The sequence below is a fragment of a genome, unplaced genomic scaffold (genome assembly GCF_019419815.1).
Source record: "Pyrus x bretschneideri cultivar Hongxiangsu unplaced genomic scaffold, Pyrus_bretschneideri_v1 Contig201, whole genome shotgun sequence".
In the NCBI taxonomy this organism is placed as follows: domain Eukaryota; kingdom Viridiplantae; phylum Streptophyta; class Magnoliopsida; order Rosales; family Rosaceae; genus Pyrus; species Pyrus x bretschneideri.
Window position 1 is genome coordinate 9,674 of NW_025999504.1, and position 72,089 is coordinate 81,762.

Here is a 72,089-nt window from a genome sequence, read left to right on the forward strand (position 1 = left end):
TTCATGCCTGTTGAATAATTGTTGGCAAGCACGTGCAAACTTCGGTTCTCGTACTTAAGCTGTTTGATCTCCTGCTTAAGACTCTCCACCTCCGCCATCAAGGATTCAACCTGTCGGGAGCGAGCAAGAAGGCGTTGGCCCATGTTGGACACAGAGCCAGCGCACTGAACACTCAGAGCCAGGGATTCTTGAACGGCCAACTCATCGGACCGTCCTGAAAGCAGCTGACTGTCTTTGGAAGTGAGGAGGTTCCGAGCCACTATCGTAGCTGTCGTGGGATCCGTCATCACAGAGTCCTCATCTGTAAGAGGGCCATGGGAAGATAAGAAAGACGGGCACCATACCTTACCCTGATGAGACGCGACCGGATCACTGCTTAGACTCAAATCTAAGCAAAGGTTTGATGGGTTAGATGAGCTTGCCATTGTTCACGAAGTTAAAAGAGAAGGGGTGGACGGAGTAAATTTTCAAAGGGCCGGAGACAAGTTTCAAGAATGAAAAATCTTCAGAGTGTGTGAGTGGGCGGTGATCGATAGCTCTATAAAAAGCCAAGGCAACGCGTCCACCGATTCAAAAAGCCTTGGCTTTTCAGAAATCGCGTTCAACACGTGGAGGCCATCATCGCAACTACACGTCTTTAGCCGACAAGCGCAAAGTTCGGCGACGCTTTATCTGCTTTTCAGAAAATGCGTGCAGCTTTATCGAAGAGGCGTCTTCAAAGATCGAAGAGTCGCCACTATTCCAAAAAGCCGGATTTGCGGGATCAAAATGTCTGTCGACAACGGTAAAAGCACAGTATCACCACTTGCTATTGAATTCCCTATATATGGCGACCTTCATTTTTTTGGCAAGACAGAACTGAAGAAAATGCCCAACTCTTTCTCACCTCTGAGGGTGCACTCCCAGCAAAGCCTTTCGAGATACTCCATTCTCTCTTCTTCCCCAAAGATGATACCAGATGCCTGGAGAACAGATGATCCAGGAGGAAGCAGCACAACAAATACATGTGCTGATTCATTCACCGCTTCTTCAAAAGCAAAGGTATCTCATATCATCAAGGGCAAAAGCAAAGGTATCTCATATCACGCTCTTTCCCTGTCTTTTCCTTTGTCCTTAATATTATTTGCATGGCAAAGTGAAAGAAGCAATCAGCCGGCACTTGGAGTCTATATGGACTCTATTCCCTGGTTGCTTACCTAGCTTTGCTAAGCTATCCTCTAACCCTCTTCAATACAAATTGGAGAGACTGAACAAAGAAACAGATAAGAGGAGGAAGCTCAGACCTTCGGGGGAGACCAAAGGAAGCCTGCTGCCCAGTTCAAGAGTAGCACAAAGGAAAATCAACGATGGGAGCAGCGCAGTTCAAGAGTAAGCCTGTGGAATCACAAAGATCCAAGCCTCACTGCAATGACCAAGGAGAAGATGGAACGAACACTCCACAACCAGATTTGCATTTCTGAATTCTTCTCTTTGTTAGATACATTCTGCCATGTTTAGTATGTTTAATTGCTGTTTATATGTTTGTTTGTGTTTAGTGTGGTTTTTTTTAACATTGAGGACAATGTTTGATTTAAGTGTGGGGGTATTAGTTACTAAAGTGTTTATTGCAAATTCGTAGGTTTTTTTTTTTTTTTTCCACCATAACTTCAAATGTTGTTTCTTGCTGTTTTTAAGTGTGTTTAGTGTGTTTTGAGTTAAAAATTCGAAAATCACATAAAAATTTGAAAAACATGTTTTGAAAAGCTTAAAAAGAGTGTTTTGAGTCATTTTTGTGTCATAGGTCACCTTCCAACACAATGATAAGGATTTGGTTTCTAATTGCATGACTGTTAAAAAGAGTTATAAACATAGAGAAAAGTTTGATTTACTCTTGGTATATGCTTGGTTATGGTTATAATGTATGACTTCACATGCAATCATAAAAGAAAAATTAGTTTTTGTAACATGCTTGAAGGAATGAGCTCAAACTAACACTACATCCCTGTGAGACTTGAGCTTAAACGTTTATTTGGAGAGTTAAAATCTGTGCATTCTTTGTTTTCTAAAGTCGTTGCATGATCTCATTATTCTTTGCTTGGTTGCTACTTAGAAGGCGTTTCATCATATAGTTCCAAACGCTAGAACTCATGCCCATTTCATTCAAAACATGTTATTGATTTGCATAACACATATTCAAGAAGAAGTTGTGTAGTGATCACCACCAAAGCCAAATTGCCATATTTCCCAATTTTATTTGTTTTGTAGGATTTAACCCCGTTGAGCATTGTGTAGCCTATTTTCTTTGTTAACCCGCAATTATCCTCACCTAGCCTAGAATATGACCATCCTCACCCTTGTTCTTGAAGCATAATAAGCAATGATTTCCTTTTGATTAAGGTATTGCAGAAAATAAGTGTGGGGGAAAGAGTGTTTATATGAGTTGATGTGCCATAGGCACGGCCAAAAAGAAAAAAAAAAAAAAAAAAAAAAAAAAAAAAAAAAAAAAAAAAAGTTGAAAAGTATTGTTTGTTGAAGTAAGGGCCCAAAACAATAAATTAGGCCCTAAGAGTTGTTGAATCTCCCCCTTATGTCTAAAAGTTGATTTCTGCATACCAAGTGAATTCTAAGCCTTAATTTCATTACTTTGCTTGCTATTGTTTAAAGAACTTTTGTTTATCCCTACCTTTCCTTGTGAGCCAATACCCCAAACCCCGTTACAACCCTTGACTTCTATCTTGAGTGTTGTGCATTTCAATTGTGGAGTTTGAATTTGGTATGAGCATATGGTGTCACTGGTTCTCGCGTCTAAGTAGTAGCATTCCATTCATGAGATCATATCTAAACATGCTTATTAACTCCAGAAATTGCGTTCTTTGTGATACATATATGTGAGTGTTCGTTTTCATGTTTACATCAATCTTCTCACATATGACTAGATTAGGGTATGTTGTTAGAAATTCTGAGTGAAAATTGAGTGCATATCTTGTAAGGAATTGAGCAAATTCTCTAAGGCATGTTACTACATTCAAAACATGGTTTTAAATGCTTAATTGTGAACTAGTATATGGTGACTATGATTAAGAATGTACTTAAGTGTGAAGATGACTAAAATCTGTGAGAATGATGATTTTTAACATGTCATGTGCATTGGAAATCCCTAAGACGGTTGTTGGAAGGTTTAGGTTGTGTTTTACGTGTTTAGTGTCGTTTTGTTTATTTGTTTTTATTCTGTTTTGCTCGAGGACTAGCAAAAGTTAAGTGTGGGGGAGTTTGATAGGAGCATATTTAGGCGACTTACTTAGCTTGTTCTCGTACATTTACGTTATGTTTCTTTAGTTATTTTAGTTCTTTATGCTTCTTTTGTGTGTTTTCAGGATTATAAAACGTGTTTGACGAAAGGATGCATTGTGGAGTGTTTTGGGGCCTTTTTGGAGCACTATTGGGCTAAGGATGGATAGCTTATTCTTGGAGCCCAAGTGTTAGATGAAATTGAAGGCCTTGTAAGCACTTGAGGACATAAAACAATGGCCCTAACCCAAGTACAATCACATTGCCATGGGCTTAACACAAACACCATTCCTTGCCATGCAAGGGGGAGCAATTTGGGTCCATTTCATGCACTTAAAACCTAGCCCAATTACACACCATTGCAGCCAAATCCATTCTTTGTCATGCACATTCACCACCAATTCAACCACATGCACTTATTCCTCCATAATTACACATCATTGCAGCCACATGCACAAAACATCATCCTTGCCCTCCAAACACATGCATTTCCCTTGCCATTTTCAACCATCACACTTCATCATTGCAGCCACCATCCATCCTAGTTGTCAATCACATACTTTCCCATTATATAATTCATCCACATGCATCTTTAACCAACAAACAAATCAGCCACAATGCACCAAAACATCCCATGCCGTGACTTCCTAGCCAATTCCAGCTTTTCCCTTTACAATTCACATGCATTCCATACTTTTCCTAGCTGTTTTCCATCATTATTTCAGCCACCATTCACCCTTTATTTCACATACACTTCACACAAACAACATTCACATGCATTCACATGCATTTCCAACACAAAATACACTCAAAACCGTGGCCACCTTTGCATTTCAGATTCCCATTTGCATTTTCAGATTTTCAGCTTTCCAACCTAGCCAAGTCACATGCATTCATTCATAATCATTCACCAAACATTCAGCCACATTTCCACCCACCTCCTAGCTGTCATGTTCCCTCCATTACTCCTATAAATACCCTTGCATTCATTCATTCATTTTCCATTCCATTCACAATACAACACACAACACAAACACACATCCCTTGCCGTGCATAACCTCCCATTTTCTGTGCAGTTTTTCTCCTCCATTGCAGCCACTATCCAACCACTTCTCATCCCTCCAAAACACTTCATACCATCACACAACCTATCCTTAAACCTTGTGCTACAACGAGGAAGAGAAGAGTGCTTAAACGTTCATACAATTCAAGCTTGAGTTGTTGGAATGTTTAGGTGTTTCTTTGATTTCAAAGTTTCATTTTAATTCTCTTTGTTGTGTATGTATGGAAGAGAAGAGTGCTTAAACGTTCATACAATTCAAGCTTTGAGTTGTTGGAATGTTTAGGTGTTTCTTTGATTTCAAAGTTATGAGGAACTAAACCCCCTTTAGGTAGGGGGTGACTCGAAACTATGTTTATATTTGCAATATGAATTGATTAACTTTCGTTGGAATTTCATAAGTTGTGGATTCAATTTGTTTAACTGCTTGATTGATAGCTTATTTATGAATGTTTATTAAGAATGCGCGCTTAATTTTCATGCATAAATATGACGCTAGAATATAAGTGAATTTCACCTAATCGTTATGAACTTATATTCACAAGTAGTGGAGGTTGCTTATAAACAATCGTGTTAAACATATTCTTGGCACGAGTTTCATGCTCATCATAGTAACGAATGCCTCGTCAACACTTATAGTTTTCATAATGCTTAATGATCTTTGATTGTATCTTTATTGTGCCGTTCACGTAAAGGACTTTTGGAGAATGTTGTGAATTGCGTTGCGCAAACCCATCCAATTCATTAACTTAAGGAAAACTTGACGGTTAATTTAAGCGGACCAAATTAATCCGGAGTGTTGAGTTTCATAATTTATCGAAAGACCAACTGAGAATCAATCTTGTATGCAAGTATAACATGTGTGGAGAAGAACCCCTTAGCTAGCCTTCATTCCATTCATTCCATCACAATTTCATATTTACATTCCGCTCAGTTTATTAACTTGTTTTGTTATTTCAATTTTCGTCAAATCAAAACTTTCCCCCCCCTTTTACTTTCTTGTTCTTTAGTACTTAGAATCTGTTTAGTTTGTGTTTTTAAAGTAGTTTGAATCAAGCCATAATCTTAAATTCGTCCAAAATTAGTTTTGAGTCTTTTGGTTTGTCTTAATGTTTTAAATTTTAGTTTTACATTCTTTGAGTCTAGTTTAGTGTTTTATATTGTTTTTACGTTCTTAAGTCAATTTAGAAGGTTTTAGCAAGCCCTCCTAATCCCCGGTCCAGAACGATCCCTACTTACATCCATACTACAATTGTCAAAAAGAGGGTTTAATTTGTACGCGTATAATTCGCGCATCAAAAGCCTTGTTTTGAGCACCAAGAAGAGGCGGCATCCTGCCTCATTGAAGATGGTCCTCGGTAGTGAAGGACTCATCCACTGCAGTTAAGCACTTTGGTGATTCCGCAGTCATAACGCACCTATGGAAAGCAAGCATCAAACCATAGATACTATAAGCCAATGTAACATGTAGGAAGAAATATATAAGCATGCAAAGCGATGCACGACAAGGAATCTACCCTAGGAAAGCAACTAGGCACACCCCGGGAAAGCAATAGGGTACGTTCATAACATTTAAAGTATTTCATGCAAAAGTCTAAGACTTTAACATGGGACTATTTTCCCTACATGCTTTCACACAATACACATGCATCTTTCCCTACATATGCCATGCTATCAAAGCCCTAAAAGATCTAGCCAGGAAAAGTATGCTATACGTGTACTTAAGCAAAAATAGGTTATATATGCAGTCAAGCTAATCATGCCAACCAGATCAATGTAACTGATCAATCAATCCCACTCAAGCACGCACTAACATGTAAAAAAGCTAGGCTAAATGACAATTGCATAGTATACATGGAAAGTAAAAAAGAAATCACAGAGGGCAAATGCACATGATTTTAAAGCTGTAAAACTACCCTAGAAGTTGAGTTTGATTTCCCGAAAGAAGGACCCTCACCTCTTATGCATCCATGTTCAAACCCTAAAATCTTTGAAACACAAGATCAAAAGGAGAGATGCATGCCTAATTCCATCACCATGGCAAACAGAGAAGACAAAAGGAGAAGAAAAATTCAAAAAATGGGTCAAGGGAAGAATTTCCTTACCTAAGTAAAGCCTTGTTGTAGAGCACGAAAAGCACGAACAAGAAAACACAACCCAACGCAGAAGGCATAGAAGAATTTGGAGAGAAAGGAAGTTGTGAAAAATTTGAAGAATGAAGGATTATTAAAGGATGAGAGGAAGAGCAAGGACAAATTAAATACTTGTCTTAGGAAGAAGAGTAGTTTGTAATGGTTACCAAGTGTAGGCGGGGGAATACCCAAAGTTTCTGCATATGATAGGACGTGCACAGGAAGCAAGGGAACACAATGGCAGAGATTTATCTGCTGCCATGCGGGAAGAGGAAAAGTCCCATTAGGATGCCCACGTTTAAACAAGAGAATCCATTGGGCCTGGGGTTGATTATTCAACCCACTCAAAGTTTGTCATAGCCAAAATAATCAACAGGGCTAATGTTGGGGCCTAAAAATATCCCACACCAATCCAACCAAGTCTCATGGCCCAATTGTCATGCAAAGCCTACATTTAAGCCCAAACACATGCCAAGGTGCAAGATGGACGAGGAATATATTTACCAACATGCCATGCCACGATGTTTAAACTGGATATTTAAGCTATACTCATGCTTCTTCATCACGTTATACTTCCTTAGCCACAATTCATGCTAAGCCTAAGTCAACTATTCTGGGCTTGTCAAGTAGATTATGGTGTGGATGGTTACGAAAGGTTATCAGGCCTATGTGGAATCAAGGTCATGGAAAACTTTGGGTTGCTTAGGAGCCCAAGGATCCAAGCCCATACCCTTTGTATTTCCCGTAGGCATCATTAAGAGAGAATTAGCCTAGTTTACCTCTTTTCCCTAGCAAGCTAACACCCTTAGTTAGGATTAAGCTAGATTCTTGCATTAAATACATGCTAAGCCCAGCAAGTCAGGCATTTAGTACTGACTTCCCTTCCCAACTTGCACAGACAGCCAATACGCAAAAGCCATGAAGCGTTTTACCAGATTTAGTGCATGCAGAAAGCCACGTCTTGGGAAAGGGCACTTTACTGGTCTCAACAGTGTAGCTAGTTTACACCAAAATGAGAATAATAGGATAGCTAGGGAGAAAGGAAGGGAAGTCCAAGCCATAAAGGGATATTCCCTTGAAACCTAGAGAAAATACCTTCACTTACATAAGAAGAGGATTGGAAGAACACATATGGGATTTGAAGAACACATAAGAGAAATAGACAAAAAGTAGTGAGAGAGAACAACCTAGGAAAAATCCTAGAAAGTTCCTCTTAGACCAAAAGCATAGTCCAAGCCTAGGCATCACCATCCATGCAACCTTAGTAATTTCCATAGCTTTGCATCAAACATCATAACCATTAAAAACCTTAGTATCACCTTAGAAAAGCCTAGATTATCCAGCAAAGAATGGCATGCAACCATGCAAATCCTTTCTCTCTCATGTAAATTGATAATCTTCTAGCTTCCACACCACACTTCACTTGAGCAAGTCATTATCTTGATCTTTCACGCTATCTTCGAGCCGGTTGATGTTACCGGGGTATTTCCTAAGACAAGCTATCTATTTTGAGATATCCTGAGACTTGTTGTGAATCTGCACCAAGGGAGACAAAAGGACGTTCTCAAAGCTCGAGTCCACCTAGACCTAAAAATCCCCCAACACTTATCACGAAAGAACTTCTTCCTATTTGGAGTGTATTTATTGAGGTCCTCCCTCATTATTCAAAATCGAAGCTTTCTTTCTCTAAACCGTTCCTTGCATCTTCCTTTTTTAGCTTGCTCTTCTCAAAGAACAAACGCATTCGGACCATTTCTTCCTTGGTTTCCCCTCAATCTAAATTTTTCAACTTCAAAACAAAGCTTTGTAATAGTTAGATCTTTCATCTTCCCTTTTCTATGCTTCATTTTGCTTATCTCTTCCACCTTTTGCTTATCTCTTCCAAGGGGCTTGAAAGAGAAAAAGATGGAGTCACCGAATGGTCAACTTGATTTCCAACAATAACGTTTGATGCCTCATGAGCAAATAATTTTGCTCATTGTTGGTTTGCATTGGTTTTTCGCCTTGGACTATAATTGACGGCGTCCAAAGTATATATAACTTAAAAGTTTATTTTTTGGTCTTAGTTCTTCTCTTGTGAATCATCATTGCTTTGTCACCCTATGCAAGGAATACATAAAGATCAATTAGTTGCAAAATAAGAATGTGTACATAAAAAATAAACTATGAAGGGAGACACTTACCACTTCTTGGACTCTCCTTCCACTAGCCATGTCAACCACCGATCTCTCCAAGCTTCCCTTCCATAAAGCGCATGCTTTGTTGATAATCGTCCATCAATCATAAACACTAACACCTTCTCTTCAGTTCGTGTTAGAGTTAGGCTGAACTTATCAACAATTTTAGCCCACAAAACCTTTTTATTTTGATTTTTGCCAACGACACAATCTTCTACCCTCGTTCTACTTACCGGGACGTTGCTGGAAAGAATCAAATGATCATCTGCTCTCGTCTTACTTCAAGACACCTTGTATGGTGCACGCTACTTCTTGATGTACTCCATTAGCTGATTCACCAAGGTCGTCTGCTGCACGAGGGTGCTTATCAAATCTGTTAAGTACAAAGGCAGGTGTTGATCGCCATTTGTTGCATAAGAGCTCAGATGATGGGCATCTCCGTAAGTGGTGGAACTGTAATGAGCTGCAGGTGAAAAATTCAAGCTAGATAAGAAAACCTATTGAAAAATGGGGTGAAAATATCCCCAGTTCAGTCGCCAATCCGACAATTGATGCGGTAGTTAAGTCTGAACCAGAGTCGGTTCAGTGGCATGGAGTTGCGTTGGCTGAACCAGGTTTAGAAACTAGTCTAGGAACCTAAGGTTTAGTAGGGCACACGATGGTGGTGCTCTGTCGCAGTAAGGCTTCTCTTGCTATCACATTGAGCCGTGAAGATCATCGAAGTGAGGCCACATCGTGGTTTCCGTCATCCATTTTGTATTCGACGTAGGGTGTGAGGTTCATCATGGTTTCAGAATTTTATACCATTAGATCCTTTCCCAAGGACTGATCTAGAAATTTTCTAAGAAAAAATCAATGACTAGGAGCGTACAGTAAATTCAACATTACAGAAAATTTCAAAGAATGAATGCTTGAGCATTTTTCGAGTATTTAAATTAGGCTCTCAATGAAAGCACCAATTCTTGGTAGCAAAAATGGACCGTCTTAGTCTTAATAAATTTGTACCTACAAAACAATAAACACCTTTGATTAAGGCCAAAGCCTCACGCACCCACGAGGTAGGGGGTTTGGTCAATGGATCTTTGATGCTTAATTTAGTAACTTAAAAAAAAAGTGTTTAGGGCTTAAGTGTGCATCAAAAGCTTACCAGAAAATGGTGTAGGTGGAGTATTTATAGGGAGGTAGCTGGCCATAAGGTTAGGGTTTTTGTCCTACACATGTTGGCCACCTATTGGTCAAGGTGTGTCATCCGTAGGTAGGAAAGAATTATCCCGAAGATATTAATTATGAGATAAATCTTAGGATTACTAGGTAAGTATCCTTGATTAATTGTGATGATGATTTCTTACTTGGTTGAGTTAATCTTGAATCAAGAATATATTAAAGATCAGATTTGGTGATTAATTCTGTCATTAATACCTTTGACTTTTCCATGCCACGAGCAAGGGAGCTTGATGTAGTGAAAGTCAACTGCTAAATCCTCCAGAGATGTTGAGCTGTGCGGGAATATTTGTTGGCCCTACCCATTTAATGAGGGAAACCTTGTCTTGTTTAGGAAAAAGGCGACTTGTCGTGTTCTGAATTTTCGGAATTAATTTTCACTCCACAAATACCAAAAATACAAAAATAGGGACTAGACCAATAAAGGACCATGAATGGGAGAACGTTAATGATTAAGGTGGTGGCGGGTTCGACCAAAGGGAAGATAGGGCATTGCTAGTGTTTAGGAGGAGACGGGTGACAGTGGACATGCGACGGTGTTTTTCCTTTTTACAAGGTCACTTTGTTCGGGGGTTTGGGAACACGAGAAACGGTGAACAATCCCAGTTTGATGACTGAAGATTTTAAAGGAATTATTGATGTATTCCGTACCACCATTGGTTTGAATAAATCTAATGACGGAGTTAAATACATTGCGCACCATATTATAAAGTGACTAAAAGTGCCTGAAAACTTCAAATTTAGCACGCACAGGAAAAATCCAAAAGCAACAGCTATAGTCATCCATAAATAATACATAATAACGAAAACTAGATAGAGACAGAGTAGAAGACATCCAAACACCTAAATGAATTGAATAAAACGAAAAATGAGCAATAATTTTATTGGAATTAAAAGGTTATATGTGCGATACAAAATACCTTATTTAATTGAGACATAGAACCTAAAAACAATTTAGATAAAACTTTGGAAGACGGATGACCAAGACAAGATTGCCATAAGGAGAACAAGGCAACATGGAAGGCTTACGTATGAGACGATGACATGGGATAGAGATGAACCTCACAATGACCCTGAAACAACGGAGAATCAATGTAAAAGTCATAAATTACTTGACCAAAAGGATGAATAGTAACAATGACGAAATTATCTTTAGTAAACTGAGAAGCAGAGAGAAAACATTTCTTGAAAGAAGGAGCATAAAAGAAATTATTTAATTTGAATTGACAAGAACCTAAGGTAAAAGGAAGAGAGCTAGTGTGAGTTATAGGAAGTGAAGCTTTGCTACCTACGAGAACAGAACTATTACCAGTAAAAGGAGATGGGTCTTGGAGTGCAACTTCATTATTTCTCATGCGGTGAGTGGCTCCTGTATCAAAATACCAAATAGGATCATGAGAAACACCAGATAGAAATGCACGATAGCCTACAAAAGGAGGAGCTAGGCGATGCAGACAAGCAAAGATATTGTGGCCAGGAGAGTTACAAAAATTACACCAAAAACTAGGACGAGCACCAAGAATACCTTGTTGATTATTAGGTTAAACCCTATTGGTTGGGCTACCAACCAATGCGAGGATCGTGACCACAATCTCCCCCAGCCGCCGCGTAGGCGCTAGTTGTAGCCACCATGACCAGGATTCCTATTGCGAGGTTGCTGGGCCAAGAAGGTAATAGGGTGCTGCGGGCCATTAGGCTGCAAAGGTTGGGCCACAGGGTGCAAGGGTTGTTGAGAAGGAGTAGCAGCACAAAAGATGACAGTAAGGAGAGCATGAGCTACTGTCTAGTCCTCATTTGGGCCTCAAAGGTCAGGAGACGGGAGCAAAGGTCAGGAAATTCTGGCAAGGGAGGAAAATTGAGAACAACAGGAAATTCCAGCAAGTAATGTAAAGTCTTCTTATTACTAAACAGAAACCGCACCTAGCGGTAAAATCATTTCGTACAAGTTGTTCTTGTGAACTATTTTGGACAATTAGCAACAATGCTCAGTTTTTTATATTTGGTTGCATAAATAATTAGTGTTTATTATGTCTTTATTGTATCATCGTTATGTTGTTGTTATCTTATCGTTCAGTCATCAATATATGATCAATATGTTGTCGTTACTAAAAAATAATCATTTTGGAACCAAACTTAAAAGATTAATCATTCTTGCTAATTGCCCAACTATTTTTTGGTCAAGATTGCTCTCGTGAACTCAGAACCAATAAATTGGAGGCTTTTTAGCCAAAATGGTGTTTGAGGTTGGCATAACTTCTCACTTTAGTCCTTGATAATGAAATCAATATGAATGATCAATGAGTTTGTCCATTGTAAATCATTTGGTCATTCTGTGAAAAACTGCCAATATCCTCGTTAAGATGATGAGCTAGTTTCACAAAAATACCATTAAAAGTGATTACTTGGTCGTTCACGTAAGAATTTAACGAGGATATTAACAGATTTTTCACCAAATGACCAAAATGATTTACGGTACCCAAACTCAAAAACTATTTTTGTCGATTTTCATTATCAAGGACCAAACTGAAAAGTTATGGCAATGCCATAAATTGGATTCACCATCTTAGCTCGATAACTTGGTTGATTAGTCAAGTCTAGAACTCCATTTTAATAGTTTAACAGCTTAGTTGGTACTTTGTCATACTATTTCAAGCACAAATGCAATGAGAGATCAGAAATGTTGCAACTTTCAAGTACATACTTTGAACAAGATAAGGATCTCAAATTTTTATATTCCTGCTTCACCTCTTTTTGGAGATTGCATTTATGACGTGTAAAATCGATTCACACTAGATTTGGTCGTCCACAGATAAGGGATGTCCATATGCCAACAACAATATTATAATCACATTGAATCAACGCTTTGGTTTAACCATTTTAACGAAAAACTGTTCGTTTTAACGAAAAATCACATATTTACACTAAAAAGTTAATCTTTGTATTATTTATTTTATCCTTTATTTTATCCTTATTATTAAAATTCAAATGATTAAACATGTTACGGTCTGTCACACATACGCACGAGACTAATTATCTAATCTTATCGCTACTATTGCTTACATTATACATGTATGATTAAGCAGGTAACATTAGAACAACCCACATGTGTATGTTGTTGCGTGACTTTTGATAAACTTAAAAAAATGATTCCATAAAGTTTGAGAAAAGAAAACTAATCAAATGAACATTGAACATTGAAATAACGTTATGAATTTAATGATGATCATTTAAAGGTTTTTTAGCCAAAATAGTTTTTGAGATTTGCATAACTTATCACCTTGATCTCTGAGGTTTGAAATCAATATAAGTGCTTCTTGAGTTTATCCACTATCAATTATTTTGGTCCTTAAAAAATTATGTTAAATAAGGAGCAAAATGACAAAAATACCACAATTTAATGAACAATGGACCAAATGATTTGACAAAATTTGAGGGTATTTTTGTCATTTTAGCCTTATTTAATGAAGATTTTTCATGAAAGTACCAAAATGATTGATGGTGGACAACCTCAAAGATTACTTCTATTCATTTCAAATTTCAGGTACCAAAGTGAAGAGTTACACAAATCTCAAAGACTATTTTGGCTAAAAGGCCTCATTTAAATAAGTGAAATGCTTTTATACTTTTTTTTTTAACAAACAATAATATTTACACTAAGGGGATAGGAAAGTATACTAAGTCTTATAATGAGTTTGTTGTAATAATATGGTTCACCTTCATCTTTTATAAGAATTGAATCTAACTAAGACCTTTCACTTATAAGTAAAAAGAAACAATACTAAACTGTACTATTAAATGACAAAAGTTTTTAAACTCATTGAGTTTTTAGAAAAATAGTGGAAAGATGTATCACTATCACGTATCTTCCCAACCTACTTACTCTAATACCTAACAAGGCCTAGCCTTCTATCCATACAAGACTACTCATCTATACGAGGAGATAAGATAAGAATGACCTAAAATCTGGAGATAATCTCAAAGATTGATTGATTGACAGGAACAAAAACATAAACAATTTTAATAAAGTTTTGGATTCAGACAGAGTTAATCTTTGTCGGAAGAGCATCATCTCCCGATTTACTTTGTACGGATTCTAGAGATCCCTATATTCTAATTGTTCATAATATATCGTATGGTCAGTTTACATCAAATATTATTTGTGTTTAATTTTAAATAAAAAATCAAATAATTTATGACCGCACGATAAATGATGAATAACTAAGATGTGGAGATTCTTAAGATTCCTACAAAATAAATCCGGATAAGATCCAATTCCGTTGTCATGCTAAAAATCAAGAAAAAGCAAAACATGACATGTCCTCTAACAAACCTCCTCATTTTCCTTTTCATGGTTAGTTATTTAGGGCTGGCATGACACTAAGAAACCATAATATTAAGTTGCAAATGATCAGTCTCCTTAGACCATCTTCAATGGTTGGGTTAGAAGCCAAATATTTTAGCTCGGAAAATTTAGTTTTTAGCCCAGAAACAACTTTTCTGCTCCAACCGTTTTAGCCTAAAATTTTAGCCTGGGATTATTAAAGAATGAACTTAGGCTATTTTTTTTGGTTAAATTAAATTTAAAAAATAAATAAATATGTAGACTATCGTAAATTAATTTTATAAACATTTTAATCTAAAAAAATTTAAATTCCGATAAATATTGGGTGAAGTCCACTTTGATTTCTGGGCTAAATTTTGAGGGGAATTTGGCCTTGGTTTAGCATTTAGCATTTAGCCTCAATTTTCCCCTTGGGTTGGAGTGGGTTTGGGGGGAAATTTTGAGAGGTAATTTGGCTTTTAACCCATCATTAGAGTTGGTCTTAGTATTATTCTTTACAAAAATAAAACAAATTTTTTTTAATTGAGGACGTCATATGTGTTTGGAAAAGCAAAAGGATGATCTACCATGTTTCTAAAAAGAATGTTTTCTTTTTCTTTCAAAGCATTGTAATTAGTGTCAATTTATGAAAACTTTAAATGATAAGTATATTCCTCATATGTTACAAAATTATAATCATTATTCCTACATTATTCTCTTTTTAATTATTATATTATATTAAATATCATATTATTTTTAGTCATTTAACAAGTGGCAATGCATTGCTAGCGACCTGAGCAACATTATTGACCCTTCTTCTAGCATTCTTTATATTCCCATCCATAAAACGACATCAAAACCCATCAAGGCAAATGCCTTCATCAGTGAATGCAGCACTAACCCATGTCTCCACATTGCTCATTTACTAGATCAAGTCCTTGCCCAAACGCCCTCCACATATGCCCTAGATCCCCATGTTCTCTATACGCAGTCCTTGACAGCTCTCTACTCCCTAGGCTGCACTAACCCATGTCTCCACATTGCTCATTTACCACATCAAGTCCTTGCCCAAACGCCCTCCACATATGCCCTAGTTCCCCATGTTCTCTATACGCAGTCCTTGACAGCTCTCTACTCCCTAGGCTTAATCTGCCTAACCCTAGTTAGCTTTGCCACGAAGGACGCGGCAGACCGCAGCCGGGCTAGGCTCACTGTCAAGGCAGTTTGAGCTAGTTGCCTTTCACTTTGCCTTATTGCACTTGTGTATGCTGCAAGGCTTTGGACACAGAGTGCAGGGTACTGAGTGGTTCTGCACGATGCTTTGATGAAATCTGTCGAGCTTGAGAGTCTGGCAACTGCGTGAAGGAAGATTTGTGAAAAACATGTTCATTTAAGCAACATCAATAGCATGCAATTAACAATTAAAGGCGGAATCATGCTTGTATGCACTTAAAAACAAAACATTTACCCATGAAATTCAAAGCCTAGTAGATAGGTGAACCAAGACTCAACTCAAAACAAAGTGAGTTGAGAAATCAATACCTTTGTAGATTCCTCTTTGCATAAGCAAAGGCTAATCACCCAAAGAGAGGGCCTTCATTCCTTGCATCTTAAATCCATGGATTTGGATGGATGAAAAGGTTTCTCCAAGTTCCCAAAATTGAGAACCTCTAATTATTCATCACCAAGGCATAATGAAGAAGAAAATGAGTGACCTTGGAGGAGTTTGATGCAAACTAAGTAAGCACACAAATTAAAACCCTCTTGTGACAATTGTAGTATATGAATAAGTAGGGATCGTTCTTAACCGGGGATTAGGAGGGATTGCAAAATCACTTGGAGATTGACTCAAAAACGTGAAATAAACATTAAAAACACTAAACTAGATTCAAAGAATGCAAAGCTAAACAATAAAACACTAAAACAAATCAAAAGACTCAAAGAATACAAAACGCTTATAAACACAAATTAAGACACTTTCTAACTAAATTGGACACTAAAGTAAAGGGGGATTGAGATTTTGACGAAAATAAATTAAATGCACAAATTGTAATTTAAAGCAGAATGTAAATATGAATGTGATGAAAATATGGATGAATGCTAGCTAGAAGGTTCTTCTCCACACATGTCACACTTGCATACAATTTGATTTTCAGTTGGTCTTTCGATAAATTATGAAACTCAACACCCCGGGTTAATTAGGTCCGCTTAAATTAACCGTCAAGTTTTCCTTAAGTTAATGAATTGGATGGGTTAGCGCAACGCAATTCAAAACATTCTCCAAAAGTCCTTTACGTGAAAAGCACAATAAAGAAACAATCAAAGATCATTAAGCATCATGAAAACTATAAGTGTTGACGAGGCGTTCGTTACTATGATGAGCATGAAACTAGTGCCAAGAATTCATTTAACGCGATTGTTTATAAGCAACCTCCACTACTTATGAATATAAGTTCATAACTATTAGGTGAAACTCACTTATATTCTAGCGTCATATTCATGCATGAAAATTAAGCGTGCACTCTCAATAAACATACATAAATAAGTTATCAATCAAACAGTTAAACAAATTGAATCACAACTTATGAAATTCCAACCAAATGTAATCAATTCATCTTGCAAGCATAAACATGGTTTCGAATCACCCCCTAGCTAACTAGGGGGATTTAGCCTCTCATGGTCACAACAAGAAAAATAAAATTGAATTTAAACATAAAGAACAAAGGATGGATTACACCTAGAACGCCCAACGAATCCACTTGAATTTCTGCGCGTCTAAGTCCTCTTTCCTCTTCTCCTTGCTGCGACAGTTTGGTTATGGGTGGTTTTTGGATGGTTTTCTGGGTTAGGGATAGATTTAAGGTGGTTTAGGGATGCGGCAAGGCTATGGGGTGGTGTGTGAAGGTTTGTATGGTGGTGGAAAGTGTGAAGGAAGGCTGCAATAATGGGAAATTGGAGGGGGAGATGTTGCGGCTGAAATGAATATGGTTTGGAAAAAGTGCTGCGCTGCAATCAAAAATATGTGGAATGGCTGCACGGTTTTAATGGAAAAAAGTGGCTGCCAGGAATTTAGGTTATCAAAATGCACGGCTTGACAGTTTTTGAAAGGCACGGCAATGAAGAAAAAATAATATGGGATGGTGCGGCTGGATTAATTTATTAATGGGAGAAAAATATAAAATGGTTGCTGCGTTGGCTAGGGAAAATAATAGGAAATTAGGGTTATATGGTAATGGAGGCTACGGATGTGGGGAAATATATGGAATTAGGGTCCACGGCAAAGGTGGGAAATTTGGGTGAAAAATTGCGGAATGCACCGCCTTGGTCAGAACATAAAATGGGATAATTCCATGGGGGAGCCACGGCTTAGGGAATTAGGGTTATGTGTGTGAATGGCTGAGATTGTTTTATCAAATAAATGGATGGGATTGTGACGGCTAAAGATGTAAAACCTAGGGTTTTAAATATGTTTGGTTCCTAGCTTAATTTTATTAACGAAAATAAATTCAAAGGCTTCTAGAATTAGGAAATAAAATCATAAATATAAAGGTGCGGCTAGGAAGGGAAATAGGGCTAGGGCCTTGGTTTTGTGTCCTAAAGTGCATACGAGGCCTATAAAGTGGCTAGAAAATATGGACGTTTAGAATTAGGAAAGGTTACCAAAACGGGAAACTTAGGGTCAACTTTCCTAAAATAGGAAACCTTGTTTGAGTAGGATTCCTCGTTTTGGTAAGTGATAGGAGCATATTCATGCGACTTAAACGGCTTGTTCTCGTGCATTTACGTTATGTTTCTCTAGTTATTTTAGTCCTTTATGCTTCTTTTGTGTGTTTTCAGGTTCTAAGGGCTTAAGGAAGAAAAAAGATGCATTTTGGAGCATTTTGGAGCAAAATTGGGCTTGGAATGGATGGCATATGATTGGAGCCAAAATGTTGGACGAATTTGAAGGCCTTGTATTCATTTTGGACATAAAACAAAGGGCCTAGCCCATTCTCTCTTAAACCAAGCCCTTTGCCATGCATTTCCTTCCAATTCCAAAAGCCCACAATCAATTCAAATGCCATGCAAATCCATATTCAACACCCTAAACTACAAGCATGCATCATCTCATCAAGCAATCAAACAAGCCACATGCATGTCCCTTTAATCATTCAACCACATTCCCACTTTCCTAGCTAACCCTACATGCATTCTTTATTCACTCTTCATCATTGCACCACAAATCATTCACCCACATGCATTCATAAATCATCCACACCTTTGTGCCATGCACATTCATAGCTTTCCCAACATAATTCACATACATTCCATTCCATCTCCCACATGCACATTCACCCCTTTCTCCATACCAAAACCGTGCATACACATTTCATTCCATTCATCCATCATTCATCCATCTTCCACCCCCTTTAATCATTTAACCCACATACATTCACAACACACTTCACATGCAAAACAATAACCATTCACACACCAAAATATCCATGTCGTGCATCCCCTCCACATTTCAGCTTTCCAAATGTAATTTCATCAACACATGCATTCATTATTCATTCACCTTGCATTTCAACCCACATGCACATTTAATCATTCAACCTTACAGCCACCTTTACACCCCATTCATCCACAAACATGCAACCAACACATTTTCACCAACAAACAAGCATCATTGCCGTGCACTTCACCTTGTGAAATTCCAACATCTTCACATGTATTTCTAGCTTTCCCTTGCATTTCCACCACTCATTCTTCATCATTTCAGCCACCTACATGCATTATTTATTAAACTTTTCATCATTGCATCCAGAAAATGAGCAAGAAAGCTTCCCAAACACATGTTTCTTCAACAAACAAATCAGCCCACATGCATCAAATTCTTTCCTTTGCCGTGGGATCCCTTTGGCCGCAAGCTTTCCCTTCCATTTCTCCTCCATTTCTTCCATTTCCATAAATTCCCCAATCCACTCAATACACCAACAACATCCCTTAAACCTTGTGCTACAACAACGAGGAAGAGAAGAGTGCCTAAACGTTCATACAATTCAAGTTTTGAGTTGTTGGAATGTTTAGGTGTTTCTTTGATTTCAAAGTTTCATTTTAATTCTCTTTGTGTTGTATGTATGGAAGAGAAGAGTGCTTAAACGTTCATACAATTCAAGCTTTGAGTTGTTGGAATGTTTAGGTGTTTCTTTGATTTCAAGGTTATGAGGAACTAAACCCCCTTTAGGTAGGGGGTGATTCGAAACTATGTTTATATTTGCAATATGAATTGATTAACTTTCGTTGGAATTTCATAAGTTGTGGATTCAATTTGTTTAACCGTTTGATTGATAGCTTATTTATGAATGTTTATTAAGAATGCGCGCTTAATTTTCATGCATAAATATGACGCTAGAATATAAGTGAATTTCACCTAATCGTTATGAACTTATATTCACAAGTAGTGGAGGTTGCTTATAAACAATCGTGTTAAACATATTCTTGGCACGAGTTTCATGCTCATCATAGTAACGAATGCCTCGTCAACACTTATAGTTTTCATAATGCTTAATGATCTTTGATTGTATCTTTATTGTGCTATTCACGTAAAGGACTTTTGGAGAATGTTGTGAATTGCGTTGCGCAAACCCATCCAATTCATTAACTTAAGGAAAACTTGACGGTTAATTTAAGCGGACCTAATTAATCCGGAGTGTTGAGTATCATAATTTATCGAAAGACCAACTGAGAATCAATCTTGTATGCAAATATAACATATGTGGAGAAGAACCCCTTAGCTAGCTTCCCATCCATTCATTTCCGTCAAATCCATATTCACAATTTGTTTTGTGTCCAAGTATTTATTTTAGTAAATTCGTCCAAATCCAATCCCCCCTTATTTTGTTTAAGTCTTAGTCTTAATCTTTCTTATTTTTAGTTTTGCATTCTTTGAGCATTAAATATTGTTTTATATTGTGTTTTTACGTTTTTAAGTCAAATCCAAGTGATTAACAATCCCTCCTAATCCCCGGTCCAGAACGATCCCTACTTATACACTTCACTACAATTGACAAAAAGAGGGTTTAATTTGTGTGCGTATAATTCTTGCATCAAATTTTGGCGCCGTTGCCGGGGATCAGCAATTTTGCTAATCTCTTGGATTGTTTCATTTCCTTTTGTTTTTATTTTATTTCAGATTTTTAATCTTGTTTTGTTTCTTGTTTTAGGTACTAGTTTATGACTCGGAGTTCTCATCCGATTCGTGAACATATCTCGAGCTTTAACGCCGATTTCGAGCGAGAATTAAGACGAAAGAGAAAGAACTCAGAACCTAGCGAATTAAGCGAAAGCTCCGAGTCCGTTTCTGAATCTGAAGAAGAACCCAAGATAACAGTGGGTGAAGAAGACATGGCAGTAGAAAACCGAACAATCAAGGAGCTTTCCGCTTCTGGATTGGCCAATGCCGCACCATTATGCATTCAATACCCCGCGGCCGCCCAAGGCAAGACCGATGAATTCGAGTTGAAGTCAAGTTTGTTGCACCACATTCCGAAATACCATGGGCTTTCCATGGAAGATCCCAACAAGCATCTCAAGGAGTTCGAGGTTGTTTGTTCGAGCATGACACCCATAAATGTTGACGGGAACATTCTGATGATGAAAGCTTTTCCGTTCTCACTTTTGGAAAAAGCAAAGGATTGGCTTTTCGAATTAGCACCCGGAACGGTTACATCTTGGGATAGTATGAAAAGAGCTTTCTTGGAGAAGTTTTTCCCAACTTCAAGAATCATTCTCTTGAGGAAACGGATTAGTGGTATCCAACAAAATCAAGGTGAATCGTTTCCTTCTTATTATGAACGTTTTAAATCACTTGTTGCTTCTTGTCCACAGCATCAAATGAAGGAGGAGCTGCTCATTCAATACTTCTACGAAGGACTCCTCCCCATGGAACGCCAAATGCTTGATGCCTCGGCGGGAGGTGCGTTGGTGGATAAAACCCCGGGGGCTGCAAAAGTTTTAATTGCCAACCGAGCACATAATGCACAACAATACGAAGGTGTTGGACAAAGAGACCCCCCACGGCAACACCAAGTCAATGAGGTAAGTGCCATAACCGAACTTCAAAATCAAATGACTAACCTTACTACATTGATTTCTCAGGTGGTGGAAGGTCCAAAAGTCAAACCCATAGCTTCTTGTGGCGTATGCTCCATGCAAGGACACCCTACAGACACGTGTCCTCAACTTATTGAGAATGGCGGATTGGAGAGTGCGAATGCCATTGGGTTTCAAAGCCAAAATCAGTCAAGACATAATCCATACTCCAACACATATAATCCAGGATGGCGAGACCACCCAAATTTCAAGTCGAGGGATTCCCAGCAACCTCAGAACCAAGGAGGCTTTAGGCAACAACCACCGGGGTTCTTTCCCAAAACCTACGACCCACCCCAAAATCAAGCCCAATCCGGCCCAAGTGCCTCAGGTACGTCTCTTGACAATGATGCACTTCTTAAGATACTAACTAAGTTGTCTAATGGGCAGGAAGATCAAGCGAAGGCTATGCAAAACCAAGATAAGAGGGTGGATCAACTTGAGAAACAAATTGGGCAGATTGCCGAGTTTGTAGGGAAGTTTCGAGATCCCGGACAACTCCCTAGTTCCACCATTCCAAATCCGAAGGGAGGTTTCGAATCAGCCAAATCAATCACCCTAAGAAGTGGTAAGGAAGTTGGGGCAGGTCCTACATCAAAAACAGGTCATAACGAGGATGAAATTTTGCAAATGGAAGAGGAAGAAACAAGGTTGCCCACGGCAAAGGTGATTCCACCTTTGCCGCAAGTCCCTATGGTCCCAAATCTGCCCAATTCGGCCAATAAAGGTAAAAATGTGTTAAATTCAGTTCCTACTAATGTTTTCCCTTCAAATGTTCCTTTTCCTAGTAGGTTCAGGCAAATGAAGAAAGAAGAAGCCGAAAAGGACATCCTTGAAACATTTCGGAAAGTGCAAGTTAACATACCTTTGTTAGATGCAATCAAGCAAGTTCCGAGGTATGCTAAGTTCTTGAAGGAGTTATGTACCACTAGGAAGAGGATGTCGACTAAAGAAGTGGTAAAGGTAGGTGAGAATGTGTCCGCCATCTTGCAACGCAAACTACCTCCCAAATGCAAAGATCCAGGTAGCTTTACCATTCCTTGTGTCATTGGGAATACTAGATTTGAATCTGCCATGCTTGATTTAGGTGCTTCTATAAATGTTATGCCATATTCCATTTATGCATCTATGAACTTAGGAGCATTGAAAAATGATGGGGTAATAATACAATTGGCCGATAGATCTAACGCCTATCCAAAGGGAGTTTTGGAAGATGTTCTTGTGCAGGTTAATCATTTGGTCTTCCCGGCGGATTTCTATGTCCTCGAAATGGATGAATCGGACCATGCTCCTTCACTGCCCATTCTACTTGGAAGGCCATTCATGAAGACGGCCCGGACGAAGATTGATGTGTATAGTGGAACTTTGTCCATGGAATTCGATGGGGAAGTTGTTAATTTTAATCTTTCTGATTCCATGAAATACCCTATTGAGGACCATTCATGCTTTTCTATTGATATAATTGATGATTTGGCGCAGGATTTTCTCGATTCTTTGGAGAGGGATACACTTGAAGCAACACTTGCACAAGGAATTAGGCAAAAATCTGGTTTTGCCGTACCTAGAAGTGTGGAGGAGGCCGAGATAGTGGCTGCCCTTGAGTCACAACCTCAACACCATGGTAAGCCTTCTAACCCAATTTCAATTTCAGTTCTCACTAATAAGTTGTTACCCTCAGCGATTCAGGCACCCGTACTTGAGCTTAAACCAGTGCCCGATCATTTAAAGTACGTCTTTCTGGGAGACAACGAGACATTGCCCGTCATTGTCTCCTCATCACTCACGGCCCAAGAAGAAGACAAGTTGATAAAGGTGTTAAAGGAGCACAAATCTGCCATTGGATGGACCTTGGCGGATATCAAAGGCATTAGTCCCACCACGTGCATGCATCGCATCCTTTTGGAGGAGGGAGCCAAGCCATCTCGTGAAGCTCAACGTCGCCTTAATCCACCCATGTTGGAAGTAGTAAAACAGGAGGTTATAAAATTGCTTGATTGTGGTGTTATATATCCTATTTCTGATAGTCGTTGGGTGTCACCTGTGCAGGTTGTTCCGAAGAAGTCCGGAGTCACGGTGGTGAAGAATGAAGAACAAGAGCTTGTGCCAACCCGTATCCAAACAGGTTGGCGTGTCTGTATTGATTACAGGAAGCTAAATACTGCAACAAGGAAAGATCACTTCCCTCTGCCATTCATTGATCAAATGCTTGAAAGGTTAGCCGGTCATTCTTTTTATTGCTTTCTTGATGGTTATTCGGGATATAATCAAATTGTCATAGCGCCAAATGATCAAGAAAAAACTACCTTTACTTGTCCATTTGGTACTTTTGCATATCGTCGTATGCCATTTGGTTTATGCAATGCACCAGCCACTTTTCAACGATGCATGATAAGTATATTCTCAGATTATGTTGAAAAGATAATTGAAGTATTTATGGATGATTTTAGTGTCTTCGGGGACTCATTTGATGATTGCTTGCATAATCTTACCTTAATCCTGAAAAGATGCGTGGAAACTAACCTTGTTTTAAATTGGGAAAAATGTCATTTTATGGTTAAACAAGGCATAGTTTTGGGTCATATCATCTCTGAAAAAGGAATTGAAGTTGATAAGTCTAAAATAGATCTTGTACGTTACTTACCCTCTCCTACTTCTGTTAGAGAGGTTCGTTCTTTCCTTGGCCATGCAGGATTCTATAGGCGATTTATCAAAGATTTCTCCAAGATTGCACAACCCTTATGCCGTCTCCTGCAAAAAGAAGTGACGTTTGAGTTCAACGAGGAGTGTGAGAAGGCATTCAAGCTTCTCAAGAACAAGCTTACCACGGCACCTATCATCCTTCCACCTGATTGGATGTTGCCTTTCGAGCTCATGTGTGATGCATCCGATTATGCAATAGGGGCTGTTTTGGGTCAAAGGAAGAATAAGCAATCCCACGCCATCTATTATGCTTCTAGGACACTAAATGATGCTCAATTAAATTATTCAACCACTGAGAAAGAATTACTTGCTGTGGTTTTTGCATTAGATAAGTTCCGATCTTACTTACTTGGTACTAAAGTTGTTATTTTTACTGATCATGCAGCTCTCAAATATTTGCTCACGAAAAAGGAGGCCAAGCCTAGATTGATTCGATGGATGTTGCTTCTACAAGAGTTTGACATTGAGATTCGGGATAAGAAAGGCGTGGAGAATGTGGTGGCTGACCACCTAAGTCGAATGGTACATGAGGAAGTAGCGCCAATTTCTGAAACCTTTCCCGATGAGCAATTAATGTCTATCCAGGTAAGTGAGCCTTGGTATGCTGATTTGGTTAATTTTCTGGTGTCTAAGCAAGTTCCTAACACCTTAAGCAAGGCTCAACGTGATAAATTAAAAAAGGATGCACGTTTTTATGTTTGGGATGACCCTTATTTGTGGAAAATATGCCCTGATCAGATTGTGCGTCGTTGTGTTCATGAATCTGAATTTAATTCCATTTTGAGTTTTTGCCATACATATGCATGTGGTGGACACTTTGGCACACAACGCACCGCGTTTAAGGTTCTTGAGAGTGGTTTTTATTGGCCTACATTGTTTAGAGATGCTAGGGCTTTTTGCTTAACATGTGATAGATGTCAAAAGACCGGAAGTATAGGCCAAAGAGACCAAATGCCGCAAACCCCAATCCTTGTTGTTGAAATCTTTGATGTTTGGGGTATTGATTTTATGGGTCCATTCCCTATGTCTTTTGGTTTTACGTACATTTTACTTGCCGTTGATTATGTGTCAAAGTGGGTGGAAGCTAAAGCCACCCGAACTAACGATTCTAGAGTTGTTGCAGACTTTGTGAAATCTAACATTTTCTCTAGATTTGGGATGCCTCGAGTGCTCATAAGCGATGGTGGGACTCATTTTTGCAACCGCACCATTATAGCATTGCTCAAGAAGTACAACGTGATGCATAAGGTTTCCACACCTTATCACCCCCAAACCAGTGGCCAAGCCGAAGTTTCAAATCGAGAAATCAAGCAAATCCTGGAAAAGACCGTTGGACCGAATAGAAAAGATTGGAGCTTGCGCTTGGAAGATGCACTATGGGCCTATCGAACGGCGTACAAAACGCCCATTGGAATGTCCCCATTTCGGCTAGTCTATGGCAAGCCGTGCCATCTACCCGTAGAGCTTGAGCACAAGGCACATTGGGCGGTCAAGACCTTCAATATGGATGTGGACGCGGCTGGAAACCATAGGAAGCTACAATTGAGCGAGCTTGAAGAGATTAGGCATGAAGCGTATGAGAATGCCCGGATTTACAAGGAGAAGACCAAGGCCGTCCATGACAAGATGATTAGAGGCAAAACCTTCTCAATTGGGCAGAAAGTGTTGTTATTCAACTCTCGTCTTCGATTATTCCCCGGTAAGTTACGTTCAAAGTGGGTTGGCCCTTTTATTGTCACTAATGTTTTCTCTCATGGTGCAGTACAAATCAAAAGTTCAAGGACGCAGCAAGAATTCAAAGTGAATGGGCATCGATTGAAGCCCTATTACGAGATGTTTGAGGAGCATGTCGTGGAGGAGGTACCCCTCCATGCCGTGGAACCTAGTCAAGCTTAAATGGAGGTACCGTCCGGCTGCAAGACGTAAAAGAAAGCGCTACTTGGGAGGCAACCCAATACAGTGAATAAAACAAAGCTTTTTCATTAATTTTCGAGAAATTACAAATGTATCTAACAAATGGAGCTTCACAAAGGTTGTTTTTGTTTTTGTTTGCGTGAAGACCCGCCACGAGGCAAAACTCTAGAAGCGGAAGGCATCGAAGCAGGAGGCATCGGAGCAAGAGGCATCGGAGCAGAAGGCATAGGAGCGGGAGGCATAGGATATAGAGCATTCCAGGCCCCAATACTTGGCGGAACGCTGGATGACCCAGGAAAGAGGTGCCCCTGGAAGAAAGACGCAAGCCGTTGACGGTCACTTTGCATCCGACCTTGAGATTCCAGCATCTCATCAAGCTTCCTCTTCATGCCCGACGAATAGTTATTGGCAAGCACATGCAAAGTTCTATTCTCATACTTAAGTTGTTTGATCTCTTGTTTCAGGATCTCAACCTCCGCCATCAAAGATTCAACCTGACGGGAGCGAGCAAGGAGGCGTTGGCCCATGTTGGACACAGAGCCTGCGCACTGCACGCTGAGAGCCAGGGACTCTTGAACGGCCAACTGATCGGACCGTCCTGAAAGCAGCTGACTATCTCTGGGAGTGAGGAGGTTCCGAGCTACTATCGTAGCTGTTGTGGCGTCCTGCATCACGGAGTCTTCAACTGTAAGAGGACCGTCAGAAGATAAGAAAGAAGGGCGCCATACGTTATCTTGTTGCGGCATGCCCGAATCACTGCAGAGACTCAATTCTAAGCTAAGGTTCGATGGGTTTGCCATTTTTCAAAAGTGTTCAAAAAGAAGGGGTGGACGGAGTAAATTTTCGAAAGGCCGGAACCAATTTTTTCAGAATGGGAAATCTTCAGAGTGTGTAAGTTGGCGGTGATCGATAGCTCTATAAAAGGCCAAGGCAACGCGTCCACCGATTCAAAAAGCCGGAATTTGAGGTGCAAAGTTCGGCGACGCTCCCTCAGCTTTTCAGAAAACGCGTTCAACACGTGGAGGCCATCATCGCAGCTACACGTCTTTAGCCGACAGGCGCAAAGTTCGGCGACGCTTTCTCTGCTTTTCAGAAAGCGCGTGCAGCCTTATCGAAGAGACGTCTTCAAAGATCGAGGAGTCGTCACTATTCCAAAAAGCCGGATTTGCGGGATCAAAATGTTTGTCGACAACGAACTGAAGAAAATGCCCAACTCTTTCTCACCTCTGAGGGTGCACTCCCAGCAAAGCCTTTCGAGATACTCCATTCTCTCTTCTTTCCCAAAGATGATACCAGATGCCTGGAGTACAGATGATCCAGGAGGAAGCAGCACAACACATACATGTGCTGATTCATTCACCGCTTCTTCAAAAGCAAAGGTATCTCATATCATCAAGGGCAAAAGCAAAGGTATCTCATATCATGCTTTTTCCCTGTCTTTTCCTTTGTCCTTGATATTACTTGCATGGCAAAGTGAAATAAGCAATCAGCCGGCACTTGGAGTCTATCTGGACTCTATTCCCTGGTTGCTTACCTAGCTTTGCTAAGCTATCCTCTAACCCTCTTCAATACGAATTGGAGAGATTGAACAAAGAAACAGATAAGAGGAGGAAGCTCAGACCTTCGGGGGAGACGAAAGGAAGCCTGCTGCCCAGTTCAAGAGTAGCACAAAGGAAAATCAACGATGGGAGCAGCGCAGTTCAAGAGTAAGCCTGTGGAATCACAAAGATCCAAGCCTCACTGCAATGATCAAGGAGAAGATGGAACGAACACTCCACAACCAGATTTGCATTTCTAAACTCTTCTCTTTGTTAGATACATTCTGCCATGTTTAGTATGTTTAATTGCTGTTTATATGTTTGTTTGTGTTTAGTGTGGTTTTTAACATTGAGGACAATGTTTGATTTAAGTGTGGGGGAGTTATTAAAGTGTTTTGATGCAAATTCGTAGGGTTTTATCCACCATAAACCTCAAATGTTGTTTCTTGCTGTTTTTAAGTGTGTTTAGTGTGTTTTGACTTAAAATTTCGAAAATCACATAAAAATTTGAAAAACATGTTTTGAAAAGCCTAAAAAGAGTGTTTTGAGTCGTTTTTGTGTCGTAGGTCACCTTCCAACACAATGATAAGGATTTGGTTTCTAATTGCATGACTGTTGAAAAGAGTTATAAACATGGAGAAAAGTTTGATTTACTCTTGGTATATGCTTGATTATGGTTATAATGTATGACTTCACATGCAATCATAAAAGAAAAATTCGTTTTTGTAACATGCTTGAAGGAAGGAACTCAAACAAACGCTACAACCCTGAGAGACTTAAGCCTATAACGTTCTTTGGAGAGTATAATCTGTGATTTCTTGTTTTCTAAAGTCGTTGCATGATCTCATTATTCTTTGCTTGGTTACTACTTAGAAGGCGTTTCATCATATAGTTCCAAATGCTAGAACTCATGCCCATTTCATTCAAAGCATGTTATTGATTTGCATAACATATATCAAGATGAAGTTGTGTAGTTGCCACCATAGCCAAATAGCCTCAATTCCCATATTTCGTATTTGTTATAAGTTTTAACCCCGTTGAGCCTTGTGTAGCATTTATTCTTTGTTTACCCACATTTTCCTCACCTAGCCTAGTTTAGGACAATCCACACCCTTGTTCTTAAAAGATAGTGAGCATAACTTAAATGAATTCCTTTTGAGTTACATTATGCAAGAAAATAAGTGTGGGGGAAGGAATGCTTGTTCTTAAGTATGTCTTGAATTTCAAACAGCAAAAAAAAAAAAAAAAAAAAAAAAAAAAAAAAAAAAGAGCTTGAAAAATGAAAGAATGAGTGATTGAAGAAAGGGCTCAAAACACCAATTCTGGCCCTAAATTGTCTCCCTTTTTGTTCCAAAGTTGAGTTTTCATTCAAAAGAAAATTCTAAGTTGATTCAATTGCCTTGCTCACTATTTCTTTAAGAACCTTTGTTTTCCATATCCCTTATTTGTTATCCACACACCCCAAGCCCCATTACAACCCGTGACTTCAATCTTGAGTGTTATGTGTTTCAATTTGTGGAGTTTGAACTTGGTATGAGCATATGGTGTCACTGGTTCTCGCGTCTAAGTAGTAGCATTCCATTCATGAGATCATATCTAAACATGCTTATTAACTCCAGAAATTGCGTTCCTTGTGATACATATATGTGAGTGTTCGTTTTCATATTTACATCAATCTTCTCACATATACTTAGTGTAGGGTGTGTAGTTAGAAAATCTGAGTGAAAATTGAGTGCATATCTTGTAAGGAATTGAGCAAATTCTCTAAGGCATGTTACTACATTCAAAACATGGTTTTAAATGCTTAATTGTGAACTAGTATATGGTGACTATGATTAAGAATGTACTTAAGTGTGAAGATGACTAAAATCTGTGGGAATGATGATTTTTAACTTGTCATGTGCATTGGAAATCCCTAAGACGGTTGTTGGAAGGTTTAGGTGTGTTTTACTTGTTTTGTTTCGTTTCGTTTTGTTTTGTTTTTCTTTCTGTTTTGCTCGAGGACTAGCAAAAGATAAGTGTGGGGGAGTAAGAATTCATCGTTGGAGTTGGAATTCGTCGTTTCTTCAAGTCTTCAACTCATTCATTCCTCTTTCGCTCCAAAAGGCTCCAATTTGCATCTTCTTGCACACTTTGGCCTTATAATCTGAAAATACACAAAAGTGGCCTTAAACACTAAAATAGATAAGTAAACACAACATAAATGCACGAGAACAAGCTAATTAAGTCGCATGAATATGCTCCTATCAAAGTTTGATTGCTAGATGATCCCTCCAAGGTTGGCCGAAATTTTAGAGAGAAAGGAGAGCTTGTGTTCTCATCCTTTCCCCCCAAAAATAACCCTTAGTAAATTTTAGGCTATAAAGTCCTTTATATAGTCCCTTCAAATAAGTGACCTAATGGACCAAAAGCCCTATTCTTTTACACATGGCCTATAGGTTTATTGGGCTTTCAAGCCCTTTGTTTTATTCAAGTTGTCATACAACTTGAGTTAATGGGCTTGACATTCAAATCCCATTGGGCCTTGCGGCCCAAAACTAACCCAAGGTCTTTAACGAACTTATTCGTTTGATTAATTAACATATTAATTAATCCTAGCCTTAGATAAATAATTAAACCATTTAATTATTCTTACTTATCTCCGTTGTTTCTTCAAACTCTACCTTACTCGGTGAACGATCCATTAGGTTCCTTTTAGCGAGGCAGTGGGCGATTAAAACTCTTTCTAATCGATTGTGAATTGAAACTTACTTTCAATTCTCCCGTTAGTGATAATACACTTTTAGGGCTTCCATAAACCATGGTTGACGCCTAGCAGCATGTCATGGTTACCCAAGCTAATCAGAAGAGGTGGAGAACCTATTCAGTTTAGGATTACAAATGCAATACGGTCTTTCTCTAATACAATACTCTTGACCACATTGTTTGGTTTGATAGTTTATTCATGTCTACTATCCAATGTGAATCTTGTACTTATATGATTACCTTGAATGTGATCTGGAACGCATTCCAACATCTCATTCATACTCTGGCCAGAGATTCTAAATCATATCATAGAGTATTCTCCCTCAAACTAAGTAAGCACACAAATTAAAACCCTCTTGTGACAATTGTAGTAAATAAATAAGTAGGGATCGTTCTTAACCGGGGATTAGGAGGGATTGCAAAATCACTTGGAAACTGACTAAAAAAATGTAAAATAAAGTTTGAAATACTAAACTAGACTCAAAGAATGCAAAGCTAAACAATAAAACACTAAAACAAATCAAAAGACTCAAAGAATACAAAACGCTTATAAACACAAACTAAGACACTTTCTAACTAAATTGGACACTAAAGTAAAGGGGGATTGAGGTTTTGACGAAATTAAACTAAATGCAACGATTGTAATTTAAAAGCAGAATGTAAATATGAATGTGATGAAAATATGGATGAATGCTAGCTAGAAGGTTCTTCTCCACACATGTCACACTTGCATACAATTTGATTTTCAGTTGGTCTTTCGATAAATTATGAAACTCAACACCCCGGGTTAATTAGGTCCGCTTAAATTAACCGTCAAGTTTTCCTTAAGTTAATGAATTGGATGGGTTAGCGCAACGCAATTCAAAACATTCTCCAAATGTCCTTTACGTGAAAAGCACAATAAAGATACAATCAAAGATCATTAAGCAACATGAAAACTATAAGTGTTGACGAGGCATTCGTTACTATGATGAGCATGAAACTAGTGCCAAGAATTCATTTAACGCGATTGTTTATAAGCAACCTCCACTACTTGTGAATATAAGTTAATAACTATTAGGTGAAACTCACTTATATTCTAGCGTCATATTCATGCATGAAAATTAAGCGTGCACTCTCAATCAACATACATAAATAAGTTATCGATCAAGCAGTTAAACAAATTGAATCCACAACTTATGAAATTCCAACCAAATATAATCAATTCATATTGCAAGCATAAACATGGTTTCGAATCACCCCCTAGCTAACTAGGGGGATTTAGCCTCTCATGTTCACAACAAGAAAAATAAAATTGAATTTAAACATAAAGAACAAATGATGGATTACACCTAGAACGCCCAACGAATCCACTTGAATTTCTGCGCGATTTTAAGTCCTCTTCCTCCTTTCTTCTTGCTGCGGCAGAGAAGGTTTATTGTGTTTTTGGGTGATTTTCTGGTTTAGGAATGGGTTTAGGGAAGTGTGGTGGTGCGGCAAGGTGGTAGGAAGGTGTGGAAGGGTGTAGAATGGCTGGAAGGGTGGAGAAGGGTGCTGCGGCTGTGATGGAAAAAGTGGGAGAATGGTTGCCGCTAGAGAATAATGGAATGGTGGCTCGGCAAAAATGGAGAAAGTTCAAAAATGTGGAAGTGGCTGCATGAATTAGGGTGAAGTGTAGAATGGGAGAGAATGGAGACTGCGGGTGTGTTGGGGAAAGGCACGGCTTGAATGGGTTTTTTTTTTATTGGATGGTGGCGGCTGACTGTAAAAATATATGGAAGCAGTCTTGCGGCAGCAAGCAATTCTATGGTATATTGGCTGATTATTGTATTAGGTTTAATATGGAGGAATAAGGATGTGAATGGGTTTTGGAATTGAATAATGGTGGAATGGCTTTTGCGGCTGATTGGGTTTTTTATTTGGGAAAATATATGGCTCGGTTTTGGGGGGGAATAAGGGTGGAATTGGAAAATGGTGCGGCTAATATGGAGAGAATGAATATGGGATATTTGCGGCTAGGGAAAAGGATTGCGGCTGATTGGTGGAAACCCTAGGGTTTTAGAAATTTAAACCCTAGTTTATTTTTATTAACTAAAATAAATTCAAAGGCTTCTAGAATTAGGAAATAAAATCAGAAATTAACGAGGGAAAGATTAAAGGGTGCGGCTAGGGCCTTGGTTTTGTGTCCTAAAGCGCCTACAAGGACTTCAAAGTGGCTAGAAAATGCGGACGTTTAAGATTAGGAAAGGTTACCAAAACGGGAAACTTAGGGTCAACTTTCCTAAAATAGGAAGCCTTGTTTGAGTAGGATTCTTCGTTTTGGTAAGAATTCATCGTTGGCGTAGGAATTCATCGTTTCTTCAAGTCTTCAACTCATTCATTCCTCTTTCGCTCCAAAAGACTCCAATTTGCATCTTCTTGCACACTTTGGCCTTATAATCTGAAAATACACAAAAGTGGCCTTAAACACTAAAACAACTAAGTAAACACAACATAAATGCACGAGAACAAGCTAATTAAGTCGCATGAATATGCTCCTATCAAATTCCCCCACACTTAACTTTTGCTAGTCCTCGAGCAAAACAAAACAACTAAAATAAACAAGACGAAACAAAACAAACAAAACATAACCTAAACCTTCCAACATTTGCCTCAGGGATTTCCAATGAAACATGACATGTCAAAGATCATTACTCACATGGCTTTTAGTCTTACTTTCCCTCAAGCACATACTTAATCATAGTCACCATTCACTAGTTCGCAATTAATCAATTAAAACACATTTTGAATGTAGTAACATGCCTTAGAGAATTCCCTTAATTCCTCACTAGTTATGCACTCAATTTTCACTCAGATTTCCTGACTACACACCCTACACTAGTTATATGTGAGAAGATTGATGTAAACATGAAAGACTAGTACTCACATACGTTATAACAAAGAAAGCAATTTCTGGAGTAATTACACGTGTTTAGATATGATCTCATGAATGGAATGCTACTACTTAGATGCGAGAACCAGTGACACCATATGCTCATACCAAATTCAAACTCCACAATTGAAATGCACAACACTCAAGATAGAAGTAGAGGGTTGTAACGGGGCTTGGGGAATTGGCTAACAAGGAAAGGTAGGGATAAACAAAAGTTCTTTAAGCAATAGCAAGTAAAGCAATGAAATTAAGACCTAGAATTCCCTTAGAATGCAGAAATCAACTTTTAAACAAATAGGGGAGATTCAAACAACTCGTAGGGCCTAATTCATTGTTTTGGGCCCTTACTTCAACAACCAATACTTTTCAATTTTTTCTTTCATTTTTTTTTTTTTTCTTTCTTTCTTCTTTTCTCTTTTTTTTTTTTTTTTTTTTTTTTTTTCTAACCGTGCCTATGGCACATAAACTCACATCAATAATCTTTCCCCCACACTTATTTCCTGCAACACATTAATCAAAAGGAATTCATTGCTTACTATGCTTCAAGAACAAGGGTAAGGATGGTCCTAATCTAGGCTAGGTGAGGATAATGTGGGTTAACAAAGAACATAAGCTACACAAGGCTCAACGGGGTTAAATCCTACAAAACAAATGAAAAGGGAAATATGGCAATGTGGCTATGGTGTTCACTACACAACTTCATCTTGAATACGTGTTATGCAAATCAATGACATGCTTTGAATGAAATGGGCATGAGTTCTAGCATTTGGAACTAAGTGATGAAACGCCTTCTAAGTAGTAACCAAGCAATGAATAATGAGATCATACAACGACTTAGAAAACAATGATGCATAGATTTTAACTCTCCAAATAACGTTTAGGCTCAAGTCTCACAGGGATGTAGCGTTTGTTTAAGTTCCTTCCTTCAAGCATGTTACAAAAACTGATTTTTATCATTTGTGATTACATGTGAATTCGTAAACTATAACTACAACCAAGCATAAACCAAAGAGTATATCAAACGTCCAACCATGTTTGTAACTTTCTTTAACCATCATGCAATTAAAAACCAAATCCTCATCATTGCGTTGGAAGGTGACCTACGACACAAACAAACACACAAAAACAACTCTTTTTGGGTTTTTCAAAACAATTTTTCAAATTTTTATGGTATTTTCGGATTTTTAAATCAACACACTCACTCTTAAACACTCTAAAATAGCTTAAAAACACTTAAAAACAGCAAAGAACAAGTTTAGACATGTGAGATGGTAATACCCTACGAATTTCATGCACAAATATATTAAAACAGAATGTTACCCCCCCCACACTTAAACTAAACATTGTCCTCAATGTTTTAGACACAATTAAAAACACAATACACATAACATAAAGTAAGCAACAAAGGAAAGGGTTTAGGGACGCAAATCTGAGTGTGGAGCGATTCCCGAGTTCTTCCTTTGTTGATTGCATGGGTTGCCTCCCACGAAGCGCTTGCTTTAACGTCTTCCAGCCGGACGACATTCAGCTCATTCCCCATTGGAGCCCACGACATTCAATGGAATCTCCTCCACAACATGCTCGACAAAGTTCTCGTAGTAGGGTTTCAACCTATGGCCATTCACCTTGAATTCTTGTCCATTTTTCAAACTTTGTATTTGGACTGCACCATGCACAAAAACATTAGTGATAACAAATGGACCAATCCACTTAGAACGTAACTTACCGGGGAATAATCGAAGACGGGAATTGAATAGCAACACTTTCTGCCCGATTGAAAAGGTTTTGCCTCTAATCATCTTGTCATGAACGGCCTTAGTCTTCTCCTTGTAAATTCGGGCATTCTCATACGCCTCATGCCTAATCTCTTCAAGCTCGCTCAATTGTAACTTCCTATGATTTCCAGCTGCGTCCACATCCATATTGAAGGTCTTGACCGCCCAATGTGCCTTATGCTCAAGCTCTACGGGTAAATGGCACGGCTTGCCATAGACTAACCGAAACGGGGACATACCAATGGGCGTTTTGTAAGCCGTTCGATAAGCCCACAGTGCATCCTCCAAACGCAAGCTCCAATCTTTTCTATTCGGCCCAACAGTCTTTTCCAGAATTTGCTTGATTTCTCGATTTGAAACTTCTGCTTGGCCACTTGTCTGGGGGTGATAAGGTGTAGAAACCTTATGCACCACGTTGTACTTCTTGAGCAACGCCGCAATGGTGCGGTTGCAAAAATGTGACCCACCATCGCTTATGAGCACTCGAGGCATCCCAAATCTAGAGAAAATGTTTGATTTTACAAAATCCGCAACAACTCTAGAATCGTTAGTTCGGGTGGCTTTAGCTTCCACCCACTTCGACACATAATCAACGGCAAGTAAAATGTACGTAAAACCAAAAGACATAGGGAACGGACCCATAAAATCAATACCCCATACATCAAAGATTTCAACAACAAGTATTGGGGTTTGCGGCATTTGGTCTCTTTGGCCTATACTTCCGGTCTTTTGACATCTATCACATGTTAAGCAAAAAGCCCTAGCATCTCTAAACAACGTAGGCCAATAAAAACCACTCTCAAGAACCTTAAACGCTGTGCGTTGTGTGCCGAAGTGTCCACCACATGCATATGTATGGCAAAAACTCAAAATGGAATTAAATTCAGATTCATGAACACAACGACGCACAATCTGATCAGGGCATATTTTCCACAAATAAGGATCGTCCCAAACATAAAAACGTGCATCCTTTTTTAATTTATCACGTTGAGCTTTGCTTAAGGTGTTGGGGACTTGCTTAGACACCAGAAAATTAACCAAATCAGCATACCAAGGCTCACTTACCTGGATAGACATTAATTGCTCATCGGGAAAGGTTTCAGAAATTGGCGTTGCTTCCTCATGTATCATCCGACTTAGGTGGTCAGCCACCACATTCTCCACACCCTTCTTATCCCGAATCTCAATGTCAAACTCTTGTAAGAGCAAAAGCCATCGAATTAGTCTAGGCTTGGCCTCCTTCTTCGTGAGCAAATACTTGAGAGCTGCATGATCAGTAAAAATAATAATTTTAGTCCCAAGTAAGTATGACCGAAACTTATCTAATGCAAATACCACAACAAGTAATTCTTTTTCAGTGGTTGAGTAATTTAATTGAGCATCATTTAATGTTCTAGATGCATAATAAATAACATAAGGTTGTTTGTCCTTTCGCTGCCCCAAAACAGCACCAATCGCATAATCCGAAGCATCGCACATCAACTCGAATGGAAGGCTCCAATCTGGAGGTGTGATAATGGGAGCCGAAGTGAGAGCCTCCTTGAGGTGCTTGAAAGCCGTGGAGCATGCATCATCAAACTCGAACGCCACCTCTTTTTGCAGCAATCGGCATAGTGGCTGTGAAATCTTTGAGAAATCCTTTATGAACCGCCTATAAAAACCTGCATGACCAAGAAACGAACGAACCTCTCTAACCGAAGTTGGAGCGGGTAAGTGACGAACAAGGTCTACCTTAGATTTATCTACTTCAATGCCTTTTTCAGAAATAATATGTCCTAAAACAATACCTTGTTTAACCATGAAGTGACATTTTTCCCAATTAAGCACAAGATTTGTTTCAACACAACGGTTCAAAATCAAACTAAGATTACTCAAACAACTATCAAATGAATTACCAAACACACTGAAATCATCCATAAAAACCTCAATAATTTTCTCAACATAATCTGAAAATATGCTCATCATGCATCTTTGAAATGTAGCAGGTGCATTGTATAAACCAAATGGCATACGACGATAAGCAAATGTACCAAAGGGACATGTAAAGGTAGTCTTTTCTTGATCATCCGGTGCAATAACAATTTGATTATACCCAGAATATCCATCAAGAAAACAATAAAATGAATGACCCGCTAACCTTTCCAACATTTGATCTAGGAATGGCAATGGGAAGTGGTCCTTCCTCGTGGTAGCATTTATCTTCCTATAGTCCGTGCATACGCGCCAACCGGTTTGGATTCGGGTGGGCACTAGCTCATTCTCCGTGTTCTCCACAACCGTCACTCCAGATTTCTTCGGCACACATTGGATCGGTGACACCCACTTACTATCCGAGATTGGATAGATAACTCCACAATCTAACAGCTTGATTATCTCCTTCTTCACAACTTCCATCATCGGAGGGTTAAGACGGCGTTGAGCCTCTCTAGTTGGTTTGGCCCCCTCCTCAAGAAATATGTGATGCATACATGTAGCGGGACTAATACCTTTGATATCGGCCAACGTCCAACCCAGGGCAGATTTGAACTCATTCAAAACACGCACTAGTTTCTCCTCTTCTTGTGCCGTGAGTGATGAAGAAATGATGGCCGGTAATGTCTCCTCTTCCCCCAAGAAAATGTACTTCAAATGTCCCGGTAATGGTTTGAGATCAAGGGTAGGTGCCTGAACTATGGATGGAAGCAATTTATTAGTCGAAATGGGAATTGACTCAAATTTAGAAAACTTACCCTCGTTCCTAGGAAGTGACTCTAGGGCAGCAACCAACTCCATGCATTCCTCACTAGGATGCACGGCATGGAGTAAAGAGTGTGTACCGTGGGTTTTCAACAATCCCCCTCCATTGGTTTTGAGTTCCATGCTTCTTGTAATGACATTTTCAAGCGCATCGTCATTCAAATCGTCGAGATATCCCTGCGCCAAAGAATCAATTATATCAATAGAAAAGCATGAATGGTCATCACTAGGGTATTTAATGGAATCAGAAAGATTAAAATTAACAACTTCCCCATCGAATTCCATGGACAAAGTTCCACTATACACATCAATCTTCGTCCGGGCTGTCTTCATGAATGGCCTTCCAAGTAGAATGGGCAACGAAGGAGCATGGTCTGATTCATCCATTTCGAGGACATAGAAATCCGCCGGGAAGACCAAATGATTAACCTGCACAAGAACATCTTCCAAAACTCCCTTTGGATAGGCGTTAGATCTATCGGCCAATTGTATTATTACCCCATCATTTTTCAATGCTCCTAAGTTCATAGATGCATAAATGGAATATGGCATAACATTTATAGAAGCACCTAAATCAAGCATGGCAGATTCAAATCTAGTATTCCCAATGACACAAGGAATGGTAAAGCTACCTGGATCCTTGCATTTGGGCGGTAGTTTGCGTTGCAAGATGGCGGACACATTCTCACCTACCTTTACCACTTCCTTAGTCGACATCCTCTTCCTAGTGGTGCAAAGCTCCTTTAAAAACTTTGCATATCTCGGGACTTGCTTTATTGCATCCAACAGGGGTATATTCACTTGAACTTTACGAAATGTCTCAGGGATGTCCTTTTCAGCTTCTTCTTTCTTCGTTTGCCTGAACCTACTAGGAAAAGGAACATTCGGAGGGAAAACATTAGTAGGAACTGAATTTAACACATTTTTACCTTTATTGGCCGAATTGGGCAGATTTGGGACCATAGAGACTTGCGGCAAAGGTATGTCCACCTTTGCCGTGGGTTGTCTTGATTCCTCCTCTTCGATTCTTCGTTTTTCATCCTCTTCGGGGCTTGATGGTGGTGGTGTAGGACCTGCCCCGACTTCTTTTCCACTTCTCAAAAGTATGGCCTTTGCGCTTTCGAAACCTCCCTTCGGATTTAGAATGGTGGAACTAGGGAGTTGTCCGGGATCTCGAAACTTACCTACAAACTCGGCAATCTGCCCAATTTGTTTCTCAAGTTGATCCACCCTCTTATCTTGGTTTTGCATAGCCTTCGCTTGATCTTCCTGCCCATTAGACAACTTAGTTAGTATTTTAAGAAGTGCATCATTGTCAAGAGACGTACCTGAGGCACTTGGGCCGGATTGGGCTTGATTTTGGGGTGGGCCGTAGGGTTTGGGAAAGAACCCCGAGGGTTGTTGCCTAAAGCCTCCTTGGTTCTGAGGTTGCTGGGAATCCCTCCACTTGAAATTTGGGTGGTCTCGCCACCCCGGATTATACGTGTTGGAGTACGGATCATGTCTTGACTGATTTTGGCTTTGAAAACCAATGGCATTCGCACTCTCCCATCAGCCATTCTCAATGAGTTGAGGACACTTTTCAGAGGCATGTCCTTGGATAGAACATACGCCACATACCACAGGTCCTTGCATCTTCATTCCCTCAGCCATCTGTGAAACAATAGAAGTAAGGTTAGCCAATTGTGAATGAAGATCGGACGTTGAACTTACCTCATGTACTTGGTGCCGTGGGGGTCCTTTTTGGCCTACTCCCTCATACTGTTGAGCATTCAATGCTCGGTTAGCGATCAAGACCTTGGCATCCCTGGGCGTTTTGTCCACCAATGCTCCACCTGCCGATGCGTCGAGCATTTGACGTTCGATAGGTAAGAGCCCCTCGTAGAAGTATTGCAAGAGCAACTCCTCCTTCATCTGGTGCTGTGGACAAGAAGCAACAAGAGATTTAAAACGTTCGTAATACGTAGGAAAAGACTCACCATCTTCTTGCTGTATACCACTTATCCTTTTTCGTAAAAGGATGATTCGAGAAGTTGGGAAGAACTTCTCCAGAAAAGCCCTCTTCATGCTCTCCCAAGAAGTGACAGTGCCGGGAGCTAACTCATATAACCAATCTTTGGCTTTATCCATCAAAGAGAATGGAAAAGCTTTCATCTTCAATATGCTTCCATCGACGTTGACGGGAGTCATACTAGAGCAAACTACTTCAAATTCTTTCAAATGTTTGTTAGGATCTTCCATGGACAAGCCATGGTATTTAGGAATATGATGAAGTAAACTTGACTTTAATTCAAACTCATCCGTCTTACCTTGGGCAGGTGGGGGGTATTGAATGCACAAGGGTGTGGCATTATCCAAACCTGAGGCGGAAAGCTCCTTAAGTGTCCGGGTGTCTACGGCCATGTCTTGTGGCTCTTCAAATACCCTTGCCGTAGGTTCCTCAAAGATCCTTACCGTGGCCTCTTCTTCCTCTTCTAGGCCTTGTTCGTCAAGCTCAGGTTCCGGGCTTGGCGGATTTGATTCGTGATGCTTCTTCCTTCGTCTCAAAGTCCTCTCAAAGTCACTGTCAAAGTCCGAGATACGCTCACGAATCGGTTGAGAACTCCGAGTCATGCACTAGTACCTAAAACAAGGAAAACAAAACAAAATCAGAAACTTCAACAAAATAAATAAATAAACAGAAATTAAACAATCCAAGGGATTAGCAAAGTTGCTAATCCCCGGCAACGGCGCCAAAAATTTGATGCGAACTAAGTAAGCACACAAATTAAAACCCTCTTGTGACAATTGTAGTAAATAAATAAGTAGGGATCGTTCTTAACCGGGGATTAGGAGGGATTGCAAAATCACTTGGAAACTGACTAAAAAAATGTAAAATAAAGTTTGAAATACTAAACTAGACTCAAAGAATGCAAAGCTAAACAATAAAACACTAAAACAAATCAAAAGACTCAAAGAATACAAAACGCTTATAAACACAAACTAAGACACTTTCTAACTAAATTGGACACTAAAGTAAAGGGGGATTGAGGTTTTGACGAAATTAAACTAAATGCAACGATTGTAATTTAAAAGCAGAATGTAAATATGAATGTGATGAAAATATGGATGAATGCTAGCTAGAAGGTTCTTCTCCACACATGTCACACTTGCATACAATTTGATTTTCAGTTGGTCTTTCGATAAATTATGAAACTCAACACCCCGGGTTAATTAGGTCCGCTTAAATTAACCGTCAAGTTTTCCTTAAGTTAATGAATTGGATGGGTTAGCGCAACGCAATTCAAAACATTCTCCAAAAGTCCTTTACGTGAAAAGCACAATAAAGATACAATCAAAGATCATTAAGCAACATGAAAACTATAAGTGTTGACGAGGCATTCGTTACTATGATGAGCATGAAACTAGTGCCAAGAATTCATTTAACGCGATTGTTTATAAGCAACCTCCACTACTTGTGAATATAAGTTAATAACTATTAGGTGAAACTCACTTATATTCTAGCGTCATATTCATGCATGAAAATTAAGCGTGCTCTCTCAATCAACATACATAAATAAGTTATCGATCAAGCAGTTAAACAAATTGAATCCACAACTTATGAAATTCCAACCAAATATAATCAATTCATATTGCAAGCATAAACATGGTTTCGAATCACCCCCTAGCTAACTAGGGGGATTTAGCCTCTCATGTTCACAACAAGAAAAATAAAATTGAATTTAAACATAAAGAACAAAGGATGGATTACACCTAGAACGCCCAACAAATCCACTTGAATTTCTGCGCGATTTTAAGTCCTCTTCCTCCTTTCTTCTTGCTGCGGCAGAGAAGGTTTATTGTGTTTTTGGGTGATTTTCTGGTTTAGGAATGGGTTTAGGGAAGTGTGGTGGTGCGGCAAGGTGGTAGGAAGGTGTGGAAGGGTGTAGAATGGCTGGAAGGGTGGAGAAGGGTGCTGCGGCTGTGATGGAAAAAGTGGGAGAATGGTTGCCGCTAGAGAATAATGGAATGGTGGCTCGGCAAAAATGGAGAAAGTTCAAAAATGTGGAAGTGGCTGCATGAATTAGGGTGAAGTGTAGAATGGGAGAGAATGGAGACTGCGGGTGTGTTGGGGAAAGGCACGGCTTGAATGGGTTTTTTTTTTATTGGATGGTGGCGGCTGACTGTAAAAATATATGGAAGCAGTCTTGCGGCAGCAAGCAATTCTATGGTATATTGGCTGATTATTGTATTAGGTTTAATATGGAGGAATAAGGATGTGAATGGGTTTTGGAATTGAATAATGGTGGAATGGCTTTTGCGGCTGATTGGGTTTTTTATTTGGGAAAATATATGGCTCGGTTTTGGGGGGGAATAAGGGTGGAATTGGAAAATGGTGCGGCTAATATGGAGAGAATGAATATGGGATATTTGCGGCTAGGGAAAAGGATTGCGGCTGATTGGTGGAAACCCTAGGGTTTTAGAAATTTAAACCCTAGTTTATTTTTATTAACTAAAATAAATTCAAAGGCTTCTAGAATTAGGAAATAAAATCAGAAATTAACGAGGGAAAGATTAAAGGGTGCGGCTAGGGCCTTGGTTTTGTGTCCTAAAGCGCCTACAAGGACTTCAAAGTGGCTAGAAAATGCGGACGTTTAAGATTAGGAAAGGTTACCAAAACGGGAAACTTAGGGTCAACTTTCCTAAAATAGGAAGCCTTGTTTGAGTAGGATTCTTCGTTTTGGTAAGAATTCATCGTTGGCGTAGGAATTCATCGTTTCTTCAAGTCTTCAACTCATTCATTCCTCTTTCGCTCCAAAAGACTCCAATTTGCATCTTCTTGCACACTTTGGCCTTATAATCTGAAAATACACAAAAGTGGCCTTAAACACTAAAACAACTAAGTAAACACAACATAAATGCACGAGAACAAGCTAATTAAGTCGCATGAATATGCTCCTATCAGTTCTCATGTAACATGAATATGAAAACTCTTCGTTGATCGTGTTCAGTGAACTCATTCTCTATTGAGCACCTACGTACTTGTCTTGATGTCACACACACCAATGACTCGAGACTAGTCACTCTCCCTGAGAGAAGACATAGCACGTACTGATCTTAACGGACTGTTAATGCCCAATTGACAATCCTATGATCAGGAACGTTTAGGATGTGTCAACGAAAGAATGGTCTCATGAATCTAACTTCTTTAGATCGCATTCTTCCAATCACATATTCCTTGGACTTATCGTTTAAGCATATAACATTTATATGAGACGGCTCAAACAATAATGTTTGCCCTTAATATTAAACTAGATTAGTTTAACATGTGAAATGTCCATAAAGTATCATCATATGATTGGTTTTAGGGCACATTTCCAACAATCTCCCACTTGCACTAGAGCCAATCAGCTTAGTCATCAGGGATGATACCTCTTCTGTAGTCATTTCATAAATGGCTGAGTAGTAGGCCTAGACAATGGATATCTATATGTTATCCATAGAAGCAAACTTGAGAATAACGACGTCACCATTATACATGATTCTCAATCATGTGGTTCAGTCTCTCATTTGAGTTCGGACCTTGATGAGACCTTGATTCCCTAGCTTGAGCTATCGCCCCATTAGTGTCATACACTTTCTGGTTGGAACCGAATGGAGAGTTCATGAATGAACTTTCCCATCCAAACAACAATGTTGTAAGCTTCTATATGGCAATATATTTTGCATACATGATGGAACACATTAAAGTCATTTACTTTTAACGTTTCCACCCAAATATCTCTTTAGTCATAATAAAGAGATATCTCATTATCACTTCATTCATAATGAAGAGATATTCTATGATGGATTAGATTCATAATCTAATACATTTACGCGTCCATTACGTTACTCTAATTCTTCCTCATTATTGAGGAATCCATCCTTAGTATTTCTTAAATACCTAAGGATTCACTTGACAGTTGCCATGGTTCTGATCCTGGGCTTGCACTGATATCATCTTGTATCGTTCTAGGTACAACTTATATCAATATTTTCATACAATATGAAATACATAAATCACCTTTCTGCGTATGCATAAAGGATTTTATTTACGCATTATTTCTTTGGGAGTCAAAGGGTACATTCCCTTTGAGAAGAACAACTTCCTAGTCTCACTAGAATTGTCATTCTAATTGAAGTTTATCATCATATGAGAAACTTCCTAGCATCTCATTGTCCATTTTAGGGATTGATATAATCCAATTATATCTTGAAATCTATCATTATAGATTTCCATCCCATGTATATAGACTATGTCTCCCATATACATTCTATCATTATAGAATGTTTAAAGTCATAACTTTAACGATGAAGAATTCCTTTCATTTTCAAAATTAATATATATCATGTATATATATTCAAATTTAGGAATATGATCAACTCCCACTAATCTTTTGTAAACCTAGTAAACAAAAGATTCATTTACATCTTTATGAGAAATCAAACAATTGATCTTTTCTCATAAGACGCTTATAGCTCCCACTAGCTTGCTAAGATCCATGATGGATGGATCTCTACAACTAACCTGTCTTGTGATTTATAGTTTTAGACATATATTATCAAGACTATCTTAATAATGGTTTCGGAAACCCATATTATGTCCAAACCTTTCAACTGAGACGGTTTATAAATCCTTCTGGACTACCTTGGAGCTAGGTTGTTATTTTTGTTGATCATGTCAAACAAATATTGCTTATTAGCACACAACCCCAAATCTTAACATGTTTAAGATTTGTCTTTCTTTCCAACTACATCTTATGGAGTTATGAAAATTTTTGGAAGATCTTCTCATTGACAATCATATTGTTTTAGAAGTATATATATATATCCTATATATGGGTAATAGATAACATCCAACGAACTAAATCTTATTCATGTTCGTTCTTCTCCTAATGGAGAAATTCATTATCTTATGATGCTATTTTCCTTGATATCTTTCAAGGAAACTCATCTAAAGTGTTATCTTTCCTTGGATCAAATCCAAGGAGGTAAATACTTTAGACGTCTTACTCATCAACTCACATTTCTTGAATTCTTTGAAACCTTTTGCAAAGTATTCGGACTTGTGTTTATTCAAAATAAACTATAGTCCAACCGAGAGTGATCTTCGGTGAATGTCATACAACATGAGTAGTATTATGTTGTGGACAAGTGTCACTAACATCTAAGTGAATTAACCTCAACTACTTTGTGATTCTTTCTTCTTTCCAAAAGAATACAGATTCGAACATTTCGCCTCTATACAATTTTAACAAGAAGGCATTGGATCCGGATCTAACGATCCAAAGCATCCATCTATTACCAACTCGTAATTTATGTTTTAGAGGTGTCACAACTCAGTTGGGATTAGTTACTCCCTTGCAACCTTTTGGGTTTTAAGCATCATCGTATTCTAAACAGTTAAACTACCACATCATCTCTACTATAGAGACAACCAATTAAATTACAATAATCTAATTATTGATTAATAAAGAACAATGTTTTGTCAAACAAAACATTTATCCATCTCTACTATAGTGACGGATTTAAGTTCCTTAAAATTGGAATGTAAAGACAATCTTTAGTATTTTCCAATTTCTTTGGTAGTTCATATGAGGAAGTAAGTACAATCCGCTTTCGCAGAGATCTATATTTTATTCACTTTCCGAATGTGAAGTACTTTCTCTTCTCTCATTAATCTTCTACTTTTTATTAGCACACTTTTACAACAATTGTAAAACATAGTTACTAATACGGAATCATGCATTCAAGTAGAAGAACCAACTGTTTTGAACTATTTCAAGAACATATTACAACACCTTCGAAAGGTGTGTTCTTGACACCTGCAAGACATTTCTTGCAAATACCCCTTCCAATGTCCATCCTTTCATAAAGAAAGTTTGTTCCCTTGGAGTTATTTTGCCTTCTTCATTTGACTTCCCTTTTGACTACAATAGTCATGGTCCCTAAACTCCCACTATCTCTCTTGAAACTTATTTCAAATGTGTTTATACACATCAAACGATTTGGAGAGCGTGCGGTTATTGTTCACTATATAGTTTACAATAAACTTAGTGAACCATTAGGATAGGGACACAAAGGTGAAGTCCTTGCCTAGTTTCTGTCTCGTTAAGTGGTTTAACACTTCAACACTCAATGATTCAAAATCATCATAAGTCCATATAAATGGACTATTTTTGTCAACCAACCATTATGTTCTAAACATAATAACAAACTTTCAAGAGTTGTTCAAGGCAACTCTCATTTCTTCATACAACAATTTGTAAGTGAAGAATCATGGCACATAAAGTGTCCATGCCCTTGTGCTTACTTCTCAAGTTCCTTGTTCGTGTAACAAAGAGACAAGCACTAGAGTTTGCATTGTCCTCTTCATGGTAGACTTATCTAACATGTTCTTCCATTGATACATTATCAATAGGAAGATTGTGAGGATGAGACTACTTAGGTACTTTTACAATCCATTCAAGACAATCTATGGGATTGTGGTACCAAGTTCGGAAACCAAAGCGTTCGGTTTTTCTTTGTCAAGTTTTGGATAGCGTTTGCAAATATATTGGTAAACAAATACATAACGAATATAAATTGATTGATTTTAAGCCATTTGATTCGGGTCTTTAAATCAAATAGCACCACCCACTATTTTTGGCAAATTCCATATCCCTCATCGGAATTCGAGAGTTTTGTTGAACTCTTAGCAGGGTATGGGAGACTCACCATTACCAAGCCCACCTCAGAATTATATCATTTTGGTTAGCAAAAAAAATGATGAGAGAATAACACTTTAGTCATTTACAACTCTTGTAATTACCCATCTAGTTTGGCCTCTAGAGAATGAATGCCTCAGAATTATATCATGTTGGCACCATTGCACTTAGTTAAGTTATTCCCACCATGCTTAGTTTATGTAGAGGTTCAAGCACAACCTCAGAATTATATCATGTTGATCATACTCGTTGTCTACACTCACCTCATCATATGTTTATGGACTCCTCCTGGATGTAAGCACATACTTTGTACTTGATAGGAGCATATTCATGCGACTTAAATGGCTTGTTCTCGTGCATTTACGTTATGTTTCTTTAGTTATTTTAGTACTTTAAGTTATTTTCGTGTGGTTGTAGGTTCTAAGGGCAAAGTATGCAAAAGGGTGCATTTTGGTGCATTTTGGAGTAGTTTGGGGCATTAAATGGATTGCATATACTTGAAGCCAAGTAGATGGACGAAATTGAAGACCAAAGGAGGCCCTTTGTACCAGAAATTCACACCAACACATCCCATTTCAGATTGCATTCCAATCATTCCAGCCAAGCCACATGCACTCCCTTTAATTTATTCAACCTAGCTGTCAAAGCACATGCACATTCACCCTAATCATTCACATACACAATCTGCCATCATTCACACATTCATTCCACATGCATTCCCTTCATATAAATCAGCCACATGCACCCATAATCATTTAACGAACTTTGCACATGCATTCATCATCATAACCTAGCTGTCATTCCACTTTAATCCACATGCATTCCCTTCACAAATCAGCCACATGCATCTCCTATCACCATTCCAGATTTCCACCAAGTTCCTAGCTGTCATATTCCCTCCTTTTCACCTATAAATAAGCATCCATTGCAGCCACAATGGATTCATTCCCATTCATACACAATTCATTCACCATTCACGCCAGAAATTCATCCCCTCTCTATAACACATCCATACTTCACCATTCTTCATATTTTCTGCCCAAAAAGAAGCCTTGAGGTCCCCTACATCCATCCCTATCCTAAACACATCATTCTACACCATCCATAACTCCCCATCCCTCCAAACCTATCCTTAGACCTTGTGCTACAACGAAGAGGAGGAGAAGAGTGCCTAAACGTTCATACAATTCAAGTTTGAGTTGTTGGAATGTTTAGGTGTTTCTTTTCCTCGATTCCAATGTTTAATTTCAATTCTCTTTGTTTTGTACGTATGAGGAACTAAACCCCCCCTGGTTAGGGGGGGATTCGAAATATATGTTTATGCTTGCATTTTGATTTGATTACTTCTAATTGCGTTTCATAAGTTGTGAATTCAATTTGTTTAACTATTTGATTGATAACCTATTTATGTATGCTTATTGAGAGTTCACGCTTAATTTTCATGCATGAATTTGACGCTAGAATATAAGTGAGTTTCACGTAATAGTTATGAACTTATATTCACAAGTAGTGGAGGTTGCTTATAAACAATCGCGTTAAACATATTCTTGGCATAAGTTTCATGCAATCATAGTAACGAATGCCTCGTCAACACTTATAGTTTTCATGTTGCTTAATGATTCTTGCTTGTATCTCTATTATGCAATTCATGTAGGGAACTTGTGAGGAATGCTTTGGGTTGTCGTATGCAATCATCCAATTCATTAACTTAAGGAAAACTTGACGGTTAATTTAAGCGGACCTAATTAACCCGGGGCGTTGAGAATTCATGGTTTATTGAAATGCAATTGGAAATCTTTTTATTATGCAAGTGTAACATGTGTGGAGATGAACCCCTTAGCTAACCATCCCATCCATTCAATTCCATCACATTCATCTTTACAATCTGTTTTTAATTACAATCTGTGCATTTTAGTTAATTTCGTCAAAAACTCATCCCCCCTTACTTTAGTGTCCAACTTAGTTAGAAAGTGTCTTAGTTTGTGTTTCTAAGTGTTTTGATTCATTTTATTACCCAATTTCGTCCAAAGTAGTCAAAGTGCTCAAAACTGCCCAGAAAGTGTTTTTAAGGCAGTTTTGAGTGTTTTGGGTGCTGTTTGAGTCTTTTGGTTTGTTTTAGTGTTTTAAGTGTTTAGTTTTGCATTCTTTGAGTCTAGTTTAGTGTTAAAGTGTCTTAGTTTGTGTTTATAAGTGTTTTGATTCAATTTATTACACACATTCGTCCAAAGTCACCAAAGTGCTCAAAACTGCCCAGATTGTGTTTTTAAGGCAGTTTTGAGTGTTTTGGGGCTGTTTTGAGTCCTTTGGTTTGTTTTAGTGTTTTAAATGTTTAGTTTTGCATTCTTTGAGTCTAGTTTAGTGTTTTAAACTTTATTTTACGTTTTTGAGTCAGTTTCCAAGTGATTTTGCAATCCCTCCTAATCCCCGGTTAAGAACGATCCCTACTTATACTTATACTACAATTGATAAAAAGAGGGTTTAATTTGTGTGCGTATAATTCTCGCATCAGTACTTCCCCATTATAGGGTGAAGCCGGTGCATGAGTCACAAACGATTGGAGCCCACCACGGTGGAAGGCCTACGAAGAGATATTCAAAGCATCTCTCGCTTATCAACTTAATAATGGTTTGTTGAGGGTTTTAGGTCTCATCACATATAAACATACATTTTAATCCAATTAAAACATTTTGGTCCTATTACAACTATTGGTCCATTTGATTGATTTAGTTGTATATAATACTCCCACTAAGCTTTTAAAACGGTTTTTAAAGCAAGAGTATATGATACTACTAACATAAGGTTTGCATTCATTGATGGACTATATAGTTGCCTTAGGGCCTTAGGATGACTATGAACCTTTGATTCGATTCAACACGAGCCTAGTGTTGAATCTCGGTCTAGGGATGGTGATTGATTTTAGTTACGCGTTTAATCACATTAAGGCGTGTTGTCTTATTTGGCGTTGGACCCAACTACTCCAATTTCATGCATATCGAATAAAACAAGAAATGAGTACTTCAAAGTAAATAAGAGCTTATGCTCTTTTACAACAATTGATCAAATCAAATTACTTTAAAGTAAAGAAGAGCTTATGCTCTTTTACAACAATTGATCATATCAAATTACAACCAAAATTTAATCTACACATTCCCATGGTTCAAACAAATTTGAAACGGCCATTCACATAGCTCAATTATCGTAGGCTAAGGTTCATAATCACCCTTTCTTTAATTAATTAACGCTTTAACTAATTAAACTTGAATGCAACATTTTCATTTGGTTTTTGTATCCATAGAATTGATTTAAATGGAGCTAAATGAAATGAAAATCCAATTCTCATTTAAAGAGACAAAACAATTTTGTTCTCTACCTAATTTGGGCCAAAATGCTATGACCTCAACTTGTTTGGGCCATAGTGCAATTAACCTCAACTTTTGGGCTATTTTGCCAAAACTTAAACTTTTGGGGTTACTTTGTAAAAACACAAAAGTCCACTACTTCATGTAATTACAACTAGAACCCAAAAATTTCCACAAAAAATAAAACTTCATTAAAGGAGCAAAACAATTTGTCCTTTTAGTGATTTTGGACCTTTACGTACAAACGTAAACTTTTGGGTCAAAATGCAAATACACAAAAGTATCAAAACTTTATATAATTGCATAAAAGCCCCTCAAGGACCCTAATTGAGTAGGGTGGCCGACCACTTGAAACAAAGTGTATAAAAATTTCAAAGTTTTTTGTAAGTGGGGTGTGTGTAATGGAATAAATCATTACACACCAACCCACTAAAATTTCTTTAATTTTTCAAAATAAATATCTAATATATTTAAACATAAGAAATATTTCAAAACAAAAACTTTATGAAATAAATCAAAACTTTGAATCAAAACACCAAACCTTTTGTTCTTGGCAAGAACATATCAAGAACAATGAAGAACATCCATGAAAACCCATAAGAGCTCCATGAACATTCTTCACCCAAAAACATACCAAAACCACTCAAACTTAAGGGAAATAACATACAACCATACTAGGGTACATAGGGGTTCCAAAAGTCACTTTAAAACACTTTTAACAAGTCAAACAAGAACCCAAAAATCCACCCTTTGGATTTGGCCGAATTTCCCCAAAAACATGGCACCAAATTTTAGCTCCAAAATTCATGCTCATATGAACTACATCTACAACATTTGAGATGGCAAATTTTCTAACAAAATTTACATTCAAAAAAGCAAGAATAAAGCTTGTAACATTTACAACTTTCAAATCACAAACTATGAACTACAAAACCCAAAAGGATTCACCAACTACTAGACTTAGGCTCTTGATACCACTTGAAGGAAGATTTGTAAAAAACATGTTCATTTAAGCAACATCAATAGCATGCAATTAACAATTAAAGGCGGAATCATGCTTGTATGCACTTAAAAACAAAACATTTACCCATGAAATTCAAAGCCTAGTAGATAGGTGAACCAAGACTCAACTCAAAACAAAGTGAGTTGAGAAATCAATACCTTTGTAGATTCCTCTTTGCATAAGCAAAGGCTAATCACCCAAAGAGAGGGCCTTCATTCCTTGCATCTTAGATCCATGGATTTGGATGGATGAAAAGGTTTCTCCAAGTTCCCAAAATTGAGAACCTCTAATTATTCATCACCAAGGCATAATGAAGAAGAAAATGAGTGACCTTGGAGGAGTTTGATTGCTAGATGATCCCTCCAAGGTTGGCCGAAATTTTAGAGAGAAAGGAGAGCTTGTGTTCTCATCCTTTCCCCCCAAAAATAACCCTTAGTAAATTTTAGGCTATAAAGTCCTTTATATAGTCCCTTCAAATAAGTGACCTAATGGACCAAAAGCCCTATTCTTTTACACATGGCCTATAGGTTTATTGGGCTTTCAAGCCCTTTGTTTTATTCAAGTTGTCATACAACTTGAGTTAATGGGCTTGACATTCAAATCCCATTGGGCCTTGCGGCCCAAAACTAACCCGAGGTCTTTAACGAACTTATTCGTTTGATTAATTAACATATTAATTAATCCTAGCCTTAGATAAATAATTAAACCATTTAATTATTCTTACTCATCTCCGTTGTTTCTTCAAACTCTACCTTACTCGGTGAACGATCCATTAGGTTCCTTTTAGCGAGGCAGTGGGCGATTAAAACTCTTTCTAATCGATTGTGAATTGAAACTTACTTTCAATTCTCCCGTTAGTGATAATACACTTTTAGGGCTTCCACAAACCATGGTTGACGCCTAGCAGCATGTCATGGTTACCCAAGCTAATCAGAAGAGGTGGAGAACCTATTCAGTTTAGGATTACAAATGCAATACGGTCTTTCTCTAATACAATACTCTTGACCACATTGTTTGGTTTGATAATTTATTCATGTCTACTATCCAATGTGAATCTTGTACTTATATGATTACCTTGAATGTGATCTGGAACGCATTCCAACATCTCATTCATACTCTGGCCAGAGATTCTAAATCATATCATAGAGTATTCTCCCTCAAACAGTTTGAAGGTTAGAGATCCCTTGTTGCGCATTCACTTGCCTCCATGGCTAAGTGGCTTAACCCCAACGATGCCATGGACACCCTCATGATGGAGTGACTTTGACATAATCAAAGATTAAGGACCTAACCACAAGACAACTGTGATGCCTCAGGTCAAAAGACTAATTTGCATTATCCCAACCATGAGTTCTCATGTAACATGAATATGAAAACTCTTCGTTGATCGTGTTCAGTGAACTCATTCTCTATTGAGCACCTACGTACTTGTCTTGATGTCACACACACCAATGACTCGAGACTAGTTACTCTCCCTGAGAGAAGACATAGCACGTACTGATCTTAACGGACTGTTAATGCCCAATTGACAATCCTATGATCAGGAACGTTTAGGATGTGTCAACGAAAGAATGGTCTCATGAATCTAACTTCTTTAGATCGCATTCTTCCAATCACATATTCCTTGGACTTATCGTTTAAGCATATAACATTTATATGAGACGGCTCAAACAATAATGTTTGCCCTTAATATTAAACTAGATTAGTTTAACATGTGAAATGTCCATAAAGTATCATCATATGATTGGTTTTAGGGCACATTTCCAACACTGCGGGCCTGTCGACCGTGCCAAACATGGAAAAAACATGGAAGAGACGGACTACAAAGGAAAGGAAAGGAAAATATCGCCAAGTCTTGCGATGTCTCTAAGGATGGAGATGCACATGATTTGAATGAGTGTGAAAGTTGATAGAAGAGAGAGCTCATAATAAGGCTTTTTATTTTGTTGGTTATTGAATAAAAGGACCGTTTCACAGATGTGGACATAACGACATTACCTAGAATGATGCGTCTGAGTTTAAATCTTTTTTTTTCTTAGATTAGTTTAAAGTAAAAAATTGTCCTTAAAAATGAAGTGGCCACATGGCCAAAATTGGACACTCAACTCAGCCCAAAAGCTCTCATAACTCCACATTTGCTAGAACATGTGTTTTCTCTATGCATTCGAGTTTAAATCTCCGTTCTTATAATTTGAATTAATGTAAAGTACAATATCGTCGATACAAAAAGATCATCAATTCTTTTCTATATTAATTAATCTACATCTTATCATCTATTTTGTGGAGTTGACGTAAGCCTAACCCTTTTAATTAATTCCAAAGCACCTAATTATCTACTTATTACATTGAATTTTAATAGGTTGGGGGAAAAAGTACAATGAAAGTAAGATTTGGCCAACAAATATTAGTCCAGTGTTGAGTTACTGTTAAATGGTCCACCATAAAAACTAAATATACAACTGTTCAATAACTAGTCTAAGAGTACTAATAGTTACAAAAAGTACTTCGGGAGCGGGGTTCGATACTTCAAGGCGACCAGTGGATCGATTGGCTGATCCCGTAATCCCGCACCTTCAAGGGCAGAATGGGACTTTAAGCATGAAACAGAAGGGCCAATGACCGTTACTATATGGTACTATATGGCAAGTTGCTCAAACCCTCATGCATAATTATCTCAAGTTTTACTATTATTTTTAAGTAATGCAAAAAACCCTACACACCCACCTTCAACTAAAAGCATACACAGAAAAGCAAGGATATGTTATTTATGCAAGTCCAGAGCTCATTGTTTTGAGACAAACCCAGAAAGATGGGCACTAACTCAACAGAAACATGCACCAAACAGAGGCACTTATAAATTAATGAAATATTGTAGGAAATTTCTATGGTACTTATGAACATCATGCATAATCTTGTAGGAAATTTCTATGGTACTTATGAACATCACACATATCAGTTTTGAGTAAGAATCTGTCAGCAAAGTGATCAATTCACTGATAGGGAAAAGAAGAAAACGTGAATGGTGATAAGATTGATGATAACATAGAATGTTGAATTCTCTACAGGATTTGATTGAACAACAAGAAAATGACGAAGAAAATTAATGAATTTGATTCCATAACCCTTGTTTACTGGAAACGTATCAATAGACTACAACGTTATGCTAATTAGTCTCATCCCACCAAATATTGACTGTTATTAACATTTCATATGTACCAAATTTACTGTAACTATATTACTTATATTTGTGATGACGAAGATGAAACTATGATTTTTCGTAATAGTAGAAAGATGTAGGATGTCTCTATATGTATATTATTGCCTGCCAAAGCATGTAGTGATACAATAGTGTTCCCAATGTTTACAGTTTCCTTTTCTTTCTGAATCTAAATACATATTCCACTGTATATGGTATGGAAAAACATGGACAGATTAATGTAACTAAAAACATGTTCAAAAAACTAATCAAGCACTAAATATTTACCACCTCAGTACTACGCTGTCATGTTCTTGAGAACAGCCCCACGAGACTTTTGCATGAACTCAGTAGCTTGCTTCTGAAAGACATAAATTAACACTGATAACTTCACAGTTTAAGTCACCATACTGAATAAGATTTAGCAGTAACTTTTTATGTGCTTGTATATCTGGTTACAGATATCTTGAGCTACAGGAGTTCAAATGGCACATAATGTACCGAGGAAAACGTTGACCTCTACGAAAAGTTGGATTCGCATAAAATGAGACCAAAACACGGTTACCTTCGATTAAGTTTTAGAACAGAAAATATCTTGCACTTTTACTATATATCTAAGTCCTCTCTATATGTGATCTTCTAAAGGCCAGTCCAACAGAATAGAAAGCTTTTTTTCGTAACTTTTGCGTATTAGGTTAGCGTTCGAGTAGTTTTTCTTTAATACGAGACTGAGCTTTGTGTTCCTCACTGAGCAGTGAGACGACAGATAAGGAACTAAGTTGCACCTTTTGAGTTGATTGAGAAAGTGCTTCGTTACATATTCTTCCTTCATTTATAATAATATGAAACTTCCATCAGAACATCTACTACACTGTTAGGAGCATATTTAGGCGACTTAGTTAGCTTGTTTTCTTACATTTATGTTGTTAGTTCATACTTATTTTAGTATTTTAAGCTATTTTCATGTGTTTATAGGTTCATTTGGCTAAGGTAGCAAGAAGGTGCATTTTGGAGCAAAATTGGACTTGGAATGGATAGCATATGCTTGAAGCAAAAGGGATGGACGAAATTGAAGGATTCCTAATCAAAGAAGGATTCCTAGTCAAAGAAGGTCTCTTACTTGAAGTAGGAAAGTTAAGCCAAGATTTCCTATTTTGGTTTGACCTCTCCTAATCCTAAAAGCCCTATGTTCCAGCAACATTGAAAGATTCTTATGCATTTTAGGACACAAACTAAAGCTTCCTTGCACCCTTATTGCCCTTGCCGTGCATTGCATAAACTTGCCCTTTCCTTGCCGTGCAAGGGGAATGCTTATTCCCTATTTTGTGTCACAAGATCACATTCCTCTTTCACCTTAGTTAATGCCACACCTTGCATTCCTATTCTATCCTAAATCCTTGCCTAATTTCAGTCTTAAAACACATTCCCTTTCCTACTCTTTTTGGCCGCAAGTTTCCTTTCCTTTTTCCCTTTGATTTCTGACTTTATGTCTCCTTTTCCTTATGGATTTGGGGTCTAATTCTTTCCTAAACTATTGAATAAAAGCTAAGACCCCTTTCCTTCAAATAAATAGTCAATGCTGCACCCATAGAGAACCCTATTCACTCACTCACACAATATGCCATCCGTCATCCTTACCACCTACCTTTGCCGCAACCTTCATCCTCTCTTCCACCACTCCCATACTTTCATACCTTCAACCAAACATCCATACACCATTTCTATCCCTTGCGGCACCCCCTTACCAACCTAAATCCACTCCTAACCCAGAAATCCATCCAAAATCACCCCTAAACCCTTTGTGCTGCAGCATAGCAAGGAAGAAGAAGAGAAGAAGAAGCCTTGGACGTTTTTGCATTCAAGTTGGAGTGTTGGAACGGTTTTAGGTGTAATCTATCTTTTGTTTTCAATGTTTAATTCAAGTTTTCTTTGTTTTGTTGTGAACATGAGAGGCTAAACCCGTTTTAGCTAGGGGAGGCTTTGAAACCATGATTATGTTTGTGATATGAATTGATTAATTCCAGTTGTGATTTCATAAATTGTGAATGCAATTTACTTAACCGTTTGATAGATAACTTGTTCTTGTATGTTGATTAGGGAGGCCTACTTAATTTGCATACTTGAATTTGGTGCTAGAATATAAGGGAGTTTCATATAATCGTCACAAACTTATGTTCATAAGTAGTTAAGGTTGTTTTCACAATCATGTTAAGTAAATTCCTAGCATGAGTATCATAATGTCATAGTTACGAATGCTTTATCAATACTTATGATTTTCATAGAACATAATGATTTTTTATTGTATCTCTATTATGATGTCATGTAGAGAACTTTTGAAGAATGCTTTGGGTTGTCGAATGATGTCATCCAATCCAATAACTAAAGGAAAATCCGAGGGTTACTTAGTGATGTCACGGTTAATCTGGGGTGTTGAGGTTCATGGTTTATCGAAAAAGCAACTGGAAATCAATTTGTATTCGAATGTATCATGTGTGGAAAAGAATCCTCTAGCTAGTTAATCATCCATATTTTTTCCTAAATTCGTCCAAATCTTATTTAAGTCTTTTAGTTACTTGTTTTTATCTTAAATTCGTCAAAAACCCAATCCCCTTTCCTTAGTTGAGTCAAATATGTCCTATTGTGTGTTTTTAAGTATTTTGAGTCAAAACCAATTCTATTTTCGTCCAAATTAAGTCCTAGAGTCTAGTTTGAGTTTATTTGATTGTTTTGTGTTGTTTTGAGTCTTTTGAGTTTGTTTTGAGTCATATAAGTTTAGTTAAGAGTCTTTTGAGTTTGTTTAAGTGTTTTTAAGCATATTTTTGTATCTTTGAGTCAGTTTTCATTAGATTAGCAATCCCTCCTAATCCCCGGCCTAAAACGATCCCTACTTATATCGTTCCTACAATTGTCAAAAAGAGAGTTTAATTTGAGTGCTATTATTTATCACATCATACCCTAGTAAGTATTATCATGTTAAAGGTGAATATGGTTTATTTTATGGGGGATCTTCAAATTTCCCTGCCTCAAAATCGAAAATAAAACAAATGATGAAACGAATTATGTCATACAATTTGAAAGAAGCTTTCCCAAGGCGATTTACCTTGTTACCTTTGTGTGCATTTGCTATGTTTTCATCAAGAAGAGTAAAAAAGGATCGATTAAGTTTGTTGGGTTCAACCATCTCTAGTAACTGCATTGTCAAGATTAATTTAGTTGAGCAACATAGAGTACTTAAATATTAAACTTCAAAGTTTGAAGAGTGAAGAGTGAAAAGGGTAGCATACGGTTTGTTTTTACATTCTTTGAAGACATGACTTTGGTCAAACTTAGCTTCGCTTTAATAAGGTCAGTTTGCGTTTCATCATATACTTCTGTAACAAAGTAGAGCATTTCAGTAAGCAGGCAAGAACACCAAGTCTTTCTCGAAAAAGTTCGTGAACTCTCTAACAGACCTGTTCCTTCCTACAGGGCTTTCTGCAATGCTTCCAACTCAATCAGTTATCTTCTATATCCTAGAAAAACCATCAGAAAACCGAATGTGTAGTTTCAATGAGGAACCTGAATACACAGTTTCAGAAATTAACCCAAATTTATATATTCAGTAAGGAACCTTAGTTTTTTAAACAACAAATCGGAGCTGACCAAGCTCATATTTTAGGTGTGAGAAAAATTCCTTGTTTAATCTGCATATAACATATGTAAGGGAAAAAATAGAATTGGGGAAGCAAGTCCGATGTTTTTGGAGAAAAGTTTCAAGAAAATATATAACCTATAAGAACAATAGTGGAAGAAAGGTGGGACTAAGGGTTCAAAATTTAGTGGTAGTTCATTTAACTTGAGGAAACAAAATAACTAAATCATAAAATGTAAATGCTAGATTTATTAATAACTCTTGAACAAAAAGTCACAAAGTCATAGCAAGGGGAACCTGCAACTAGCCCTAGTTTTCAGTAGCAGCAAGTCTTATCGTTGCCCTTCCCACTAAGGGTTTTTAGGTGACTTATTGACGTAAATATCCTTAAATCAAGGAGTGCCATTGAAATCAGGAAAATCTTTTTGTTTAGTCCTTAAATCAAGGAGAAGGTGGCGTGTTCCTTCTCCCTTGTTTTTGTTTTGCTGCTTTATATTGTGCTTTTGCTGTAATCCTTTGATTCATCAGAAATACATAACAAAAACACATTTGTCAATATGGTATCAGAGCAGTGTCCTTCTTAGGCCTGACTCTGCAATTTTTTTTTTTTTTTTTTTTTTTTACCGTGATTTTTCAAATTCCTCTGAGGTTAATATCAACCCAAATCAAAAACTCAGTTCAATTTTGTTGAATGAGTTTAATTATCTTCCTTGGTCAAGGGCAGTTTCTTTGGCTCTTGGTGGAAGGGCCAAGCTTGGTTTCATCAATGGAGTCATTAAAGCACCAGAAATTTCGTCTCCAAATTATGAAACATGGTTGTGCAAAGATCAGTTAGTTATGCCATGGTTGCTAAATTCATGAAGAGGAAAATTGCTGAAATTTTCAGCTATTCTATTTCATCACAACATCTATGGAACCAAGTGAAGGAAATGTATGGCAATCAAAACAACTCGGCCCGTGTCTTTCAACTCAAGAGAGATGCTGTTGGTCTTCAACAAGAAAACAAATCCTTCGTGCAACATCTTGGCAGCCTTACCACTATGTGGAATGAGCTAGATATTTATCGACCTCACACCATAGATGCGACGGTGTTGTTAAAAAGAGCCAAGGAGGACCAAAATTTTCAACTACTAGCAAGCTTGAGCTCAAAGTATGAAGACTTGAGAAGTCACATTTTGATGACTTTAGAGCTTCTATCTTTCTCAAACGTATGTACCACCAGTCAACATGAAGAAGTTAGAAAACAGGTCATCGGATTAGACACCAAAGTGGTCGCACGAGAATCATGAGCATATGCTTTGAATTATCAGTCACCTGAAGTGAAGTTTTATAAAGGAAAGCGCCCTGACTTGAAGTGTGATCACTGTCTTGGAATTGGCTATCACAGGATTGGTCACACCAAGGATCGGTGCTGGATAATTCATCCTGAGTTAAAACCCAAGTTCAACAAGGACATCAAGGGACCATACAGGGTTACTGGTAGTTCACCATACAAAGTTAGTCATATGGCAAACCTGGTAGAGTCTACTTCAAATCATGCCTCTACTAATGGGTTGTTGGATTTTTCTTCAAGTCTTGTTGCTCTAATAAATGAATTTGCTTCGTTTCTTTAACATAAGAAAGGGAATGGAAAGGTTGAAGAGGCAACGGTAATTGAATCCGAGAACCATTATGCAATACTTGGCAAGTTTGCAAGGTTTTTAGCAGAGGCTAAAGGTGTACCACATGAAGCTGTCCCAGGTATTCTTCATGCTCTCTTCACTGCTCTAAATAATAGTTATGTGCATGATTGTTGAATCATTGATTCGGGTGCCACTGACCACATGACAAACCAAAGAACAAACTTGCATGAATTTCAAGATATGTCATCTCAAGTGTCTGTTGCTAACGGAAAAGGAGTCTCCGTTATGGGTAGAGGAAAAATTAGGTTATTATCGAACCAAGTTGAGTCCACTGCCCTATATGTCCTTGCCTTCCCAGTTCAACTTCTTTCCATTGGGAAAATTACCAAAACTATAAATTGTCTTACAATTTTCTCACCAACAAATGTAATTTTTCAGGACCTAGTCACCGGAAAGACGATTGTTGAAGGTTTCTTTCTCAATGTCTCTACTATTTGGAAAGAAAAGATTCTCTGTGCAAAGGCTTCCAAGTTAGTGCAGCCTCAAGTTCAAAATAACCCCAAGATCCACATTTATGGCACCAACGTCTAGTACATCCGTCCAACCCTATTTTGTCTAAGTTATTTCCTACTATGTGTGAAACCCTTATCAAATGTGACACTTGTAATTTCTCCAAATTTGGTAGATTACCTTTCAGTTCTTCTTTGTCTAAAGCTAGTAAGCCTTTTGAAATTGTACATTTGGATATTTGGGGTCCAATTAATGAATCATTTGATGGCTACAAATATTTTGTGACATTTGTTGATGATTTCGCAAGAATTACTTGGTTATATCTCTTGAAATTCAAAAGTGAAGTGTTTACCATGTTTAAAGACTTTCACAACCTTGTTACTAATCATTTTGAGTTCAACCTTCAAACATTAAGATCGGATAATGGCACCAAGTACATGTCTAACAACATGGCACAATATTTGAGCATGCATGGCATATTTCATCAAACAAGTTATGTTGGGATGCCCCAACAAAATGGGGTGGCCGAGAGGAAAAATAGATACCTCCTAGAGAAGACACATTCTTTGATGCTTCACATGAACATTCCTAAGAAGTTTTGGTCACAAGGCGTGCTCACTACCACATATTTGATAAACAGTCTTCCAAGTCGTCTTTTGGGGTTTAAATCACCTACGAAGTTCTTAAACATAGGCCCATAGATTTGTCACATTTAAAAGTGTTTGGATGTACATGTTTTGTGCATATTCAAGCATCTCATCGTGATAAGTTGGATCCCCGATCTATTAAGTGTGTGTTTTTGGGCTATTCTTCAACCCGGAAAGGGTATAAATGTTTTAATCCTGTTACTAACAAGATTGTGGTGTCTCGAGATGTAAAATTTGAGGAGTCCATTCCTTATTTTCACAAAGGAACTGCAGATTCAAGTAAAGGGGAGACTTGGGAGGACTTCATTCCGTTGCCTAATCATATTGGGGATATTAACTTGGACTATCTTCAAGTTGATGTTACTTATGCACCTACTTCTGATGCCTCTCATCCTCCTGATTCTTCAAGCCATCAAGAGGTTGATCAAGTTAATGCCACTCATGCTCCTGCTTCGAATACATCTCCCTGCAATCAAGAGGTTGATCCACTTCCAGTTCGAAGAAACCCTCCAAGAGTTCGCCAACCTCCACCCAAACTGCTGGATTATGTTACTTATGCAGCACGACATCCAATCAGTCTTGCATATCATCATTACTCACCTTCCCATGCAGCTTTTCTCATTGCTATTTCAAACCACCATGAACCCTGTACGTTTCAGGAAGCTAACATGCATACCAAATGAAGACAAGCTATGGACGAGGAATTGCAAGCCCTTAACGACAATCACACTTGGAGTATTGTTCATCTCCCTTATGGCAAGAAAGTTGTAGGTAGTAGGTGGGTTTACAAGCTAAAATTCCATTCTGATGGCTTGATGCGAGAATTATACGCGCACAAATTAAACCCTCTTTTTGACAATTGTAGTGAAGTGTGTAAGTAGGGATCGTTCTGGACCGGGGATTAGGAGGGATTGTTAATCACTTGGAATTTGACTCAAAAACGTAAAAACAATATAAAACACTAAACTAGACTCAAAGAATGTGAAGCTAAACGTTAAAACATTGAGACAAACCAAAAGACTCAAAACTAATTTTGGACGAATTTAAGATTATGGCTTGATTCAAAATACTTTAAAACATAAACTAAACAGATTCTAAGCACTAAAGAACAAGAAAGTAAAGGGGGGGAAAAGTTTTGATTTGACGAAAATTGAAATAACAAAACAAGTTAATAAACTAAGCGGAATGTAAATATGAATTTGTGATGGAATGAATGGAATGAAGGCTAGCTAAGGGGTTCTTCTCCATACATGTTACACTTGCATACAAGATTGATTCTCAGTTGGTCTTTCGATAAATTATGATTTCTCAACATCCCGGGTTAATTAGGTCCGCTTAAATTAACCGTCAAGTTTTCCTTAAGTTAATGAATTGGATGACATCATACTACAACCCAAAGCATTCTTCAAAAGTTCCTTACATGACATCATAATAAAGATACAATCAAAGATCATTACGTTCAATGAAAACTATAAGTGTTGACGAGGCATTCGTTACTATGATTGCATGAAACTTATGCCAAGAATTTGTTTAACGCGATTGTTTATAAGCAACCTCCACTACTTGTGAATATAAGTTCATAACGATTAGGTGAAAATCACTTATATTCTAGCGTCATATTCATGCATGAAAATTAAGCGCGCATTCTTAATAAACATACATAAATAAGTTATCAATCAAACAGTTAAACAAATTGAATCCACAACTTATGAAATTCCAACGAAAGTTAATCTATTCATATTGCAAACATAAACATAGTTTCGAATCACCCCCTAGCTAAAGGGGGTTTAGTTCCTCATAACTTTGAAATCAAAGAAACACCTAAACATTCCAACAACTCAACTTGAATTGTATGAACGTTTAGGCACTCTTCTCTTCCGTACAAAACAAAGAGAATTGAATTTAAACATTGAAATCAAAGAAACACCTAAACATTCCAACAACTCAAACTTGAATTGTATGAACGTTTAAGCCCTCTTATCTTCCTCTTTATTGTAGCATAAGGTCTAGGGATAGTTGGTTGGGGGGATGGAAGTGTGGAATGGAGTGGGGGATTATGGAAATGGAAGAAATGGAAGGGAAACTCACGGCCAAAGGGGGAAGAATGGATGAATTTGAAGAGTGTTGTGTTGTGAATGAGATGATGAATGAATGAATGAATGCAAGGGTATTTATAGGAGTAATGGAGGTGTAAATGGCTGTTTGTTTAAGGTGTTTGTGTGGAGGAATGATGGAAAAACATGGTGGGAAAGTGGGTGGAAAGCTGGAATTGCACAAGGGGGCCAAAGGGAACCCACGGCAAAGGAGTTTTTGGTGCATGTGTTGGCTGTTTTGGGTGTTGGTTAAAGCTTGTGAAAGCATGTGCAATGTATGGTGGATGAATGAGATTGCATGTGGCTTTATGGTTGAATGTTTAAAGGGTGCATGTGAGTGGATATGTGGCTGAAAATGCATGTGCAACAACAAAGAAGAAAGCTGAAAATGCATAAGGTGTACACGGCAAGACTTGGAATTGCATGTGTTTGGGAAGCTTTCTTGCTCATTTTCTGGATGCAATGATGAAGAGTTTAATAATTAATGTATGTAGGTGGCTGAAATGATGAAGAATGAGTGGTGGAAATGAAAGGGAAAGCTAGAAAGACATATGAAGATGTTGGAATGTCAATGAAGTGCACGGCATTGATTTTCAGGATGGGTCTTTGTGTTGTGTAATGTGTTGTTGTGCATGTGTTTGCATGTGTTGATGAATGGGATTGTGGAAAGGCAAGGGTGAATGATTATGTGGCTGAATTAAAGAATGCAAAGTGAATGAATAATGAAATAGGAAAGCATGAACAAGGTGGAAATGCATGTGAAATGTAAAGGGAAAGCTGAAATTGTGATGGAGAGCCACGGCATTGATTGGATTTGTGGTGGGTGGATGAAAGAATAATGTCAAGGTGTGGGATTGTTAAAGGGGGAAGTGCATGTGAGTGGCTGATTTGAGTGTTGGGAAATCATGTGAATTAAAGGGATGAAGGTGGCTGCAATGATGAAGTGTAATGGTTGAAAATGTGTAAGGGAAGTAGCTAAGGGGATTCACGGCAAAGGAGATGTTAAAGGGGTTGAGTGTGTTGGAAATGCATGTGATGCATGGCAAGGTTGGAGAAAATGTGTGATAAGTGATAAGTGATAAGTGATAAGTGAATGGTATGTGGTGAGTGATAAATGAATGATATGCTAAGTGAGTGATAAGTGAATGGAAGTGATAAGTGATTGGTTTGATAATTGATAAATGAATGATATGCTAAGTGATAAATGAATGATATGTTAAGTGATAAATGAATGATATGTTAAGTGATGATAAGTAATGATAGGTGGTTATGATAGTTTGGTCTTTAGTTTCGTCCATTCCTTTTGCTCCAAATATAAGCTATCCAATCCAAGTCCGATTTTGCTCCAAAATGCTCCAAAAGGCATCCTTTTGCATACCTTGCCCTTAGAACCTGAAAACACACAAAAGAAGCATAAAGGACTAAAATAACTAGAGAAACATAACGTAAATGCACGAGAACAAGCCATTTAAGTCGCATGAATATGCTCCTATCAAATACCCCCACACTTATCTTTTGCTAGTCCTCGAGCAAAACAGAAAGAAAAACAAAACAAAACGAAACGAAACAAAACAAGTAAAACACAACCTAAACCTTCCAACAACTGTCTTAGGGATTTCCAATGCACATGACACGTTAAAAATCATCATTCCCACAGATTTTAGTCATCTTCACACTTAAGTACATTCTTAATCATAGTCACCATATACTAGTTCACAATTAAGCATTTAAAACCATGTTTTGAATGTAGTAACATGCCTTAGAGAATTTGCTCAATTCCTTACAAGATATGCACTCAATTTTCACTCAGATTTTCTAACTACACACCCTAATCTAGTCATATGTGAGAAGATTGATGTAAACATGAAAAGGAACACTCACATATATGTATCACAAAGAACGCAATTTTTGGAGTTAATAAGCATGTTTAGATTATGATCTCATGAATGGAATGCTACTACTTAGACGCGAGAACCAGTGACACCATATGCTCATACCAAGTTCAAACTCCACAAATTGAAACACATAACATTCAAGATTGAAGTCAAGGGTTGTAATGGGGCTTGGGGCGTGTGGATAACAAAGAAGGGATATGGAAAACAAAGGTTCTTAAAGAAATAGTGAGCAAGGCAATTGAATCAACTTAGAATTCACTTTTGAATGAAAACTCAACTTTGGAACAAAAAGGGAGACAATTTAGGGCCAGAATTGGTGTTTTGAGCCCTTTCTTCAATCACTCATTCTTTCATTTTTCAAGCTCTTTTTTTTTTCTTTCTTTCTTTCTTTCTTTTCTGTTTTTCTTTTTTGTTGAAACTCAAAACATACTTAAGAACAAGCATTCCTTCCCCCACACTCATTTTCTTGCATAATGTAACTCAAAAGGAATTCATTTAAGTTATGCTCACTATCTTTTAAGAACAAGGGTGTGGATTGTCCTAAACTAGGCTAGGTGAGGATAATGTGGGTTGACAAAGAATAAAGGCTAAACAAAGCTCAACGGGGGTAAAACTTACAACGTATACGAAATATGGGAAGTGAGGTTATTTGGCTATGGTGGCAACTACACAACTTCATCTTGATATATGTTATGTAAATCAATAACATGCTTTGAATGAAATGGGCATGAGTTCTAGCATTTGGAACTATATGATGAAACGCCTTCTAAGTAGTAACCAAGCAAAGAATAATGAGATCATGCAACGACTTTAGAAAACAAGAAATCACAGATTATACTCTCCAAAGAACGTTATAGGCTCAAGTCTTTCAGGGTTGTAGCGTTTGTTTGAGTTCCTTCCTTCAAGCATGTTACAAAAACGAAAATTTTTTATGATTGCATGTGAAGTCATACATTATAACCATAACCAAGCATATACCAAAAGTAAATCAAACTTTTCTCTATGTTTATAACTCTTTTTAACAGTCATGCAATTAGAAACCAAATCCTTATCATTGTGTTGGAAGGTGACCTACGACACAAAAACGACTTAAAAACACTTTTTTTAGGCTTTTCAAAACATGTTTTTCAAATTTTTATGTGATTTTTGAATTTTTAAGTCAAAACACACTAAACACACTTTAAAAACAGCAAGAAACAACATTTGAAGTTATGGTGGATAAAACCCTATGAATTTGCATTAAACACTTTAGTAACTAATACCCCCACACTTAAATCAAACATTGTCCTCAATGTTAAAAACCACACTAAACACAAACATATAAACAACAATTAATCATACTAAACATGGCAGAATGTATCTAACAAAGAGAAGAGTTTAGAGATGCAAATCTGGTTATGGAGTTTTCGTTCCATCTTCTCCTTGGTGATTTCAGTGAGGCTTGGATCTTTGTGATTCCACAGGCTTACTCTTGAACTGCGCTGCTCCATCGTTGATTTTCCTTTGTGCTACTCTTGAACTGGGCAGCAGGCTTCCTTTGGTCTCCCCCGAAGGTCTGAGCTTCCTCCTCTTATCTGTTTCTTTGTTCAATCTCTCCAATTCGTATTGAAGAGGGTTAGAGGATAGCTCAGCAAAGCTAGGTAAGCAACCAGGGAATACAGTCCAGATAGACTCCAAGTGCCGGCTGATTGCTTCTTTCACTTTGCCATGCAAGTAATATCAAGGACAAAGGAAAAGACAGGGAAAGGGCATGATATGAGATACCTTTGCTTTTGCCCTTGATGATATGAGATACCTTTGCTTTTGAAGAAGCGGTGAATGAATCAGCACATGTATTTATGGTGCTGTTTCCTCCTGGGTCATCTGTACTCCAGGCATCTGGTATCATCTTTGGGGAAGAAGAAAGAATGGAGTATTTCAAAAGGCTTTGCTGGGAGTGCGCCCTCAGAGGTGAGGAAGAGTTGGGCATTTTCTTCAGTTCTGTCTTGCCATAAAAGATGAAGGTCGACATATATAGGGAATTCAATAGCAAGTGATGATACTGTTCTTTTACCGTTGTCGACAACCATTTTGATCCCGCAAATCCGGCTTTTTGGAATAGTGACGACTCCTCGATCTTTGAAGACGTCTCTTCGATAAAGCTGCACGCGTTTTCTGAAAAGCAGATAAAGCGTCGCTGAACTTTGCGCTTGTCGGCTAAAGACGTGTAGTTGCGATGATGACCTCCACGTGTTGAACGCGTTTTCTGAAAAGCCGAACTTAACGCATGAACTTTCGGCTTTTTGAATTGGTGGACGCGTTGCCTTGGCTTTTTATAGAGCTATCGATCACCGCCAACTTACACACTCTGAAGATTTCCCATTCTTGAAACTCGTCTCCGGCCCTTTGAAAATCTACTCCGTCCACCCCTTCTCTTTTAACTTCGTGAACAATGGCTAACTCATCCAACCCATCGAACCTTTGCTTAGATTTGAGTCTAAGCAGTGATCCGGTCGCGTCCCGTCAGGGTAAGGTATGGTGCCCGTCTTTCTTATCTTCCCATGGCCCTCTTACAGATGAGGACTCTGTGATGACGGATCCCACAACGGCTACGATAGTGGCTCGGAACCTCCTCATTCCCAAAGACAGTCAGCTACTTTCAGGACGGTCCGATGAGTTGGCCGTTCAAGAATCCCTGGCTCTGAGTGTTCAGTGCGCTGGCTCTGTGTCCAACATGGGCCAACGCCTTCTTGCTCGCTCCCGTCAGGTTGAATCCTTGATGGCGGAGGTGGAGAGTCTTAAGCAGGAGATCAAACAGCTTAAGTACGAGAACCGAAGTTTGCACGTGCTTGCCAACAATTATTCGTCAGGCATGAAGAGGAAACTTGACGAGCTTGATGACTGTCAAAGGCTTGCAGCTTTCTTCCAGAGGCACCTCTTTCCTGGGTCATCCAGCGTTCCACCAAGGTTTGGGGCCTTGAATGATCTATCTTCGGTGCCTCCCGCTCCTATGCCTTCCGCTCCGATGCCTCTTGCTCCAATGCCTTCTGCTCCGAGACCTCCTGTTCCGATGCCTCCTGCTCCGATGCCTCTTGCTCCGAGAGTGTTGCCACGTAGTGGGGCCTCACGTACTCAACCTTTGTAAAGGCTCCATCTTTCTGCCATGTTTAGATACAATTGTAATTTATCGAAAAAAAAAAATCAATGAACAAGCAAAAGTTTTATTTACTGTATTGGGCTGCCTCCCAAGTAGCGCTTTCTTTTACGTCTTGCAGCCGGACGACGAACACAATCATGCCTTAATGGAACCCACGGCATGGAGTTGATCATTGAATGGATGATGATACTTGAAATGTTCCGGCAATGGTTGAATTTCAAGAGTGGGTGCCCTAATCATTGACATCAACAACATATTAGTCAAAAACGACTTTGGATTTTGAGTTGGTGGCTTACCTATGGGCTGCAATATTGGCTCTAAAGTCGCAGCACATTCAACAAATGCACAAGGGATGTTTTCATTCAGATTGGACATTTTGAAGGTTGTGGCTGTGTGATCCACTCCAATTTCCTCCTTGATGAATTCAAGATGCTCCTCAACCACTTTTTCCTCGTGAATTGTTGGAAAGGTGTCCAAGATGTCTTTCTTCCCCTCATCTTTCATGGATTGCATGAACTTGCCAGGGAAGGGTGCATTTGGGGGAACAAAGTTAGAAATAATTAAATTTGGAACAACCTTACTTGAATGGGGTGGTGTAGGAATATTGGGAGGTTGCGGCAAGGGTTGTTCTTCCCTTGCCGTGCCTTGTGCATCCTCCTCCTCTTCGAGCAGTAGCAATTCATCCATGGGCTCATCTTCAACCATTTGTTCTTGAATTTGTTCCATGCATTCTGCATTCTGCCTAAATTGACTGTTCCACTCAGCCAACTTTTTTGCTTGATAGAAATCCTCAATTGGTCGCCAAAATGCGTCTTGTTGAAATGGTTGAGCTTCCCTGCCCTGCTCCACAGAATTCAGTTGTTGAATAACTTCCTTATAATAATTTGATATACCTGAATTTGGATGTGAAGATTGAGGGGAAGGCTGTGGTGGTGCATATGAATCCTCATATGGTTGCCAATATGTTTCTTGGTGAGTCTCCTTAGCTTGATTTTGTGAACCCTGCACCAAAGAGTTTAATTCATTAAGAATTTGATTATAATCTATTGACGAATTTGAGTTTGGTTGGGCATATTGAATATGAGGTGGCTCCCAATATCTTTCTTGTTGAACATTTTGAGGTTCCCACCACATAGAAGTTGAATGATCACTCCAATCCGAATTGTAAGTATTGGAAAACACGTTATTCCTTGATTGAAGATCAACTATATCAACGTTTTGCATTTGGGACCTTTCCATGAGCTGTGACAAAAGATAAGCATTATCAAGTGCCATGTTGTGCTTCTAAAATCAACAAAATAAAACTAAAAATATATACACACAAACGAAAATAAAACAATCCAAGAGATTAGCAAAGTTGCTAATCCCCGGCAACGGCGCCAAAATTTGATGCGAGAATTACTTGACACTCAAATTAAACCCTCGTTTGACAATTGTAGTAGAATGGATAAGTGAGGGATCGTTTTGGACCGGGGATTAGGAGGGATTGTTAATCACTTGGAATTTGACTCAAAAACGTAAAAACAATATAAAACACTAAACTAGACTCAAAGAATGTGAAGCTAAACGTTAAAACATTGAGACAAACCAAAAGACTCAAAACTAATTTTGGACGAATTTAAGATTATGGCTTGATTCAAAATACTTTAAAACATAAACTAAACAGATTCTAAGCACTAAAGAACAAGAAAGTAAAGGGGGGGAAAAGTTTTGATTTGACGAAAATTGAAATAACAAAACAAGTTAATAAACTAAGCGGAATGTAAATATGAATTTGTGATGGAATGAATGGAATGAAGGCTAGCTAAGGGGTTCTTCTCCACACATGTTACACTTGCATACAAGATTGATTCTCAGTTGGTCTTTCGATAAATTATGATTTCTCAACATCCCGGGTTAATTAGGTCCGCTTAAATTAACCGTCAAGTTTTCCTTAAGTTAATGAATTGGATGACATCATACTACAACCCAAAGCATTCTTCAAAAGTTCCTTACATGACATCATAATAAAGATACAATCAAAGATCATTACGTTCAATGAAAACTATAAGTGTTGACGAGGCATTCGTTACTATGATTGCATGAAACTTATGCCAAGAATTTGTTTAACGCGATTGTTTATAAGCAACCTCCACTACTTGTGAATATAAGTTCATAACGATTAGGTGAAAATCACTTATATTCTAGCGTCATATTCATGCATGAAAATTAAGCGCGCATTCTTAATAAACATACATAAATAAGTTATCAATCAAACAGTTAAACAAATTGAATCCACAACTTATGAAATTCCAACGAAAGTTAATCAATTCATATTGCAAACATAAACATAGTTTCGAATCACCCCCTAGCTAAAGGGGGTTTAGTTCCTCATAACTTTGAAATCAAAGAAACACCTAAACATTCCAACAACTCAACTTGAATTGTATGAACGTTTAGGCACTCTTCTCTTCCGTACAAAACAAAGAGAATTGAATTTAAACATTGAAATCAAAGAAACACCTAAACATTCCAACAACTCAAACTTGAATTGTATGAACGTTTAAGCCCTCTTATCTTCCTCTTTATTGTAGCATAAGGTCTAGGGATAGTTGGTTGGGGGGATGGAAGTGTGGAATGGAGTGGGGGATTATGGAAATGGAAGAAATGGAAGGGAAACTCACGGCCAAAGGGGGAAGAATGGATGAATTTGAAGAGTGTTGTGTTGTGAATGAGATGATGAATGAATGAATGAATGCAAGGGTATTTATAGGAGTAATGGAGGTGTAAATGGCTGTTTGTTTAAGGTGTTTGTGTGGAGGAAATGATGGAAAAACATGGTGGGAAAGTGGGTGGAAAGCTGGAATTGCACAAGGGGGCCAAAGGGAACCCACGACAAAGGAGTTTTTGGTGCATGTGTTGGCTGTTTTGTGTGTTGGTTAAAGCTTGTGAAAGCATGTGCAATGTATGGTGGATGAATGAGATTGCATGTGGCTTTATGGTTGAATGTTTAAAGGGTGCATGTGAGTGGATATGTGGCTGAAAATGCATGTGCAACAACAAAGAAGAAAGCTGAAAATGCATAAGGTGTACACGGCAAGACTTGGAATTGCATGTGTTTGGGAAGCTTTCTTGCTCATTTTCTGGATGCAATGATGAAGAGTTTAATAATTAATGTATGTAGGTGGCTGAAATGATGAAGAATGAGTGGTGGAAATGAAAGGGAAAGCTAGAAAGACATGTGAAGATGTTGGAATGTCAATGAAGTGCACGACATTGATTTTCAGGATGGGTCTTTGTGTTGTGTAATGTGTTGTTGTGCATGTGTTTGCATGTGTTGATGAATGGGATTGTGGAAAGGCAAGGGTGAATGATTATGTGGCTGAATTAAAGAATGCAAAGTGAATGAATAATGAAATAGGAAAGCATGAACAAGGTGGAAATGCATGTGAAATGTAAAGGGAAAGCTGAAATTGTGATGGAGAGCCACGGCATTGATTGGATTTGTGGTGGGTGGATGAAAGAATAATGTCAAGGTGTGGGATTGTTAAAGGGGGAAGTGCATGTGAGTGGCTGATTTGAGTGTTGGGAAATCATGTGAATTAAAGGGATGAAGGTGGCTGCAATGATGAAGTGTAATGGTTGAAAATGTGTAAGGGAAGTAGCTAAGGGGATTCACGGCAAAGGAGATGTTAAAGGGGTTGAGTGTGTTGGAAATGCATGTGATGCATGGCAAGGTTGGAGAAAAGGTGTGATCAGTGATAAGTGATAAGTGATAAGTGAATGGTATGTGGTGAGTGATAAATGAATGATATGCTAAGTGAGTGATAAGTGAATGGAAGTGATAAGTGATTGGTTTGATAATTGATAAATGAATGATATGCTAAGTGATAAATGAATGATATGTTAAGTGATAAATGAATGATATGTTAAGTGATGATAAGTAATGATAGGTGGTTATGATAGTTTGGTCTTTAATTTCGTCCATTCCTTTTGCTCCAAATATAAGCTATCCAATCCAAGTCCGATTTTGCTCCAAAATGCTCCAAAAGGCATCCTTTTGCATACCTTGCCCTTAGAACCTGAAAACACACAAAAGAAGCATAAAGGACTAAAATAACTAGAGAAACATAACGTAAATGCACGAGAACAAGCCATTTAAGTCGCATGAATATGCTCCTATCATGGCTTTATTGAGAGTTATAAAGCACGATTGGTGGCTCGGGGTTTTACTTAAACATATGGAGTAGGCTATAAGGAGACTTATGCTCCTGTGGCCAAGATGAATACAGTTCGGGTCCTTCTTTCTATGGCAGTCAACCAAGGTTGGTTCTTATTCCAAATGGACGTAAAAAATGCATTCCTGCATGGGGAACTTGAAGAATAAGTATATATGCAACTACCTCCTGGACATCCTCAAGCCTCCCAAAAATGCCTTGGTTGTAAGCTCCACAAAGCCATTTATGGGTTAAAACAGTCTCCATGAGCATGGTACACTAAGTTGAGCTCAGTGTTGGAAAAGGTAGGATTCTCCAGGAGTAATGCAGATTCATCCTTGTTTATTCGCATAGGTTCATTGGGTAAATTGGTGGTGTTAATTTACATCGATGATCTTATCATAATTGGCGACAATATGGAAGAGATTGTGTCTCTCAAACGGT

General features: G+C 38.2%; 1 protein-coding gene and 1 long non-coding RNA gene across 2 annotated transcripts; both read right to left on the reverse strand.

The window, feature by feature from the left end:
* Window positions 1–7,201: 7,201 nt before the first annotated feature.
* On the reverse strand, window positions 7,202–11,762 carry LOC125477234. The gene is made up of 4 exons (XR_007258418.1): window positions 11,383–11,762; window positions 11,167–11,226; window positions 8,643–10,930; window positions 7,202–8,559 (listed from the first exon to the last, which is right to left on the reverse strand). It is a non-coding gene; the product is annotated as an uncharacterized LOC125477234 (long non-coding RNA).
* A 3,039-nt stretch (window positions 11,763–14,801) lies between these two features.
* LOC125477233 (pectinesterase inhibitor 7-like) lies at window positions 14,802–55,634 on the reverse strand. The gene is made up of 3 exons (XM_048584187.1): window positions 55,610–55,634; window positions 15,314–15,533; window positions 14,802–15,095 (listed from the first exon to the last, which is right to left on the reverse strand). Exons 1-3 carry the CDS (start codon window positions 55,632–55,634, stop codon window positions 15,032–15,034), a joined length of 309 nt encoding a protein of 102 aa, XP_048440144.1. The 3' UTR covers window positions 14,802–15,031.
* Window positions 55,635–72,089: the final 16,455 nt, after the last annotated feature.

Bases quoted from the DNA above. Each gene is read 5' to 3' on its own strand.
- LOC125477233 (XM_048584187.1), bottom strand. From the start codon at position 55,634: ATGGTGTATGGATGTTTGGTTGAAG. The intron at 15,534-55,609 runs GTATGAAAGTAT...TCCTTCACGCAG, and splicing joins GTATGGATGTTTGGTTGAAG to TTGCCAGACTCTCAAGCTCG. The intron at 15,096-15,313 runs GTAGAGAGCTGT...CTAGTAAATGAG, and splicing joins AGGCAGATTAAGCCTAGGGA to CAATGTGGAGACATGGGTTA.